This window comes from Panulirus ornatus, chromosome 38 (genome assembly GCF_036320965.1).
Source record: "Panulirus ornatus isolate Po-2019 chromosome 38, ASM3632096v1, whole genome shotgun sequence".
NCBI lineage: Eukaryota > Metazoa > Arthropoda > Malacostraca > Decapoda > Palinuridae > Panulirus > Panulirus ornatus.
In genome coordinates, this window is record NC_092261.1 from 79,663 (window position 1) to 146,573 (window position 66,911).

At 40.7% G+C, this 66,911-nt stretch overlaps 1 protein-coding gene and 1 long non-coding RNA gene across 2 annotated transcripts; one reads left to right on the plus strand and one right to left on the minus strand.

Annotated features, from left to right (window-relative positions):
* The first annotated feature begins 14,904 nt into the window (after window positions 1-14,904).
* Window positions 14,905-16,533, plus strand: LOC139760961 (uncharacterized). The gene is made up of 2 exons (XR_011715441.1): window positions 14,905-15,507; window positions 16,464-16,533. It is a non-coding gene; the product is annotated as an uncharacterized lncRNA (long non-coding RNA).
* Window positions 16,534-34,246: 17,713 nt separating this feature from the next.
* On the minus strand, window positions 34,247-60,730 carry LOC139760755 (uncharacterized). The gene is made up of 5 exons (XM_071684298.1): window positions 60,553-60,730; window positions 56,894-57,136; window positions 52,523-52,684; window positions 41,953-42,126; window positions 34,247-36,009 (listed from the first exon to the last, which is right to left on the minus strand). The coding sequence occupies exons 1-5, from the start codon at window positions 60,664-60,666 to the stop codon at window positions 34,738-34,740; spliced, it is 1,965 nt and encodes a 654-aa protein (XP_071540399.1). The 5' UTR covers window positions 60,667-60,730; the 3' UTR covers window positions 34,247-34,737.
* Between the last annotated feature and the right edge of the window lie 6,181 nt (window positions 60,731-66,911).

Sequence of the window (66,911 nt, forward strand, 5' to 3'; positions counted from 1 at the left end):
ACGTAAATAAATGTAAGTCAATATATATATATATATATAGAGAGAGAGAGAGAGAGAGAGAGAGAGAGAGAGAGAGAGAGAGAGAGAGAGAGAGAGAGAGAGAGAGAGAGAGAGAGAGAGAAACGTATCCCAACTTTTTAAACCCTAAAAAATTCATAACATGTATCTGTTACCCCTAAAATGTTTACCATTTTCTACAAGGACTAATTTTCACCATTTTCTATGATTATCATTTCAAGCCTTACGTAACCTAACCTGTCGATGGCATATAAGTAGAACGTAAGTAGATGTACAAGTCGATGACGTATATAAAACATATGTACTTGTAAAAGTCGATGGCATATAAGTAGAACTTAAGTAAATGTACAAGTCGAAATATATAGGGTAACGTATCCCAAACATAGCACATGACATCAAAACCCTCGAGTTATTGTCAAGTTCTATCAGAGACACTTGGCGTGTATTTTGCAACCGTATCGCCAAATCCCTTACCTTATAAGAACACTCAAATCGTTGCACGGTAATTACAAAGTAGACCCAGTCACTTTTACCCAGATCAAATCATACACTTACTGGTAACTATTACGTTCAACGGTGTCTAATTTCTCCTAAAATCCCTTTAAGTTGCCCCAGGTACCTCGGACATTAGTTTTCAATTTCTGACATTCCTGATAACACCATTAAATGTATTACCGCGCTCTTCACACCACAAGACAACTAAAGGCAAGCTAAAGAAGTTTGTCGCACCCAGACTTAAGGTAAAAAAGTTCTTCGCAGCCAGACATTTTAATTAAAGAGTTGAAACATATGACGTTGGACATCACAGGAGCTTTTCACCAGGAGTCGTTCAAAGTGGTGGAACCATCTTATGAGTTGTCAATGCTTATTACCAAAGAAAAGAAGGCACACTTTATTGAAGACTTGAAATCATTCTTGTAGAGTCATGCAAATATTGTGCTTAGCGGCGCAGAGCCACAAAAAGTTACCCAAGATTTCACTTTTTGGTAGCACATTGAAGCGTTGCGTTGATGAACTTTTAGACATTACAAAACGAATCATGATAAAGATAATCCCACTGTTTTGGAACAAAGTACGATGAAACCACTGATGCTGATCAAAGCTTTCAACTGCTTGTTTATCATCGATTAGAGAATGGAGTTGCGAAATACGAAATGATTTTCTCGAAAGCACTGGAGACCACATGAAAAGCTTCCGGTATCAATGAAAGTCTTTTTTTCAGGAGAATTACATTTCATGGGAAACGATTGTCGGAGTCTGCAATGACTGTGCACTAACGATGCTTATGTCTCGCTCGGATTCATAGAATTGTTCAAAGAAATTAATGGATCCGTAACTGGGACTCTTGCATCATCCACAGAGGAGCACTTGCTGCCAAGACTCTACAGATAACATAAGTAATTCAACTTCCTATGACCTACACAATTTGTTGAATTTGGCAATAAAAGTTATTTTGTAAAGAGCTCTTTATATTCTTTGCATCTCTGCACAGATGTTGGACCTCATCACAAAGCTCTCCCGTTTCCACATGGATGTCATCTGACCTTCAAAATGATAATGCAGGGTCGGCTCTATGAACGCAAGAGAGAGAGCAATTCTTTTCAATAAAGCCATAAACAAGTAGAACTGTAAGACGCATTTACAGGAGAAAAGTTTTAGTTTTCACGAGCGTACCTTGTGCACATTTCTGGGTATCAACAACCTCAATCTACAAGTTAGAAACGCAATTACCATAGCATATTATGCAATCAAAAGTTTCAAGGAGAAAACTGCTTCGGAAACATCTGGACCTTTTCATAGTCTCAAGAAACTCCAAACAAATTTCAATGACTTCCTCACGCTTCAAACAAAAATGCATGCAGGTTTTTTTTAAATCCATTTTCCTGAGCAGTTACGATTTTAGTTTTTTTTTTTTTTTTTACTTACAACACACAACCTACCAACGTTAAAGACTCCTGAACTTGTTGCTTCCCTTCCCAACAACCACTCACTCCCCACTAAAAATCTTACCAATCATCCTGACATCCCCGCTTCCCTAAGCTCTATCACAAATCCAACGTCCCTGGCCACCACCAGCACTACTGCAAAGCTTTCCTCAATTTCCCTAAAATTCTACATTTTTTACCACGACTCCCATCACCTCCCAGACCATCACTTACTCCAGGTCCCCACTTATCAATTCCTCTCCTCCTTCCTCCCCCACACTGAACCTGGTCTTCCTGGAGGACCTCCAGAATCAGACCGTTAACTCATACGATAACTTCTCTATCAATACACTTTCCAACATTGAAATTCAATACCTCGACGAAGACACTTCCCCGTCAAACCCCAGACCGTCATCGACCCATGACCAGACAACTTGTCAAAAATAATCACAATCGAATGAAATTGGGTTATCTAGGTAAACTTAAATCATTTGATTTTTTCCAAAAATAGAATACCTAAAATATTGCAATCCAACGTGTTCGGCTACTACAATAACCACCGCCTGACCGCTACTCTCCTTGAACACGTAAAAGCAGACCAGACATTGTCTTCAGCAGTGGGGCAGCAATTACCTTCAATTTCTATCTCCCAGGTCTCTATGGGGTTCCGATTACATTCCCTTCTACCTTCAACTCTCATCTAATAACCTCATTATCATTACAAGAAGTCCCATTGGGACACTTTCAGAAACTCACTAATCACACATACGCGAAAAATTGCCATTATCAATCCGTCACATTCACAGACACAGAGATAGGGCACATACATCAGCAAATCATATGCAGCTGTCAACAGTCTCCAAATCACACTCTCCCCAAGATACTACTCCTTCCCTGCTACCAAAACCAAGTCTTCTCTGGTGCTACCGTCGATGATTTGACCAAAACTGACACCGAGTAGGCCTAACACACTGGGATCTCACTACCCTAAGCAGCCACATAATGAACAACCTCAGAGCAACCACATAATGAACAGCCTTAGACAGAGCCTAAGAATTCAGTAATCACCACAGCAGAGAAAAAAACACAATCTCAAGACTTGTAGAAGCAAATCCATTAATTCAAAAGTACACCCAAAACAGACGTCAACAGGCTAAAAAATAGCACTTAACATCAAAACCTTCAAGACACTCAACATCTTTTAGAAACACTGGAAGGGTATTTATCAACCACATCCCCAACACTCAGATAGTTGCACAGCACATACAAAGTAGACCCAGCCACTTTGACCCAGTCAAGTCATACACTTATCCTTCCTCACAAAAGACCACTTATTCCCAACTATTACGTTTAACGATGTCAAATTTCTTCTACTTAAAAATCCCTTTAACTAGCCCAGGTTGTCTCGAGCATTGGTTATCAATTCCTCACACATATTCCTGACAACAATATTAAAGTCATTACCGCGAAATTCAAACCACAAAGCAACCAAAGGCCAGCTAAAGAAGTTCTTTGGAGCCAGACAGAATTGAAACATGACTGTGGACACCACGGAGGCTTTTCACCAGGAATCGTTCAAAGTGGTGGAAGCATCTTACGAGTTGTCACTGCTTATTGCCAAAGCAAAGGCGGCTCACTATTGAAGAGATTAATGAAATCATGCTCGAGACCTACAAATATTGTGCTTGGCGCAGATCCACAAAAAGTTATCCAAGATGTCACTTTCTGGCAACACTGAAGCGTCGCGTTGATGAACTTCTAGATGACAAAGTACAAATTATACAAATGAGAATCCCAGCCCTTTGGAACAGTACAACAAAACCACTGATGCTGACCAAAGCTTTCAACTGCTTGTTTATCCTACATTAGAGGATGAAGGAGTTATGAAAGAATCTTTCTCTGGAAAGCACTGGAGACCACGTGAAAAGCTTCTAGTATCTTTGAAAGTTCCCCAAGAAAATTATCTTCCATGGGAAACGTATGTCGGAGTGTCCAATGACTGTGCCCTAACAATGCTTGTCTCTCGTTGGGGATTCATAGAATTGGTCAAAGAAAAGAATGGAGCCATAACTGGGACTCTTGCCTCATCCACAGATGAGCACTTGCTGCTAAAACCCTTTAAGAAAACATGTAATTCATCTTTCAAGATGACCTACGCAATTCATTGAATTGGTTAATGGAAGTTGATTATTTTGTGAAGATCTTTATATTCTGGCCTCTTTGCAGCTCTCTGCACAGATTTAGTTGATCATAAAATTCTCCTGCTTCCACATGGAAGCCCGCTGGCCTTGAAAAGGAATCGTGTCGAGTCGGCTCTATGAACGTGGCAAATATGAAGAGCAACTCTTCCCAATAAAGTCAGAAACAAGATCTGTATGACGCATTTACAAGCGAAAAGATTTAGTTTTCACTAGCGTACCTTGTACATATTTCCGAGACCATCAACAAACTCGATTTACAATTACAAGAAAGGCAATCATTGTGCATTATGATGTCATCAGAGGTCTCAAGGAGGAGAAAACTCGGTTTTGGAAACGGTAGAACATTTTCATAGTCTCATCTCAAGGAACTCCATACTGACAGGAAAGATCATGATCAGTATGGTCTGGACACAAAGAAAAATCTATCCCATCTGGATTCCGTTGCCGAGGAATCTATGCGCCATTTTCCATATCTTTGTGTTGGAAATTGGCGTGGTATCCATTTAACATTGATGTGGGGTAGTTAACGAATCCCGTGCAAGAAGCAGCCATCGAATTTATGCGCGACGCGAGTGCAAATGATAAGTTTGAAACCATGAGTATGGAAGAGCTCTGGGTCAAATAACTCCCAGTCTACCCAAAACTTGGCGAGGAAGCACTTCGTTTCAGGATTTTCTCTTCTATTTATCTCTGCCAAGTTGGCTTTTCAACTCTCATTGTACTGGACACAAAACAGCGTAATCTAACGAATCCTAGAAAACTACTTGCGTAGTGCTCTTTCATCCCGGAAACCTATAATTTCTGAAAGAATGGCAGCAGCATCCACCTCGCTGAATGCACAAGATTCAAATCATCCTTTAATTCCAGTATGGTAATAGTTGAATATTAGATTCGACAGTTTTAATTCGTTTGCACATGATTTGTTTGTTCTAATGGGTTTACAAGATTTAACGTGTTTTTGGTTTCTATGATATTGGGTGTAATTTGGCTTTGGCTCACCTAAGTGTTGGCCAAAATGAATACTTATACACTTGATACATGTTATGTTTTGACATTATTTCTATCTAATTTGTCTTCATCCATGCTCACGAGATACAAGGCTACATAAATGACGAACTAGCTGATCCTCAATACTAAAACACAACACAAAATGTCAAATTCTTCAAAAGAATTAGGGGGGGGGGGGGGTTGAGCGAGTATTTCGTGAAAGCCAACAGGCGAGAGTCATGAAAGCTTGAGAAACACTGATCCAAGTGTATCAGACGATAAGACTAAACTTATCCAAGAAAAAAAAATCGCCAAGGAAACCTGCAACGAAAATTTCGTTCATTTACTGTAACAACTGCCCGGCAGCGATGACCGAACTCGGAAAAATCTTCATTATTTGTTAATGGACCGAATACATAAACGCCTATCGGTAGAGCATTAGGAGAAAATAATATTTATCAGAGTCAGTCATGCAAACCAACAATACAGAACTTACTAACACTTATGCCTATTACGTCCTGCTTTGTAAATCTAACTTCTGAAATGCAGATATGTTAAGGATGAGCAGAGATAATACACTAATTCAATTTACGATGAACAAGGAACATTATGATCCGAGTTACCCAACGTGAACTTGCCGTAGCCCGGGAGGATGGTACCATCTGCTACATTACTACGCAATCCTCCACTATATATAAGAGTCAAGTGGCAGATTACCTCTAGGACGACTACTAGTATCATCCTAATACCCAAACAACCAACTACCCTTCATATCTACGAGATGTTATGCTAAACCTTTTGAGAGTATGGTCCTCTGTCGTCATTTAGAGAACGAGAGATCCATTCTACAATGAACCTTTAACCATCCAAGACACCATAAAAATTAATGTAAACACTAGATAATAGTAAAAACTGTTACATCTAGCTGGATATCATGGCGGATATATAAACAATATACCATCACAAGAACTTTTCCGAGGTTAGTTAAAAGAAAAAAGATATGGCAGAAAGGAAAATAACAGTACTATAATGTAAACCATCGGGTGGATGTCCTGTCTATGGTAAACCCGCAGTCGGATATCTGGCAGTCTTTGTATCACAGTCACGACGAGTTACAGATTCAATCAATTCCTCCTCCATGTTGCATCATTCACAATAAGTTTGTTTGTGGTTCCTTCGTTATGGGTAGGAAATTGTTACAATAGGTTTGGTTAGGTTTGATAATAGTTAATATTCTTACTAACGGTAATCTTTAGGTAACGCTTGGCTAACGTTAGACTTCGTAACGTTGACTAAATTGTGTTTGGTCTTATGTTATGGGTCGTTAGACTTCGTAATGTTAAGTTAGGCTGGGATTGATTACGTTTCGAGTTACGTTAGGTTAAGGTAGGACGGTGGTGTGTCAGTTTATATATTTGTAATCCAGTATTCCCCTCTTTCTAAAGCCCAACCACCCCACCCACTGTGTGGAACTCAAAGGTCTTGTACACTTTTTATTTTACGTCATTTCCGTATTTAAACAAGACGAACTGCTCCGGATTATAATACTGCGATGTTTCTCCCAGAAATAACGATGACAATAATAATTAAAAAAAAAAAGCAAACGAAGTTCCTACATACAATTTTAACAAGACATCAAAAATGAAAAATAAAGAAACAACGCGACTCAAATACTTAATACGTCCTGCGCTTTATGACAACTGAAGCAGCCCTGTGGCGCTTCCCTCGTGCAGTGTTGTGGCATCGAGGAGGTAATGGAACAGCAAAGCAGGATTTTGTTACTGTACATGAAAGCCGATGTGTTGTGTTCAATGGTTTGCTATATCTTATCGCGCTTACTGTTACTTTCACTTTCAGAACGAAAAAGGCTTCCAAGCTCTTACATCAATGGACAGGACAATTTCTGCCGTGTAAATGGAGTTTTTACGCCTAAATCACAAACAAGACAAATATCACACCAAGTGAAAATCTTCTACTAATTGTATTTTGGTGTGAAGATGGGAGACCTAGATGGGCACCGCACGTTGTTAGGTTACATTATCTGTGAATAACCATGAATATAATGCGTTCATGGATAACTGCATTATTTTTCTTTGGTCGTTACATAAATCTATATATTAGAAAATGGTAACGTTTCCAGTCAACTTATGCACTGCGTAAAATAATGACGTCCTACATGACTTTGAAAGCCAGATCTGAATGCAGCAAGTCTGGATCGATCAGAAATTTTTTAGAAAAACATTAGCGTAAATACCCAAATGACCAGACAACCAGCTACAGAAAGACTAGTGGAGGAAATCAACACCGAAACACTAAAATCAAGTAAAAATATAATCAACTCCTTCATGGATAAGCGGAAAAAAATAAACGTTTCCCAGAATACATGAAGGATCTCACCTGGACGTGGGCGAAATTCTAGCATGATGAATCAACAGAAATGTTCGAGTATTACGGACGACCCTCACACGAAAATATTATACAAAAAACACACCTGAAAAATGAGAGAAAAATATATCAGAATTAAGAAAAATATACATTTTCTTGTTTAGTTGTATTGTAAAGGTTCAAGAAAAACCTGTGAAACTTTATAAGGAAACTAAGTTATAATAATGGCGTTAATGTTAACCTACTTGCTGAAATAGGCATCTTCAAAATTATGAAACTAGATAATCCCATACACATATAACCCTTAAATACCTTTTGGATGTGGTGGTACAAGGCAAAGACACGGGTAACATTCCATTATACGACCGAACGTAAACAATTCTTACATAGAAATCGTAACATATTCGTCAAACTCCGTGTGGCACGTATGAACGATAATTATAGTAATATTCCTCACACCATATAAACTCAGATCTAAATATTTACCACAGTGTACATCAAATTTACGTAGATAGTTCGAGCCCAACGTGTCCACACATCACTGACCTGCTACATCCTGCAACGAACACGAGTCCTGGTACTGGCAGATGTAATACCAGCACAAACATTACTCTCACTTAGGCTGTTGTCAGTACATATTCTCTGCACACTTCCACACGATCAGGTGTTTCCCACAGCAGCCCAGTTTGAATATACTTCTCGACAAACATAGATATCAACACACACCGCGACCCGCTCGTCCAGCTGACGTTCACGGTAAAAGAGGTTCCACAAACTTCTATCTGGAGTACCGGCAGCGGTGGTGGCATTATGGGAGAGAGACTTCAGCTGCACCAATCATCGGCCACAATGCTTTGTTTACATTTGCTGGGCGACAACGACTGCTCTAACCACCTCTTATCGTCAAGGTACAATTACACGGTAGTAGGTAAAACTTTTTATTCATAAATGAGATAAACTAAAGAGCACAATTAACAAACGAGTTCTCCAGGACTCAGGTAAATAAGACAATCTTCCATCAGTACAATATTAATGACGCCTGAACTAGCCCGCCCACCGCGTGTTGACTGGTGCTTCGATACGGAGGATGAACCAATACCAAGACCTTACAATAACGTATCTCTTATTTGTACAGTTCATTATTGGCGAATCCATATGTATGATTACAGCATCACATGCAGTTGTAAAATTAAGAGAAACTGAACTTTGTTGTTTTTACGAGGTTATATATTCCTTGTAGTAGTAAATTCTGACGTTAGCCATTTTTTTTTTTTTTTTTTTGCCAATGTCCAGCTGTGAAACCCGGCCTGACAGTGTCGGGTTCGCACCGTCAACATTCCAACAACGACGAGTCATTAACCCAGATGCAATCCGTGCTTCGGGTTCACTGCTGGACCCAGCTAATAATTTTGCTTAAGGTTTATCCAAGATCCCATTATGAACCTTACTTCAGGTTCACTAATGAACCTTGCTGCGAACTTTACTTCAGGTTCACCCAAGATCCCACCATGAACCTTCAGATTCACTAGAGAACCTTGCTTCGAAATTTGTTTTAGGTTCACCCTAGATCGTGCCATGAACCTCGTTTCAGATGCACTGAATAATAACAAAGAATTTCTAAGTAAAGTCAAGCCCTGTATCTGATCCTCATAGTTCCTCATATTCCTCTCGATGCAAAGATAACCATATATCAGGTTACACCGTCCCTGTCCTTAAGAAAGGACCAGACACCTGGACTATGACAGATCACAAGCAGCAGAGACGATACCCCTCAAGGTGATGCTCAGACAACAAGGAGCGACATAAAACACAGTAATGACACAAGTAATCACGTTACCAAGGTTACTGGGAGGAATGGAAAGTGATAAAGCTGAAGGTGTGGTGTGGGCACTATGAACAGACATACCGCACTCTACTACCACACTCAGCACTGACATGGAGAGTGTCCAGGGGAATATCTATCAGAAGTAACCGAAAAAGATAAGAGAGCGAGACACATTCGCATGGGAAACCGCAGAAGTTGGCGTCAGAGTTTGGGAGAGTGTATGAAAGGAGAAACGTGAGAGCAAATGTGGATAAAAGCATGGTTATTCAGGTTTAGCAGTACAAAGAGACAGGTTACCTGAAGTGCGAGTTTCAATTGGAAAAAAAGGAGAAAGTGGGGTGTTTTAGATACCTGGGACAGCGAATGGAACCTTGGAAGTGGAGATGAGTCACAAGGTGGGTGAGCGGGTGAATGTTCTGGGAACACCGAGCAAAGTGTGGAAAGCGAAACGACCTTTGGGAAGGTGAAAATGGGTATCCTTGAAGGTATAGTAGCTCCCAATGCCAATCCCAATGACCGACGTCGAGGTGGACTAGCAACGGAAACATTTATCCTTATTAAATACTTACATCTGTCAACAGATATTGTTCTTTCCTTCTCTAAATAAAGCCTATATCCCTATCTTTGAATATGACAATTAATCAAGGGCTGATGACAACAAGAAGGGCAAATACAACCTGATTCTGCAGAGAAGCCAGCGCGAATGTTTACTTAACTAACAAGCAACGAGCAGAGAGAGCGAATGTGCGTTTGAACACCATAGCTCCAGCTCCCAAAATTACTGTTTTAGCAAAACAAGCACTTTTTTTGTACAGAAAAGTAACAATTATAATTTAAGCAAAACTTTGGTAGTAATTTATATGATTAAATAAAGTCAGTGACATAATAAAAGAATAGAAAATTTATAACATTCTTTAAGTCTGTAAGAGAAAAGTTAACGGTATATTATGGGACATTATACAAAACAAAAACATTCTTTTTCAAGGTACAAAAAATTAAATACATAGCATCTGCCGCCTCAAAAAACCATGTCATCTTTCAGGTTGACTCATAACCAGCGAGCATGCTGGACGATACATAAGCCAGAATACTATCTATTTTTATTCATTTATTTATTTTGCTTTGTCGCTGTCTCCCGCGTTAACGAGGTAGCGCAAGGAAACAGAAGAAAAAATGGCCCAACCCACCCACATGCACGTCCACACAAGCAAATATACAGACCTATACATCTCAACGTATACATATATATACACACACAGACATATACATATATACACATGTACATAATTCATAATGTCTGCCTTTATTCATTCCCATCCCCACCCCGACGCACATGAAATAACAACCCCCTCCCCCCTTATGTGCGCGAGGTAGCGCAAGGAAAAGACAACAAAGGCCACATTCGCTCACATTCAGTCTTTAGCTGTCATGCAATAATGCACCGAAACCACAGATCCCTTTCCACATCCAGGCTCCACAGAACTTTCCATGGTTTACCGAGACGCTTCACATGCCCTGGTTCAATCCATTGACAGCACGTCGACCCCGGTATACCACATCGTTCCAATTCACTCTATTCCTTGCACGCCTTTCACCCTCCTGCATGTTCAGACCCCGATCCCTAAAAATCATTTTCACTCCATCTTTCCACCTCTAATTTGGTCTCCCACTTCTCTTCATTCCCTCCACCTCTGACACATATATCCTCTTTGTCAATCTTTCCTCACTCATTCTCTCCATGTGACCAAACCATTTCAAAACACCCTCTTCTGCTCTCTCAACTACACTCTTTTTATTACCATACATCTCTCTTGCCCTATTATTACTTACTCGATTAAACCACCTCACACCACATATTGTCCTCAAACAACTCATTTCTAGCACATCCAACCTCCTCCGCACAACTCTATCTATAGCCCAAGCCTCACAACCATATAACATTGTTGGAGCCACTATTCCTTCAAACATACCCATTTTTGCTTTCCAAGATAATGTTCTTGCCTTCCACACATTCTTCAACGCTCCCACAACTTTCGTCCCCTCCCGCACCCTATGATTCACGTCCGCTTCCATGGTTCCATCCGCTGCCAAATCCACTCCCAAATATCTAAAACACTTCACTTCCTCCAGTTTTTCTGCATTCAAACTTACCTCCCATTTGACTAGTCCCTCAACCCTACTGTACCTAATAACCTTGCTCTTATTCATATTTACTCTCAGCTTTCTTCTTTCACACACTTTACCAAACTCAGTCACCAGCTTCTGCAGTTTCTCACATGAATCAGCCACCAGCGCTGTATCGTCAGCGAACAACAACTGACTCACTTCCCAAGCTCTCTCATCCACAACAGACTGCATACTTGCCCCTCTTTCCAAAACTCTTGCATTCACCTCCCTAACAACCCCATCCATAAACAAATTAAACAACCATGGAGACATCACACACCCCTGCCGCAAACCTACATTCACTGAGAACCAATCACTTTCCTCTCTTCCTACACCTACACATGCCTTACATCCTCGATAAAAACTTTTCACTGCTTCTGACAACTTGCCTCCCACACCTTATGTTCTTAATACCTTCCACAGAGCATCTCTGTCAACTCTGTCATATACCTTCTCCAGATCCATAAATGCTACATAAAAATCCATTTGCTTTTCCAAGTATTTCTCACATACATTCTTCAAAGCAAACACTTGATCCACACATCCTCTACCACTTCTGAAACCACACTGCTCTTCCCCAATCTGATGCTCTGTACATGCCTTCACCCTCTCAATTAATATGCTCCCATATAATTTCCCAGGAATATTCAGCAAACTTATACCTCTGTAATTTTAGCACTCAATTTTATCCCCTTTGCCCTTGTACAATGGCACTATGCAAGCATTCCACCAATCCTCAGGCACCTCACCATGAATCATACATACATTAAATAGCCTTACCAACCAGTCAACAATACAGTCACCCCTTTTTTAATAAATTCCACTGCAATACCATCCAAAATCCGCCGCCTTGCCGGCTTTCATCTTCCGCAAAGCTTTTACTACCACTTCTATGTTTACCAAATCATTCTCCCTAACCCTCTCACTTGGCACACCACCTCAATCTAAACTAACCTAACCTAGCCTAGCCGAGCCTATCCTAACCTAACCTAACCTAACCTAACCTAAGAACAAGCGAGAGCGGTGGCACGGCGGCAGCCAACACTCCTCCCTCACCGCGCGCATACCACACACACCGAGCCAGCCAGACAGACAGTCACCTTCTCACTCTCGCTTTCGATGACGCGCGGTCGACCCACCTCCCTCCCTTCCTCACACACGGTGATGGTGGTGAACATCAGTGGCCTATCATCGATCTACTCACATTGCGTCCGCGGAGTTTGACATCACTCACTAGATTGCCGGTTGTTGTTTTAGTAAGTAGTGCGCGAGCGAGGGAACGGGCGGGTGGCAGCGGAGGAGGAAAAGGCCGGACGACCCCCGCCCCCCCTCCCGCGCGCTCTCGCATTCCATACTACACACAAACACACACCCAGCCAGCCTCCTCCTCCTCCTCCTCACTCTCACTTTCGATGCCGGCGTAGAAGGTCCAGTTACAGTGGCGAAATACACAACTATTAATCTATATGTCGACTATGTTGGGGCTTTTGCCATCAATAGGCGTGACAAATCCCCTAACCTTTCTCCGAGTTAAGCCTAACCTAAGCGAGAGAGCGGCGGCGGCGGCGGCCGACCCTTCTCCCTCCCCGCGCGCATACCACACACCGAGCCAGCCAGCCAGCCAGCCACCTCCTCCTCACTCTCGCTTTCGATGACGCGAAGCCGTCCCACCTCCCTCCCTTCCTTACACACGGTGGTGGTGGTGAACATCAGTGGACCATTACCATTCGACCCACATTGCGTTCGAGGAGTTTGACATCACTCACTAGATTGCCGGTTGTTTTAGTAACGTCGTACGCGAGCGAGGAAGCGGGAGGGTGACGGCGGAGGAGGAGGAGGAAGGCTTACCCCCTACCTCCCGCGCGCTCTCGCATTCCATACCACACACAAACACACACACCCAGCCAGCCTTCTCCTCCTCACTCTCACTTTCGATGCCGGCGTAGGAGGTCCAGTTACGGTGGCGAAATACACAACTCCTCTTAATCTACCTCCCGCGCGCTCTCGCATTCCATACCACACACAAACACACATCCAGCCAGCCGCTTCCTCCTTCTCCTCCTCACTCTCACTTTCGATGCCGGCGTAGGAGGTCCAGTTACGGTGGCGAAATACACAACTCTTAATCTATAGGTCTACTATGTAGGGGCTTTTGCCATCGATTGGCGTGACAAATCCCCTAACCTTTCTCCGGGTTAAACCTTAGTGGATCGCAGTAAGGAATCTGCTCTGCCACTCACGGCACCCAGGCTGGTACGTAAGTTGTATGCAAACGGGTCGATACAGCACATCAGGGTTTGGTTGATCCGTATTTGGGATGGGTTAGAGCAGAAACTGTAGCTCTCAACTCTACCCGATTTCCCCCCTTTGCTGCTGCTGCGGCATTGGGGTAGAACACTAAGACCTACGAATCGCACGCGCAAAGTCAAGCGACATGATGCATGTACTTGCCGAGGCAGAAGCTTAGGTCCCCCCTTACCGTCTCATCATCATCATCATAACAATTGGCTGGGGCGGGTGCCACCACAACATCCCGCCCCTTTTTAAAACAAGGAGAAAATCCCATCTTGTGGAATGCTCAGGAAATCTGCTGCATTGAAGCGTCGGGGGAAGGCAGGCAACACACAATAGGAAAAAGCCATAAAGGGTGAGGCGTCGTCTCCCCCGTGCCGCAGCGGGTGCCATGACGGTTCCATATGGAGAAGAATGTCTTCGAAAAGACAGACCAAGGATATCTATTAGACTGGGTGTAATGGCATTGAAGAAGGATACTACTGATGCTGCTGCTGCTGGTGTTGTTGTTGCGGCGGCGGCATTGGGGTCGAACACTAATACTACGATTCGCACGCGCACGGCCAACCGACATGATGCATGTACTTGCCGAGGTAGAAACTTAGGTCTCCCCGTACCGTCGTCTAACAAACCACCAACAAAAAGGAGAAACAAGGCGCCTACGACCAAGGAACTCCATAGGCATTCGTACAAGTATGACAAGACTCTTATGGTTTTCATGCCTAACCTAACCTAACCTTACCTTACCTAATTTATAGGTCGATGGCATATAGATAAAACGTAAGTAAATGTACAAGTCGATACATATAAAGTAATGTATCCCAACTTCTTAAACCCTATAGAATACATAACATTTGTTTGGTACCCCTAAAAAAGTTTACCATTTTCTACAATGACTAATCTTTACCATTTTCTATGATTTTCATTTCAAGCCAAACGTCCATAGTAGATCTTTGTTGTATTTTGTACATACGTGAGTTTAAGCTTATTTTGGCAAGATCTATGTACACTGTAGATTTACATATATTTTACTGAAAATACGACGTAAATATATACCCGTGTTAGCTTTGTAATGCAGAATCAAACAAAAGAAATTCTAATACCAGTGATGCCTTTGATATTTGCATTCACTGTTATTGAGTATAATGATTAGTCCAGATATATGACTGCAAATCTAAAAATGATATTTTCCCACTGCCAAATGAAGGACACATGCACATGTGATACAATGCACTATATGATACTTGCGCTGGAAATCACATGAATTCTCTTATAGCCTACTCATCTATGGAATTTTGCAAATTGTAAGTGAGTATTTAAGCAATCTCTCTTGTCTATAGAAAAAGATGAGTCAAACCTACGAGTTCCGCTATGAGCCATGATTTGAACGTCGCTCGTTTTGTTAAAAGGTGTAGACGACGCCTAAAGCAATACCTTTGCTAGTCCTGCCATCTATGAATATACTACTTAACTAAAGTGATTCCAACGACTATTCTCCTATTGCTGCTATATGTCGCCATTGTCGTCACGCCAAGAGTTTGATGAGTTACCCTTCTTTCTCAGCCTTAATCTCATTTATAAACAGTGAGTGAGTGTGATGGACTGACTGGCTTGATAAACACTCTTGTGTCAGCTTCCAAATTCTGTTTTCAGCCCCATCGGAAGTCTAAGAGGCTTACCTACTTGTGTATAAGGATTTAAGGATAAGGTAAGTACCACTAAACATCTTTCACGCTGGGAATTTAATTATTTGGTCTCGCGAGAGCGACAACTCAGGGACCAGCCATACCCAGCTGGGTGTGATTGGTATACTCTACTACAAGGAGAAAGATAACGCTGATTGGTTTAGTCTGTTTTGAGGCTGTTTATCAAATATATGGGCGTGAATGACATTGATAATGTCAAAATTGCTCCGTGGAAAGTGAAATATCTCTTGGTGAATTACCAGGGAGGATGAGGGTAAAGGAAATTGTGGACGAAGTTCTAAAGATTTTGAGCATTGACGATTGTATTGAAGAGGACTGATGTGGGTGTAACCTAACCTAACCAAACGTAACCAACCTAACCTAACCTAAGCTAACCTAACCTAACTTAACCCAACCTAACCCAACCTAACCCAACCCAACCTAACATAACCTAACCTAACCTAACCTAACCTAACCTAACTCAACCTAACCTAACCTAACCTAACCATGTCGATGGCATATAAATAAAACGTAAGTAAATGTACAAGTCGATGGCATATAGATAAAACATAAGCAAATGTACAAGTCGATGGCATATGAATAAAACATAAGTAAATATGCAATTCGGTATATATAGAGTAACGTATCCCAACTTCTTACACCCTAAAAAATACATAAAGTGTTTGTTAGAGGGAGGGTAATAACCCCCCATGCTCTACCCCCACTGCTGCAGCAACAAGAGCAGCAGCAGCAGCAGGGTTAGGTCATGGGGGGTGAAGGAGGTGGTGGTTTGGATTTAGCAGGTAAAGGGTAATACTAACCTTTGCTTTCAGTATGAACTGTCACCACCCTACAGCAGCAGCAGCCGCTGGAAGAGAGACAGAGTACTAATCATCTTTGCTTTCAGCTTGACCAGCAGCAGCAGCAAAAAATTTGCTGGGAACTTCCATATCTAATGGTCTTACTTTATATTTTTCAGATTGTGAAGTGGCTGAGAGAGAGAGAGAGAGAGAGAGAGAGAGAGAGAGAGAGAGAGAGAGAGAGAGAGAGAGAGAGAGAGAGAAGTCCAGGAAACGGAGGCTGCAGTGATGACAAGAACGAAGAATACATTTGATGTAAAAACGAAAAGATCAATAAAAGAAATGAAAGAGATACATATTTCATTGATCCACATACATCTCATTGATTGATGGTACAATGGACTTAGAAAAATACTTATGAAAGCACTCTGATCCAGAAAAATATGAGTGTCTTAGATACAGATACTTATGAACGACAACCACAGTATTGTAATTTAATACAATATTCTAATATGAATTCTTAGTTATAAATACTGATATGACAAATCCAATTTACCATTTATGAAGCATTAATTCAACATGCTTATATTGTGTAATCATTAGCCTCCTAAAGTCCAAAGTATATAAATAATGGACTAATTTTTGTATACGAGCTATGCTAATGTCCACGATCTCAAGTCCCCAGTGTATCATCATTCACACATTTAGTACCTTATTTAAAGTTTTATAACAGGTTTTATCTTGCAAATTTCCTTAATTACATGCCATTATCTCTGGCTGTTATCAAAGTTACTCTATTTCAAGAGTAAACTTGAAATAGTGTGTGCTCCTGTCCCCACTTATTCTCAGTGATGGGCAAGCTCATAAGGCTAATTTATAATTACCCCCTGTATTTAAGGTGCCATTTATCTTATGGGATAATCTAATTAATGCCCATGTAATTAGCTTCCTTCTTTATGTACTTCTAATGCTTCCCTAACAGAATCCATTAGGTAACTTCAACATTCTGCTGTGGGACCTCATAAGTTGGTTACTCCCTCAGTCTTACTGCAACTTCCCTTTAAAAATAGCCAGCCCCTTCTGTTTTAAGCTACTAAGCATGTACTTCATTTGGTGCTAGGGAGTTAATGGTAGATAGCCAAATTTTTAGAATTTCTTTATTTGTAACTATTTAGGATAGAAGTGCTCTATAGCCAATTTCCCTAATCTTTATTACTTTGGAATTCATACAGAAAGTACTCTTATACATCGAAGAGACGAAGCTATGACGCCATTTGGTAAACGTGATTGTCCAAAACATACAACGAGCGTTCATAAACTAATCTTTTTACAAATCTTATCAACAATAAAGTTATCTAATTTGTACAGACCATCACTAATATTAAGATTTGGTTTAGGTATGTAGATGTTCTTTGTATTTGGCCAACAAATGAAAATTTACAAATAATTCTCTCCTTACTTAATTTAGTACCTTCCATCAAATTTACTGTAGAAAATGAAAATAATAGTATGTTACCATATTTAGATTGGATGATCCATAGACAAGGAAACAAGCTTAAGTTTAGCATATACAGAAAACCCACCAATGTATGCTCATATATCCATTATTACTCATCTCAGCATGACAGTTAAATTATCATCATTTCAGTCTATGTTCCTAAGGGCATTACGTATTTGCAGTCCAGAGTTTATTGATGATGAGTTTGAGAAGATATATTCTATTGGATCTAAGTTAAAGTACCCTAGATCTTTCATTGATAAATCCCTTAAGTTAGCAAAGAAATCATTTTATAGAGTTGAGCCCAAACCTCCCTTTGACACCAAGATTCTTTTAGTTCTCCCTTTTAATAATAATTTCACTTTGCTTCCCATGTTGCTTAAATCCTTTGATGTAAATGTTGCCTTTAGCAATAATAATACTATAAAGAATATCTTATTCAGGAATTCACCAGAAAATTCTCTTGGTTGCATCTATCAAGTTCCTTGTGGAAACTGTGATAAATTTTATGTTGGTCAGACTGGTAAGAATCTTTCTGTTAGACTTAAGCAACATAAATATAGTATAAGAACGGCACAAGAATCAAATGCCTTGTTTAATCATGTTAAAAACTATGATCATTGTATTGACTGGAGTAACGCCATCTCAGTTGTGAACTAACTCTATTACCAAGAAAAATATCATTGAATCTTCTGTTATTGAATACACAAAGAATTATGATCTTAATATTAGTGATGGTCTGTAGAAATTAGATAACTTTATTGTTGATAAGATTTGTAAAATGATAAGTTTATGAATGCTCGTTGTTTGTTTTGGACAATCACATATTTACCAAATGGCGTCCTAGCTCGTCTCTTCGATGTATATCAAATGACTGTTATATTTCTCTCTTGTGTCTCCCCTGATGATGTGATTATTACACGAAAGTGCACTTGGGAACTTTTCGTGTTTCATTTTCCCCGTGGACTCATAAGAATATATATATATATATATATATATATATATATATATATATATATATATATATATATATATATATATATATATATATATATTTTTTTTTTTTTTTTTTTTTTGCTTTGTCGCTGTCTCCCGCATTTGCGAGGTAGCGCAAGGAAACAGACGAAAGAAATGGCCCAACCCACCCCCATACACATGTATATACATACGTCCACACACGCAAATATACATACCTACACAGCTTTCCATGGTTTACCCCAGACGCTTCACATGCCTTGATTCAATCCACTGACAGCACGTCAACCCCGGTATACCACATCGCTCCAATTCACTCTATTCCTTGCCCTCCTTTCACCCTCCTGCATGTTCAGGCCCCGATCACACAAAATCTTTTTCACTCCATCTTTCCACCTCCAATTTGGTCTCCCTCTTCTCCTCGTTCCCTCCACCTCCGACACATATATCCTCTTGGTCAATCTTTCCTCACTCATTCTCTCCATGTGACCAAACCATTTCAAAACACCCTCTTCTGCTCTCTCAACCACGCTCTTTTTATTTCCACACATCTCTCTTACCCTTACGTTACTTACTCGATCAAACCACCTCACACCACACATTGTCCTCAAACATCTCATTGCTAGCACATCCATCCTCCTGCGCACAACTCTATCCATAGTCCACGCCTCGCAACCATACAACATTGTTGGAACCACTATTCCTTCAAACATACCCATTTTTGCTTTCCGAGATAATGTTCTCGACTTCCACACATTCTTCAAGGCTCCCAGAATTTTCGCCCCCTCCCTCACCCTGTGATCCACTTCCGCTTCCATGGTTCCATCCGCTGCCAGATCCACTCCCAGATATCTAAAACACTTCACTTCCTCCAGTTTTTCTCCATTCAAACTCACCTCCCAATTGACTTGACCCTCAACCCTACTGTACCTAATAACCTTGCTCTTATTCACATTTACTCTTAACTTTCTTCTTTCACACACTTTACCAAACTCAGTCACCAGCTTCTGCAGTTTCTCACATGAATCAGCCACCAGCGCTGTATCATCAGCGAACAACAAATGACTCACTTCCCAAGCTCTCTCATCCCCAATAGATTTCATACTTGCCCCTCTTTCCAAAACTCTTGCATTCACCTCCCTAACAACCCCATCCATAAACAAATTAAACAACCATGGAGACATCACACACCCCTGCCGCAAACCTACATTCACTGAGAACCAATCACTTTCCTCTCTTCCTACACGTACATATGCCTTACATCCTCGATAAAAACTTTTCACTGCTTCTAACAACTTGCCTCCCACACCATATATTCTTAATACCTTCCAGAGAGCATCTCTATCAACTCTATCATATGCTCATATGCCTTCTCCAGATCCATAAATGCTACATATATATATATATATATATATATATATATATATATATATATATATATATATATATATATATATTTATTTATTTATTTATTATTTATTTTGCTTTGTCGCTGTCTCCCGCGTTTGCGAGGTAGCGCAAGGAAACAGACGAAAGAAATGGCCCAACCCACCCCCATACACAATATACACACACACACGTCATACACACACACGTCCACACACGCAAATATACATACCTATACATCTCAATGTACACATATATTTACATACACAGACACATACATATATACCCATGCACACAATTCACACTGTCTGCCCCCATTCACTCCCATCGCCACCTCGCCACACATGGAATACCTTCCCCCTCCCCCCTCATGTGTGCGAAGTAGCACTAGGAAAAGACAACAAAGGCCCCATTCGTTCATATATATATATATATATATATATATATATATATATATATATATATATATATATATTTTTTTTTTTTTTTTTATACTTTGTCGCTGTCTCCCGCGTTTGCGAGGTAGCGCAAGGAAACAGACGAAAGAAATGGCCCAACCCCCCCCCCCCATACACATGTACATACACACGTCCACAAACGCAAATATACATACCTACACAGCTTTCCATGGTTTACCCCAGACGCTTCACATGCCTTGATTCAATCCACTGACAGCACGTCAACCCCTGTATACCACATCGCTCCAATTCACTCTATTCCTTGCCCTCCTTTCACCCTCCTACATGTTCAGGCCCCGATCACACAAAATCTTTTTCACTCCATCTTTCCACCTCCAATTTGGTCTCCCTCTTCTCCTCGTTCCCTCCACCTCCGACACATATATCCTCTTGGTCAATCTTTCCTCACTCATTCTCTCCATGTGACCAAACCATTTCAAAACACCCTCTTCTGCTCTCTCAACCACGCTCTTTTTATTTCCACACATCTCTCTTACCCTTACGTTACTTACTCGATCAAACCACCTCACACCACACATTGTCCTCAAACATCTCATTTCCAGCACATCCATCCTCCTGCGCACAACTCTATCCATAGCCCACGCCTCGCAACCATACAACATTGTTGGAACCACTATTCCTTCAAACATACCCATTTTTGCTTTCCGAGATAATGTTCTCGACTTCCACACATTTTTCAAGGCTCACAAAATTTTCGCCCCCTCCCCCACCCTATGATCCACTTCCGCTTCCATGGTTCCATCCGCTGACAGATCCACTCCCAGATATCTAAAACACTTCACTTCCTCCAGTTTTTCTCCATTCAAACTCACCTCCCAATTGACTTGACCCTCAACCCTACTGTACCTAATAACCTTGCTCTTATTCACATTTACTCTTAACTTTCTTCTTCCACACACTTTACCAAACTCAGTCACCAGCTTCTGCAGTTTCTCACATGAATCAGCCACCAGCGCTGTATCATCAGCGAACAACAACTGACTCACTTCCCAAGCTCTCTCATCCCCAACAGACTTCATACTTGCCCCTCTTTCCAGGACTCTTGCATTTACCTCCCTAACAACCCCACCCATAAACAAATTAAACAACCATGGAGACATCACACACCCCTGCCGCAAACCTACATTCACTGAGAACCAATCACTTTCCTCTCTTCCTACACGTACACATGCCTTACATCCTCGATAAAAACTTTTCACTGCTTCTAACAACTTGCCTCCCACACCATATATTCTTAATACCATCCACAGAGCATCTCTATCAACTCTATCATATGCCTTCTCCAGATCCATAAATGCTACATACAAATCCATTTGCTTTTCTAAGTATTTCTCACATACATTCTTCAAAGCAAACACCTGATCCACACATCCTCTACCACTTCTGAAACCGCACTGCTCTTCCCCAATCTGATGCTCTGTACATGCCTTCACCCTCTCAATCAATACCCTCCCATATAATTTACCAGGAATACTCAACAAACTTATACCTCTGTAATTTGAGCACTCACTCTTATCCCCTTTGCCTTTGTACAATGGCACTATGCACGCATTCCGCCAATCCTCAGGCACCTCACCATGAGTCATACATACATTAAATAACCTTACCAACCAGTCAACAATACAGTCACCCCCTTTTTTAATAAATTCCACTGCAATACCATCCAAACCTGCTGCCTTGCCGGCTTTCATCTTCCGCAAAGCTTTTACTACCTCTTCTCTGTTTACCAAATCATTTTCCCTAACCCTCTCACTTTGCACACCACCTCGACCAAAACACCCTATATCTGCCACTCTGTCATCAGACACATTCAACAAACCTTCAAAATACTCATTCCATCTCCTTCTCACATCACCACTACTTGTTATCACCTCCCCATTTACGCCCTTCACTGAAGTTCCCATTTGCTCCCTTGTCTTACGCACCCTATTTACCTCCTTCCAGAACATATTTTTATTCTCCCTAAAATTTACTGATAGTCTCTCACCCCAACTCTCATTTGCCCTTTTTTTCACCTCTTGCACCTTTCTCTTGACCTCCTGTCTCTTTCTTTTATACTTCTCCCACTCAATTGCATTTTTTCCCTGCAAAAATCGTCCAAATGCCTCTCTCTTCTCTTTCACTAATACTCTTACTTCTTCATCCCACCACTCACTACCCTTTCTAAACAGCCCACCTCCCACTCTTCTCATGCCACAAGCATTTTTTGCGCAATCCATCACTGATTCCCTAAATACATCCCATTCCTCCCCCACTCCCCTTACTTCCATTGTTCTCACCTTTTTCCATTCTGTACACAGTCTCTCCTGGTACTTCCCCACACAGGTCTCCTTCCCAAGCTCACTTACTCTCACCACCTTCTTCAACCCAACATTCACTCCTCTTTTCTGAAAACCCATACTAATCTTCACCTTAGCCTCCACAAGATAATGATCAGACATCCCTCCAGTTGCACCTCTCAGCACATTAACATCCAAAAGTCTCTCTTTCGCACGCCTGTCAATTAACACGTAATCCAATAACGCTCTCTGGCCATCTCTCCTACTTACATAAGTATACTTATGTATATCTCGCTTTTTAAACCAGGTATTCCCAATCATCAGTCCTTTTTCAGCACATAAATCTACAAGCTCTTCACCATTTCCATTTACAACACTGAACACCCCATGCATACCAATTATTCCCTCAACTGCCACATTACTCACCTTTGCATTCAAATCACCCATCACTATAACCCGGTCTCGTGCATCAAAACCGCTAACACACTCATTCAGCTGCTCCCAAAACACTTGCCTCTCATGATCTTTCTTCTCATGCCCAGGTGCATATGCACCAATAATCACCCACCTCTCTCCATCAACTTTCAATTTTACCCATATTAATCGAGAATTTACTTTCTTACATTCTATCACATACTCCCACAACTCCTGTTTCAGGAGTATTGCTACTCCTTCCCTTGCTCTTGTCCTCTCACTAACCCCTGACTTCACTCCCCAGACATTTCCAAACCACTCTTCCCCTTTACCCTTGAGCTTCGTTTCACTCAGAGCCAAAACATCCAGGTTCCTTTCCTCAAACATACTACCTATCTCTCCTTTTTTCACATCTTGGTTACATCCACACACATTTAGGCACCCCACTCTGAGCCTTCGAGGAGGATGATCACTCCCCGCGTGACTCCTTCTTCTGTTTCCCATTTTAGAAAGTTAATACAAGGAGGGGAGGATTTCCGGCCCCCCGCTCCCGTCCCCTCTAGTCGCTTTCTACGACACGCGAGGAATACGTGGGAAGTATTCTTTCACCCCTATCCCCAGGGATAATATACATATATATATACATATACACACACACACACATACACACATACGCACATACACACACACACACACACACATACATATATATACATATGAAAAATGTAAGAAACAATTTAGAAAACAAACTTTTAGCTTGAAATGAATGAAAAAAATGAATGTCACATAATGGTTCAACCTCTGGCTATGGAAAAGGAAATGTACAATTTATTCACACAAACGTCAATAGCAGTTCTCATCAATTTCACCACTGTATCAATAAGCTTCAATGTCTAAGCTACATTTTTCTCCAACTTCACTATTTTCTTGTCAAAAACACCATGCATGAAAACTATCACTCCAGTAACACAACTATAAACATTTACTTCCCCTTTAAAAGTTGAAGTTGACTCCCTACACCAACTATTCAAAATGAAGGCCAAGAGAAGGGAAGAACTTACCCTGCCCGGAGCTGATGGTCAAAAAGGTTGCAATTGGTAAGGGCTTGTTCTTGAAGCCTCGAATGCTGTAGATTCGAAGCTGCGTCGAACACAAACCTTCAATTGAATATTGATTTTTTTCATGCCTTTCTCATCATTTCGCGCACAAACTCAATAAAATCTCTTCGAATATTAAGAGAAAAAGAATATATATAAATGAATAAGCTCTTTCATCAGATAATTATAAAATAAATCGATAATTCATGAGTTCATTCACGGTTCAAAGATGGGTTCAGTGGGGTGAAACAATTTGGGTCGTTTCAACAGGCCATACAGGGCGGTTCGGTTGTTTCAACTTTAACCGCATATTGTTGCACATATAGATAAAGATACTTAAATTTTGGTTTGAAAAACTAAAACCATAATTTTTACTTTAAAATATCATGACAGTAATTATCAAAATATGCACGTTAAAAGTAATGATTCACGAAATAAGTGTCCATTTGGTATTTTTACATGATTTAAAATATGATGTTAAGGACCACGACAGCAGCGTTATCTTGCTATGATAAGTAACAGTAAAATGTGTCCAAGAAAAATGGTAAATGAATAACAAGGGTTGTGGTTGTGGTAATTATCAAAATATGCACGTTAAAAGTAATGATTCACGAAATAAGTGTCCATTTGGTATTTTTACATGATTTAAAATATGATGTTAAGGACCACGACAGCAGCGTTATCTTGCTATGATAAGTAACAGTAAAATGTGTCCAAGAAAAAAGGTAAATGAATAACAAGGGTTGTGGTTGTGGTAATTATCAAAATATGCACGTTAAAAGTAATGATTCACGAAATAAGTGTCCATTTGGTATTTTTACATGATTTAAAATATGATGTTAAGGACCACGACAGCAGCGTTATCTTGCTATGATAAGTAACAGTAAAATGTGTCCAAGAAAAAAGGTAAATGAATAACAAGGGTTGTGGTTGTCCGGGCCTCCCCCCCCCCCCCCCGGCAGAGTTGCATTCATTCCCAGATAAAAAAAATCATTTTACCCGAATATACATATTATAGGCAATCTTTATATTTCTTGACACAAAACAACTATCTAAACAATTGGAATATGACACTGACCAATCTAAAGTAACAGGCGCAACATTTCTTTGGTCTAGAGGCATTTGCGAAAGTTCCTCAACAGGAAATTTCGAACGTTATTATAATACTGAGGAACATACTTTCTAACTGGGAAGTCTTGTTAGTTTCAGGTTATCTTGACATGATAAAGAATTTACATTGTTTATGAAGCCATGTGAGCGAACTACAGAAACAAACTATACTGTTAATGGAGAAGTGCTGCAAGTTTATATTAATCCAATAACACTCTCTGGCCATATCTCCTACTTACATACTTATACTTATGTATATGTCTCTTTTTAAACCAGGTATTTCAATCACTAGTCCTTTTTCAGCACACAAATCTACAAGCTCTTCACCATTTCCAATTACAACACTAAACACCCCATGCACACCAATTATACCCTCAACTGCCACATTACTCACCTTTGCATTCAAATCACCCATCATTATAACCCGGTCTCGTGCATCAAAGCTGCTAACACACCCACTCAGCTGCTCCCAAAACACTTGCCTCAAGATCTTTCTTATGACCAGGTGCATACGCACCAATAATCACCCATCTCTCTCCATTCACTTTCAGTTTTACCCATATCAATCTAGAGTTTACTTTCTTGCACTCTCACATACTCCCACAACTCCTGCCTCAGGAGTAGTGCTACACCTTCCTTTGCTCTTCTTGAGCTTCATTACACCCAGAGCCAAAACATCCAGGTTCCTTTCCTCAAACATACTACCTTTCTCTCTTTTTTCTCATCTTGGTTACATTCACACACATTTAGACATCCCAATTTGAGCCTTCGAGGAGGATGAGCACTCCCCGCATGACTCCTTCTGTTTCCCCTTTTAGAAAGTTATAATACAAGGAGGGGAGGGTTTCTAGCACCCCACTCCCATCCCCTTTATGTGCCTTCTAGGACACGTGGGAAATCGATGGGAAGTATTCTTTCTCCCCTATCCCCAGGGATATATATTTATATATATATATATATATATATATATATATATATATATATATATATATATATATATATATATATATATATATATATATATATTCATTTATTTTGCTTTGACCCTGTCTCCTACGTTGGCGAGGTAGCACAAGGAAACAGACGAAAGAATGGCCCAACCCACCCACATACACATGTATATACATACACGTCCACACACGCAAATATACATACCTATACATCTCAATGTATACATATATATACACACAGACATATACATATATACACATGTACATAATTCATAGTCTGCCTTTATTCATTCCCATCGCCACCCTGCTACACGAAAAAACAACCCCCTCCCCCAGCATGTGCGCGAGGTAGCGCTAGGAAAGACAACAAAGGCCACATTTGTTCACACTCAGTCTCTAGCTGTCATGTAATAATGCACCGAAACCACAGCTTCCTTTCCACATCCGGGCCCTACAGAACTTTCCATGGTTTACCCCAGACGCTTCACATGCCCTGGTTCAATCCATTGACAGCAATATCTTTTTTTTTTTCATACTATTCGCCATTTCCCACGTCAGCAAGGTAGCGTTAAGAACAGAGGACTGGGCCTTTGAGGGAATATCCTTACCTGGCCCCCTTCTCTGTTCCTTCTTTTGGAAAATTAAAAAAAAGATGAGAGGGGAGGATTTCCAGCCCCCCCGCTCCCTTCCCTTTTAGTCGCCTTCTACGACACGCAGGGAATACGTGAAAGTATTCTTTCTCTCCTATCCCCAGGGATAATATATATTACTTGATCAAGCCGCCTCACACCGCATGGTGTCCTCAAGCATTTCATTTCCAACATATCCACTCTCCTCCACGCAACCCTACCTGTGGCCCGAGCCTCGCAGCCGTGTAGCATTGTTGGAACCACTTCGCCTTCCACACACTGTTCAACGCTCCCAGAACCTTCGCCCCCTCCCCCATCATGTGACTCACTTCCACCCACTTCCATGGTTCCATCTACTGCTAAGTCCACTCCCAGATATCAAGAACACTTCCTTCCAGTTTTTTCCAATTATATACATAATCCCTGGGGATAGGGGAGAAAGAATACTTCCCATGTATTCCCTGCGTGTCGTGGAAGGCGACTGAAAGGGGAGGGAGCGGGTGGCTGGAAATCCTCCCCTCCCGTTTTTTTCAATTTTCCAAAAGAAGGAACAGAGAAGGGGGCCAGGTGAAGATATTCCCTCAAAGGCCCAGTCCTCTGTTCTTAACGGTACCTCGCTATCGCGGGAAATGGCGAATATTACGAAAAAAGAAATACACACATATATATATATATATATATATATATATATATATATATATATATATATATATATATATATATATATATATATATATATATATATGCATTATCCCTGGGGATAGGGGAGAAGAAATACTTCCCACGTATTCCCTGCGTGTCATAGAAGGCGACTAAAGGGGGAGGGAGAGGGGGGCTGGAAATCCTCCCCTCTCGGTTTTTTTTTATAATTTTCCAAAAGAAAGAACAGAGAACGAGGCCAGGTGAGGATATTCCCTCAGAGGCCCAGTCCTCTGTTCTTAATGCTACCTTGCTAATGTGGGAAATGGCGAATAGTTTGAAAGATATATATATATATATATATATATATATATATATATATATATATATATATATATATATATATATATATATATATTTGCAGGGAAAAAATGAAATTGAGTGGGAGACGTATAAAAGAGACAGGAGGTCAAGAGAAAGGTGCAAGAGGTGAAAAAAAGGGAAAATGAGAGTTGGGGTGAGAGAGTAGCATTAAATTTTAGGGAGAATAAAAAGATGTTCTGGAAGGAGGTAAATAAAGTGCGTAAGACAAGGGAGCAAATGGGAACTTCAGTGAAGGGCGCAAATGGGCAGGTGATAACAAGTAGTGGTGATCTGAGGAGGAGATGGAGTGAGTATTTTGAAGGTTTGTTGAATGTGTTTGATGATAGAGTGGCAGATATAGGGTGTTCTGGTCGAGGTGGTGTGCAAAGTGAGAGGGTTAGGGAAAATGAGTTGGTAAACAGAGAAGAGGTAGTAAAAGCTTTGCGGAAGATGAAAGCCGGCAAGGCAGCAGGTTTGGATGGTATTGCAGTGGAATTTATTAAAAAAGGGGGTGACTGTATTGTTGACTGGTTGGTAAGGTTATTTAATGTATGTATGACTCATGGTGAGGTGCCAGAGGATTGGCGGAATGCGTGCATAGTGCCATTGTACAAAGGCAAAGGGGATAAGAGTGAGTGCTCAAATTACAGAGGTATAAGTTTGTTGAGTATTCCTGGCAAATTATATGGGAGGGTATTGATTGAGAGGGTGAAGGCATGTACAGAGCAGCAGATTGGGGAAGAGCAGTGTGGTTTCAGAAGTGGTAGAGGATGTGTGGATCAGGTGTTTGCTTTGAAGAATGTATATGAGAAATACTTAGAAAAGCAAATGGATTTGTATGTAGCATTTATGGATCTGGAGAAGGCATATGATAGAGTTGATAGAGATGCTCTGTGGAAGGTATTAAGAATATGTGGTGTGGGAGGAAAGTTGTTAGAAGCAGTGAAAAGTTTTTATCGAGGATGTAAGGCATGTGTACGTGTAGGAAGAGAGGAAAGTGATTGGTTCTCAGTGAATGTAGGTTTGCGGCAGGGGTGTGTGATGTCTCCATGGTTGTTTAATTTGTTTATGGATGGGGTTGTTAGGGAGGTGAATGCAAGAGTTTTGGAAAGAGGGGCAAGTATGAAGTCTGTTGGGGATGAGAGAGCTTGGGAAGTGAGTCAGTTGGTTCGCTGATGATACAGCGCTGGTGGCTGATTCATGTGAGAAACTGCAGAAGTTGGTGACTGAGTTTGGTAAAGTGTGTGAAAGAAGAAAGTTAAGAGTAAATGTGAATAAGAGCAAGGTTATTAGGTACAGTAGGGTTGAGGGTCAATTCAATTGGGAGGTGAGTTTGAATGGAGAAAAACTGGAGGTAGTGAAGTGTTTTAGATATCTGGGAGTGGATCTGGCAGCGGATGGAACCATGGAAGCGGAAGTGGATCATAGGGTGGGGGAGGGGGCGAAAATTTTGGGAGCCTTGAAGAATGTGTGGAAGTCGAGAACATTATCTCAGAAAGCAAAAATGGGTATGTTTGAAGGAATAGTGGTTCCAACAATGTTGTATGGTTGCGAGGCGTGGACTATGGATAGAGTTGTGAGCAGGAGGATGGATGTGCTGGAAATGAGATGTTTGAGGACAATGTGTGGTGTGAGGTGGTTTGATCGAGTAAGTAACGTAAGGGTAAGAGAGATGGGTGGAAATAAAAAGAGCATGGTTGAGAGAGCAGAAAAGGGTGTTTTGAAATGGTTTGGGCACATGGAGAGAATGAGTGAGGAAAGATTGACCAAGAGGATATATGTGTTGGAGGTGGAGGGAACGAGGAGAAGTGGGAGACCAAATTGGAGGTGGAAAGATGGAGTGAAAAAGATTTTGTGTGATCGGGGCCTGAACATGCAGGAGGGTGAAAGTAGGGCAAGGAATAGAGTGAATTGGATCGATGTGGTATACCGGGGTTGACGTGCTGTCAGTGGATTGAATCAGGGCATGTGAAGTGTCTGGGGTAAACCATGGAAAGCTGTGTAGGTATGTATATTTGCGTGTGTGGACGTATGTATATACATATGTATGGGGGTGGGTTGGGCCATTTCTTTCGTCTGTTTCCTTGCACTACCTCGCAAATGCGGGAGACAGCAAAAAAAAAAAAAAAAAAAAAAAAAAAAAAAAAAAAAAAAAGTCATGGACAAAAGTCAATATCAAGGCTGAGCCTTAATTGAAATACCGAGTGGATTATTAACAGGAAAAAGGAGAGACAAGGGAAGGTATTTACAAATTGCAAAGGAAATGAAAACCCAGTCTTTTAAAATGTGCCAGGTACAGTTACCAAGAAAGACACAAGCAGGTAGAGATCTAATATACACAAAATTACATATTCTTGCTTTTAGAAAAATATCTAACACTTAAAACTATCTATGTAGATCTACATACTTATTTATTATGCTTCATCGCCATTTCCCTTGTCAGCAAGGTAGCACCAGGAAAGACAAAGAAAGATCCATTAACTCGTCCATACGTACACACATACATTTACATATATACACATGTACATATTCAAACTTGATTGCCTTCATCCATTCCCAGCACCAACCCACCCCACAGGAAACAGCATTGCCACATCCTGCATCAGCAAGACAGGGACAGGGAAAAGAAAAAAAAAAAATTAGTTCACTCAGTCTCCAGCTGTCATGTGCAATGCACAGAAACCACAGCTCCCTAACCACATCCAAGCCAAAGAGACCTTTCCATGGTTTCCCCACATGTTTCACATGACTTGGTTCAGGCCATTGACAATAAGTCAATATAAAGGGTGTCTCAAAAAATCTACTCACTTTTTAACACCCTATAACTAATTTTTTTTCTTTTTTCAGATCCAATTGACCCTAAAAAAAATTCAGTTATAGGGTGTCGAAAAGTGAGTACATTAAATGTTCTCTTTTCGACACCCTATAACTCACGGAATTTTTTTTCAGATCCAAAAAAAAAAAAATTCAGTTACAGGGTGTCAAAAAGCAATACATTTTTTTGGGACACTGTATATCGACCTTTAAAATATTCATGCCTATAAACAGAAATATCGGTAAAATTTTTCCAGTGTTTTAATCCTTCCATGTTATACTTTAGATTCACACAGACCATATTTTTAGCATTTCATTTGTAAACGTTCCAGTGTAATATGGTAACTACAGGTTCACAAACTGGGGCACCTCTTTTATCCAATAAGTACCATCGGGTCAAAAAAGCATGATTTGACAAAAGGGACTTAGTATTGATCAGTCATGAGTTTAAAGTTTTCTCTCAAATTTGTGATTTCAGTTGGATTATAGCTCAACACCTTTCTTTAACCTTGGTATTTCAATTATCTTGGGCTTTTAAAGCCCCATTTAGCTTCCCATTTATGTCCAACATAATCATCTATTCTGCTCATATAATCATTGTGAGGTATAACTCGGGCCTACAGATAACTATATATATATACATATATAGTGTGGTTTCAGAAGTGGTAGAGGATGTGTGGATCAGGTGTTAGCTTTGAAGAATGTATGTGAGAAATACTTAGAAAAGCAAATGGATTTGTATGTAGCATTTATGGATCTGGAGAAGGCATATGATAGAGTTGATAGAGATGCTCTGTGGAAGGTATTAAGAATATATGGTGTGGGAGGAAAGTTGTTAGAAGCAGTGAAAAGTTTTTATCGAGGATGTAAGGCATGTGTACGTGTAGGAAGAGAGGAAAGTGATTGGTTCTCAGTGAATGTAGGTTTGCGGCAGGGGTGTGTGATGTCTCCATGGTTGTTTAATTTGTTTATGGATGGGGTTGTTAGGGAGGTAAATGCAAGAGTTTTGGAAAGAGGGGCAAGTATGAAGTCTGTTGAGGATGAGAGAGCTTGGGAAGTGAGTCAGTTGTTGTTCGCTGATGATACAGCGCTGGTGGCTGATTCATGTGAGAAACTGCAGAAGCTGGTGACTGAGTTTGGTAAAGTGTGAGGAAGAAGAAAGTTAAGAGTAAATGTGAATAAGAGCAAGGTTATTAGGTACAGTAGGGTTGAGGGTCAAGTCAATTGGGAGGTGAGTTTGAATGGAGAAAAACTGGAGGAAGTGAAGTGTTTTAGATATCTGGGAGTGGATCTGGCAGCGGATGGAACCATGGAAGCGGAAGTGGATCATAGGGTGGGGGAGGGGGCGAAAATTCTGGGGGCCTTGAAGAATGTGTGGAAGTCGAGAACATTATCTCGGAAAGCATAAATGGGTATGTTTGAAGGAATAGTGGTTCCAACAATGTTGTATGGTTGCGAGGCGTGGGCTATTAATAGAGTTGTGCGCAGGAGGATGGATGTGCTGGAAATGAGATGTTTGAGGACAATGTGTGGTGTGAGGTGGTTTGATCGAGTGAGTAACGTAAGGGTAAGAGAGATGTGTGGAAATAAAAAGAGCGTGGTTGAGAGAGCAGAAGAGGGTGTTTTGAAATGGTTTGGTCACATGGAGAGAATGAGTGAGGAAAGATTGACCAAGAGGATATATGTGTCGGAGGTGGAGGGAACGAGGAGAAGAGGGAGACCAAATTGGAGGTGGAAAGATGGAGTGAAAAAGATTTTGTGTGATCAGGGCCTGAACATGCAGGAGGGTGAAAGGAGGGCAAGGAATAGAGTGAATTGGAGCGATGTGGTATACCGGGGTTGACGTGCTGTCAGTGGATTGAATCAAGGCATGTGAAGCGTCTGGGGTAAACCATGGAAAGCTGTGTAGGTATGTATATTTGCGTGTGTGGACGTATGTATATACATGTGTAGGGGGGGGGGGGGCCATTTCTTTCGTCTGTTTCCTTGCGCTACCTCGCAAACGCGGGAGACAGCGACAAAGTATAATAAAAAAAATATATATATATATATATATATATATATATATATATATATATATATATATATATATATGTCTGTCCCTTCTTTTGGAAAATTAAAAAAAATGAGAGGGGAGGATTTCCAGCCCCCCGCTCCCTTCCCTTTTAGTCGCCTTCTACGACACGCAGGGAATACATGGGAAGTATTCTTTCTCCCCTATCCCCAGGGATAATATATATATATATATATATATTATGATTTATCTCAGCATCTGAATTTCCATTACTAATGATACCGACATATCAAACAATGGGAATTCTGCACTCATACTTGTCAAGTGGATTCTTACAATACAATCTTGGACTTTTTGAACAATGGGATGCACTAGAGCATAATGCAATATGGCTTGGAGTGCATTCTGGGAATCAGAGTAGATAATAATTTCTACTTTGTAAACTACTCAATTAAAATTAAGCCTAATACATAGTTTTGCAGTAAATGTGTGATTCCTCAGTACTTTTGCTATACAAGATTCTTCAGTAACCATGGCAAAACCTACTTCATTAAGATCTTTCAGACACAAGAAAGAACTAATACAATCATTTAACGCAATTTACTTAAAGAATGTTCACTATGTAAAATACATATATTGTCTTACACTAGCCACTGATGGCAAACTGGTACGTAAATACTTATCCTTCTTGTCACCAACTGAATCCAGTGAAGAATCTTACTTCAATGTATGTTTTGCAAAACAATCTAAACTAGTTATTAGATACAAAAAAAAAATGAAACAAAAATGAAGCAATTTTAAATACTAAATAATGCAGGAAAAGAAAATAACAAACTAAAAATCACACTGTTATTTTGGATAGTGTCTTGAGCTCCTTGATGGACTATAACTTGGAAAATAAATCTGAAATTTGCACTGTACAAATATATACTAATTGACCTTAAAAAATAAGACAAAGTGAAGGTAAACATACAAACCATGCTCCATGCAGGTTACCAATAGTATAATGTCATACATACATCCAAAATAACTTCAAGCCCCCCTGTTTGATAGACTGGAGACCCCTAGCAATATCCCTTACAACTAACTGCTTACTATTTAAAAGAACATCTCTATTCGTGTATTACTCCATTACCTCATTTCAAGTGTTACTGGTAACCATTAAAATGCTACTCAGCATTCATTGCGGAGTCTGAGCAATTGCATTACATGACCCCTCTTTGAGGAACCGCAGAAATGTCTACTGCCTTTTTTTCTTTGCTCCATTCATCCCTCAACAATCAAGGATTTAAAAGGATAATAGAAACTCTGAGGGTGCAGTAAATGATAATATATTGGAAGCATTGACAGTCTGATAGTTTAAGAGTGATGAAGTGGTCCAAGTCCACCTGGAAGAGAGGGGAGCATATGTGCACCCTCCACCCCTCCCCCACACTCCAGGAATAGTGCTTCCATAAAAATAATATAGAAAAAAAATCTTTTGTATAACTTTACAAGTCATGGAATTGTTGAAAGTGAAATTAAGAGGCTTTTTTTTTCCGAGTTCAAAGGAACTCATTTTTCTATTTTCCTTCTCTTTTTTGGCAAATTTTTTCACTTTTATAATGTATCACACTTACATTGTCCCGTAAAGAATGCCCTATATTGTCTCTCCGTTCACTGTTTGCATTCCAAAGTTCAGGCACTACCCTACATCACAAGTAGTGCCACGTCAGTACATTGTGCAACATGGTGAAACACTTCTGGTGTCACAATACACAGGTAACGATATTTGTCATCACACTTTCTCCTAATAGCATCTTGTTCTTACTGCTGCTGATGCTGTTGCTGATATGGGGGTCGCTGGCCCTGGTATCCACCTCCTCGACCTCGGAACGTTCCACGAAGACCTTGCCCTCTAAATCCACGTCCACCTCGTGGTCCCCCCATTCCACCACGTCCACCTCGGTAGCCACCATACCCTCCATAACCTCCACGACCATTCTGGTATCCTCCACGAACACCACGGAATCCCCCTCTGCCTCCAAATCCTCTACCTCTACTTCTGAAATTGCCTCTTCTCTCATACTCTCCTCCATGACCATTTGTAGGAGCTGCAGCAGTAACCCCCTGGTTATCTTCATATTCATCCCAGTTACCATTATCAGCACTGCCCCATTTGTCATCACCCCCGTTTACTGGAACTTCCTGAACTACCCAGTCATCTTCTTGAGGAGGAGGTGGTACACTTGTTATTGGTGGTGCAGGCTGCTGTGCAGGCACCTGCTGGCCAGTCCAGGGGCTAGCTTCTGGATTAAACTCAACTTTTTCTTGTGGCCTAGCCTGAGGTGGCATGGGTATTGGAGGAGGGGGGTTTGGTGTGCTATCTGCAACTGTACTGTTTGAATATACAGGCACTCCTTGGGAATAGGAAACAACATTATATGTCTGATTTGTAAATGTTTGAGTAGGAATGTTGGATGCATGTGGTGCCTCCTGATTAGGTGTAACCATTGGAGCAACTTGCTGTGTTTGCTGAGGAACTGGTGAAACTGATCTTTGTGGTACAGATTCAGTTTTGATACTCCCAATAGATACTACAGCTGGATCCATGTAAACAGTAGGTGGGTCTTGAGCAACCTGACTTTCCTGCAGAAAGTCAAAACTTCCAGGTGCCACCAAGTCATTCAGTGAAATTGGTTGCAATTGTGGTGGTGGTGGAGGAGGTTGCAAAGGTGTTTGTTGTGGTGGTGGTGGTTGCTGTGGTGCCTGTTGTGGAGGTGCTGGCTGTGGTGATGGTTGTGGGGGAGCCTGGGTAAAGTAAGAAGGTGCAGGAGGCATTCCTGCTGCTTGTGGAGGTGCTCCAGGTACAGGTGCTGTAGTCATCTGTGCCATAGCGGCTACTAAAGCCTCTTGTGCGGGAGAAACAGCTGCAGACTCTTGGGGTAAAGTGGGAGACAGCATTGGGACTACTGAAGGAGCAGCTAGACCTGGAGGTGGAGCTTCTGAGACTGGACTGTTTATGACTACATCAGAAACTGGAGTAATTTCTTCTATTTCTTCAGTCATAAGACCATTTGTGTATTCAGACACCTCCTCCTGTTGAAACAAAACATAAGTTCAGTCTTTAGCTATCAACCATGTATATACTAAGACAATCTAAAATGACATACTCTAAAAATTTATACTCTCATCTTTTCTACTAAAAAAAAAGGAATGAAGCAAACAGGCTGTTTATATCTATGATATTCTAAACTGTAAAAGAACCAGAAACACTAACTATTTTTTCTCCACTATTCTTTCACTCTAAATCAAGAGTTTCATAATCTTACAATGTACAGCCTAAATACTGTAAAAGTTTACAATGTGGCTGGAGCAGATGGCTATAAACCCTCCCCTCTTTGTGTCACCAATTTCTACTAAAAAATGAAAAATGGAGAGGAAAATTTCTCCAAGGTTGAGGCTGAGGTTTCTGGATGTAATGTTTGCAACAGAGATGAAAAGAAGGGACAGACAGATGCTATGTCTAATGAGAGAAATCTTACTGTTCAAGCAAGGTAAAACTATGGCAGCCATGGGGTGTCATGGCCTAAACATTCAATGGACAGATGAACTGCATAATGTCAATGGGCAGAACAAGGGCATATGAATCAGTAAAGGTAATCTACATAGATAGTCAATCTGCAGGGCTCTGGTTTCTGGGCATTATACACAATAGCTAAAGAACACACATAGGAAATAAGGCCATCATTCATCCATCCTAATATAATTTTGCAATGACATGAAGACCATACATATGAAAGATAAAATTAGACAGAAGTCTAATCTACCTACCCATATCTCTGATACTCGTTCCCTTTGGGGAACTCCCTCAAAGGGGTGGCCATGGCAAAGTGTCTCCATAACTAGTGAACTCCAGTATCATTTCTTAGCCTTTGGTGCCTCACCATTAAGAGACCACAAGCAGATTTTGGAAATAGTTGAAGTCAAAGAGACAGGATGATAGTCACAGGGGTTGGAATGGTAATTCATCTTAAGAGATGGAATGTACCACACTTGCTTCCAAGGAGATGGAAAAATTTTGGTTTCCAAACAGAAATGAAACAAATGAGCAAGCACTGGTGCAAGTTAAGGCTAACACTCTTTCAGTACATGGGGGTGAATGCCTTCAGGACCATAAGCCTTGCTTGTGTCCAGAAAGAGAAGCACCTTTTGGATGGCTAAAAAAAAAAAAAATCATGGGAAGGGGCACTGGATTAATAAAAAGAGCATCAGGGGGTGAAGGGATGTTATAGTGACTCATCCAAGGAAGAGTTGATAGAAAACTGGGAACCAAGGACAGCTACTTTACCTAAAGGAAAGAAGCCTATAGTACTGTCAAAATAAAAGAAAAAGGGTAAGGTGGAGTGACAAAAATATTACCAATGCCCTTAGCTGATGACCAGAAAGACCTATCAGTGGATGAAGAGGAGAGATAATCACACTTCCTTTGAATAAAAGAAAACTTTGCAATGATTATGAGCAGTGATAATTGTTGAATTGGAGGTATTTTTTTTCCCCAAGCCCAATATGCCTGATCCCTTGCCTGAATGGCCTTAGAACAGGAATGTTTTTGAACTATGAACTGGAAGGAGAGAGTATTGGAGGAAGAAGGTATAGGTGCTTCCATTCCCACAACAACAACTATGCATTTGGCAGAGATGCAAGCATCACCATATAAGAGTAATTTACCCAACGAAAGTCAAAAAAGAATTTTGTAAGTTATTCCAGTTAGCTTTGCTGATGTGCCAATATTTACATTTACAAGGGGCTGCTGGTGGAGCAGGTTGTGAAAAAAAAAATACATTTAGGAGTTTTGTAACTTCCAAAAATATACAAACCAACCAAAGATTGTTTGAAATGTCTTTACTGTTCCTTCTTCCCCTGCTATGTCATCGTATATACTCCAAACCTTTGCTTGTATCACAAGTATGCTAGTAGGAAAATGTTCATGAGTTTGGTGTTTGAGCCATAGGCTCAACATTTGTTACATTCTCTCCATAATCAAACTTCAGGAATATGAGGTCTTTGATGCACTGATTAATGTTCCACTCTTGACACTCTCCCTGATCTTCTCTGCACTAAATGAAGTCTATGAAGTAAACTCACATGCCAAATATCAACTGTTCATTCACATCTCTCATATTTGAGCACATTGATCTCAACCTCAATGGTAATGGCCCTATGCTTCTTACCACCACTGGTACCAGGAGGACTTTACAGATACTTTCATGGCATGATGCAAGGAAAAAAACATGTGCAATATACAGCTAACTACATAAAATACTGTAGCACTCCATGACTAAGAGACTGTACCCACAACACACATACATATACTTTTCATAGTGTTGGCAACACTACATTACCGTGCTGCTAACCAAATGATCACCACATTATACCAAATTTGAGTCAATTAAAAAAAATTGTAAATGGACAGTGTATGTTAAGAATAAAGTGTAAATCAAACACACATAAATCAAGAGATCCCTGTGCCGGAGAATGTTATCTTGTGCATTGGTTGTATAAACAATTTCAAAGTTTCAGTATGATAGTTTACAAAAAGAAAATCCAGCAACCAGAGAATGTTATCTTGTGCACTGGTTGTATAAACAATTTCAGAGTTTCAGTATGATAGTTTACAAAAATAAATCTAGCAACAATGTGCATAGAGCATTTAAAGTATTATGTATCAAAACACTCTTTGTGAAATTAACTACTAGTACAATTTTAGTGAAGTTGGAAACATCTGCCCATGCCAAAGAGGAAGGCTGACACAACATTGCCTCTTACTTATCCCACCACCTACCCTTCTCACGTTGGAACTGACATCATCTTTACCCTCTCTGCTGGCAATATTATACTCTTCTTCCTCTTGCCTTTGTTCTTCACCCATCTTCATGAATAACTCCATCCACTTAAGTCAACATCACTCTCCCCTAAACTCTCCACTTCAAGCAAATGTAATAATTTGAGCTTCTTGAGCAGCTCACACAAGGAAAAACTGGTACAGCATATGCTTCAGCTCGGTTACGATTACAGGCCACTCATGTGGAGGAAATATGGACAAAGTTCAGAAATATCCTCTTGGATGAAAGGCTCACACTCAACCCAAGGAGGAGCATTCCTGACACAGGACATCAGCAGTCAACAGATTAATTCTGGCACTATCTTTGTTGCTTTCCTTTCCTTTTTCTATTTGCCCCATTGTGCTTCTTTAAGTGTGGCAGCCAAACTTGAGAAGCATGTACTAGTTTTGGCCTTATGTAGGACATAAACATCTTGCCGAATTTTTCCATATCCATGAACTGCATATTCATTTATCGAATGGAACTAAATCACTGAGATCCGTTGAAATTGTTGAGGCTAAACTCCCAGGAGCAAAGACATTAAAGACATCATTTATACCAAGAAAATTCTAGAAAGTATGGTTCCCAACTTGCATTCAGAAATACATCCGACTGGCATGACTATATCTTGAAAATCCAGAAAGTATGGTTTCCAACTTACTATCAGAAATAATATCCTACTGACATGAAAGGCATGGCTGAGTTTGTAGAATACTACCTCTCAAAATCCAATATGCACAAAAAGAGAATACCTTAAACATCTGGGTCCCAAGACTCTTCAACACCTTGCTACCTATCATCAGAAACCACATGGCATACATTGTAAAGAGGTTTCAGAGAGGACTTGACAAGTACCTACAAAGTGTACCAGACCAGCCAGGATGCAGGGGCCTAAGAGGGCCCGCAGGTTTGTGGCTTTCAAAAGCTTGGTCAACCAATGGCTTAATCCAACACCTGGGCTGTGATGGGTGAAGACCCTTAGACTTCACCAGGTATAACTTGAATGCACTTCTAATATTTGCAGGCAGACAACTGGTCTCCTAAACTATTCTCATAAGGCAGGACTCTGGTGACAGGCTAGGGAGGATGTCAACTCCCATGTCTCTCTAACACAGATTCCTACAGCTTATCTCCTGCTAACAGATAATCATATAGAGGCCTTCTTTCATTGTGACCCATCCTCATTACTTTACATTTACTGGGGTTGAATTTAATCAACCATGCATCACACCAACTTTAAAGTCTGTCAAGGTTCCCTTGTAAGTTGCTTCAATCCTCCAAACTTCTCATCTCTCATGACCTTTGCATCATCTGCATGCATTTTAAGAAACAGTCCATACCATCTAGCAAGTCACTCACATGGACCAAAAAGAGTAATGGTCTCACAACAGAACCCTGCAGCACTCATCCCATGTTGAGAAGGATCCTTGAACCTATGTACTCTGCTCCTTTTTATCTTGTATACATTAAGGAAGTTCCCCCTTATTCCTGCCTGGTGATCCGGCCTTTTAATCAACCTTCCATCTTCCATGTGGTACACTGCCAAAAGCTTTCTGGCAGTCCTGATGCAAACAATCCACCCACCCTTACCCTTACTGTGACAGAGTTCACTCACTCAAAGAATTCTAAAAAGTTCATTACACTAGATCTATCCCTAAATCGTGCGGTCTATCGCTCTGGTAATTCTTCCTCTGTAAAAACTCAATGTACTGAACCAAAACACATAAAGCAGCCAGAGGAAAACATGGAAAGGTCTGTGACACTTGGTTGTGGTAGGGATATGGTTTTGGTTCATTACATAACAGCTATAAAATGGGTGTGAGCTAATGAGGCCTTTTCTTTGTCTGCTCCTCACACTACCTCACTAACATGGAAAACCAGGTCAGTGTGAAAGGAAGAAAAGAGTCATCCATTTGCCTTCCAGTTAACTTTTCTGGAGCTTTACTGACCGCATATGTTACAGAGGCTGATCTGTATTTCAAGACCTCTTCCTGCTGTCCTTTCTTAGAGATGACACTTGCCCTTATCCATTCCCTTGGCATTGTAAAGTTCTCCAGTGACATCTGGAACAGCATTTCCAGAGGTTTGTTAAGTTTATCTGGAAAATCTTCAGCATATATAGTGATAATTCATCAGGACCATGAGCCTTGCATGAGTCATGACCTTTTAGTATTCTCTTAATGCCTTTTCTATATATCTCAAGACTAGAAAAATTTTTATCCCTGGGGATAGGGGAGCAAGAATACTTCCCACGTATTCCCTGCGTGTCGTAGAAGGCGACTAAAAGGGGAGGGAGCGGGGGGCTGGAAATCCTCCCCTCTCATTTTTTTTTTTTTTTTTTTTTTTCCAAAAGGAACAGAGAATTGGGCCAGGTGAGGGTAGTCCCTCAAAGGCCCAGTCATCTGTTCTTAACGCTACCTCGCTAATGCGGGAAATGGCAAATAGTTTGAAAGAAAGAAAGAAAGAAGAAAAATTTGGAATGGAAATACTTTAGAACAATATACAAAGTGAGGAGAGCTGATCATGAAAGGAACTGCAATGTAAGAAAGAAGTATAGCTGTAAGATGAGTATGACACAGATAGACATGGTATACTGAAATGGTTTAGACATGTGAAGAGGATGAGTGACGAGAGACTGTCTAAAGGATTTACATGTCATAAGAGGGGGCATCAAGCATAGGGGAAGACCAAGAAGGACACTGAAAGATGAAAAGTACAATGCTTTGAGTTCTACTATCTATCTATTTCTCTGATACCTGCTTCCTTCACTAACTCCCTCATGGGGGTGGCCATGGTAAAAGAGTCGCCATAAATGGTGAGCTCCACTGCTGCTTTTTAGCCTTGTGCCTCACCCTTACCAGGCTACTGGCAGAAGTTCTTGGGGCCTTAAAATGCAGGAAAGTGAGAGGCATGCATGGGACAGAACATATTGAAATTATGTGATTTACGGGGGGCTACATGCTGTCAGCAGGATGAACCAGGGAATAATAAGTGGATAAGAGGATCTGGTTTTGGTGCATTATAAATGGCAGCTAGAAAGTGGGTGTGAGCAAAGGAGACCATTCTTAATTTGCTCCTGGCACTACCTCATTACACAGAAAATAGTGTACAAGTGCGAAAAATAATGTGTGTGTATATATATTCAGAAAATAATTACAGATTCCACAACTGGGGCTTCTTCTTCAATTTCTGCGAGTTTTCTTTCTGGATAGGAACAACTGGCAATCTCATCCACAACATTTAGTAAGGCTTTATATGTAGTCCTGGCAATGTTTTTGTTTCTCCCTTCCAACAGCCACAGAAGATGCTCTGCTGCTCCCTGCAACTCTGCCTGTCAGGAAAAAAGAAAAATCTGAGGAGGAATCACAGTAACCAATTTGCCAGCATATGCAAAAATGAAAACGACATTGGGAAAACTGCATAAAAATCTTAAACAGTTGAACTAAATATTCACAGTGAAGCTACAAAGCTAAATAAATACACACAAATTGTTGATATGACAACAGTATTTCTCAATCAATATTTACTAAAATTACAACAGCAGTGAATAATACCCAAAGTAAAATGGCAAAAACTATCTGAACTGAAGCAAGAAGGTGGATGGGAGAGACATGGCATGAAAAAGTTCTTCAAAAGGCACAGGAATAAAACCCTATAGGGATGGTTTACCCAAACTAAATACTGGTTGGTGATAGGCTGGGTAAGGTCAATTAAGTGAAAAATTATGGAAGAGAGAGAGGGGGGGGGGGCATTTTCTGAGAGAGAACTATTCATAGGAATTCTTAAATAGTATTACTAGATTTATTTGAAGATTTGTGTGGGTTTTCAGAAAAGAAGAGTGAATGTTGGGGTGAAGAGGGTGGTGAGAGTAAGTGAGCTTGGGAAGGAGACTTGTGTGAGGAAGTACCAGGAGAGACTGAGTACAGAATGGAAAAAGGTGAGAACAATGGAAGTAAGGGGAGTGGGGGAGGAATGGGATGTATTTAGGGAATCAGTGATGGATTGCGCAAAAGATGCTTGTGGCATGAGAAGAGTGGGAGATGGGTTGATTAGAAAGGGTAGTGAGTGGTGGGATGAAGAAGTAAGAGTATTAGTGAAAGAGAAGAGAGAGGCATTTGGACGATTTTTGCAGGGAAAAAATGCAATTGAGTGGGAGATGTATAAAAGAAAGAGACAGGAGGTCAAGAGAAAGGTGCAAGAGGTAAAAAAAAAGGGCAAATGAGAGTTGGGGTGAGAGAGTATCATTAAATTTTAGGGAGAATAAAAAAATGTTCCGGAAGGAGGTAAATAAAGTGCGTAAGACAAGGGAGCAAATGGGAACTTCAGTGAAGGGCGCAAATGGGGAGGTGATAACAAGTAGTGGTGATGTGAGAAGGAGATGGAGTGAGTATTTTGAAGGTTTGTTGAATGTGTTTGATGATAGAGTGGCAGATATAGGGTGTTTTGGTCGAGGCGGTGTCAAAGTGAGAGGGTTAGGGAAAATGATTTGGTAAACAGAGAAGAGGTAGTAAAAGCTTTGCGGAAGATGAAAGCCGGCAAGGCAGCAGGTTTGGATGGTATTGCAGTGGAATTTATTAAAAAAGGGGGTGACCGTATTGTTGACTGGTTGGTAAGGTTATTCAATGTATGTATGACTCATGGTGAGGTGCCTGAGGATTGGCAGAATGCGTGCATAGTGCCATTGTACAAAGGCAAAGGGGATAAGAGTGAGTGCTCAAATTACAGAGGTATAAGTTTGTTGAGTATTCCTGGTAAATTATATGGGAGGGTATTGATTGAGAGGGTGAAGGCATGTACAGAGCATCAGATTGGGGAAGAGCAGTGTGGTTTCAGAAGTGGTAGAGGATGTGTGGATCAGGTGTTTGCTTTGAAGAATGTATGTGAGAAATACTTAGAAAAGCAAATGGATTTGTACGTAGCATTTATGGATCTAGAGAAGGCATATGATAGAGTTGATAGAGATGCTCTGTGGAAGGTATTAAGAATATATGGTGTGGGAGGAAAGTTGTTAGAAGCAGTGAAAAGTTTTTATGATCGAGGATGTAAGGCATGTGTACGTGTAGGAAGAGAGGAAAGTGATTGATTCTCAGTGAATGTAGGTTTGCGGCAGGGGTGTGTGATGTCTCCATGGTTGTTTAATTTGTTTATGGATGGGGTTGTTAGGGAGGTGAATGCAAGAGTTTTGGAAAGAGGGGCAAGTATGAAGTCTGTTGGGGATGAGAGAGCTTGGGAAGTGAGTCAGTTGTTGTTCGCTGATGATACAGCGCTGGTGGCTGATTCATGTGAGAAACTGCAGAAGCTGGTGACTGAGTTTGGTAAAGTGTGTGAAAGAAGAAAGTTAAGAGTATATGTGAATAAGAGCAAGGTTATTAGGTATAGTAGGGTTGAGGGTCAAGTCAATTGGGAGGTGAGTTTGAATGGAGAAAAACTGGAGGAAGTAAAGTGTTTTAGATATCTGGGAGTGGATCTGGCAGCGGATGGAACCATGGAAGCGGAAGTGGATCATAGGATGGGGGAGGGGGCGAAAATTCTGGGAGCCTTGAAGAATGTGTGGAAGTCGAGAACATTATCTCGGAAAGCAAAAATGGGTATGTTTGAAGGAATAGTGGTTCCCACAATGTTGTATGGTTGCGAGGCATGGGCTATGGATAGAGTGGTGCGCAGGAGGATGGATGTGCTGGAAATGAGATGTTTGAGGACAATGTGTGGTGTGAGGTGGTTTGATCGAGTAAGTAACGTAAGGGTAAGAGAGATGTGTGGAAATAAAAAGAGCATGGTTGAGAGAGCAGAAGAGGGTGTTTTGAAATGGTTTGGGCACATGGAGAGAATGAGTGAGGAAAAATTGACCAAGAGGATATATGTGTCGGAGGTGGAGGGAACGAGGAGAAGAGGGAGACCAAATTGGAGGTGGAAAGATGGAGTGAAAAAGATTTTGTGTGATCGGGGCCTGAACATGCAGGAGGGTGAAAGGAGGGCAAGGAATAGAGTGAATTGGAGCGATGTGGTATACCGGGGTTGACGTGCTGTCAGTGGATTGAATCAGGGTATGTGAAGCGTCTGGGGTAAACCATGGAAAGCTGTGTAGGTATGTATATTTGCGTGTGTGGACGTATGTATATACATGTGTATGGGGGTGGGTTGGGCCATTTCTTTCGTCTGTTTCCTTGCGCTATCTCGCAAACGCGGGAGACAGCGACAAAAAAAAAAAAAAAAAAAATTTATTTCATCATTTGCAGTATTAACACAATGAATAATGCAGTACTAACTAATTGGTCCATGAGGTGCTACGGAAAGCCTAGTCATGTTAAAGATATATAAAATTTAGTGTTGGATGATTGAACTGATGCTAACTACAGAGTTCAAAATACACTGTATACCACCCACATACTTTCAGAGGCAATACACAGATCAGGCTCATTGTGGGTACAAGCATATGATGCTCTACCTTGGTGAAATCATCATACATCTGGTCAGAGAGATTAGTGTTTCTAAATATGTGAGTGCCAGCAACCAGACTCAGTGTGATTAGGCAATCTTGAGAGACAGATATTCATTTTGCACTTCCTGCCTGCCATATCATTTCAGTGGAATTTTGCTTCTGGGCAATGTTTTTCTTCCACCCATGCTCATGATGGTTGTCTCTTGCCTTTTTAAGAAGAAGGCCCAAATTCCCAACTGGGAGCAAGAAAGTTAGGGCAAAATGAGATTTCTAGGCACATTTAGGGTACAGTGAGATTAGGTGCACCAAGTGCTCAGAATGCATAATCAAGCAGCTGCTTCCTGCAATGCCTCATCATTGCCTCACCTCATTCAGGAAATTAAGACCCTATGGGCCCAAAAACATGGACCTAGATTACTTAAGGAACCATGCCAATTCCGAGTCCAGATGTCTGCAGATGGTAATCAAGGCCAAAGGAGCAATGACAAAGAAATATAATGTAAGACGAAATCACCTTTGAAAATGAATGGGGAAGCAGACAAGGACTTTTGCAGAAGATGTGCAACCCATATGAGCACAGGCTTTCCCTACCCTCTCAGGTCACAAGATGTGATGGGGGGATCTCCTGGACCAATGGCTGGTCAGAGATGGAAAACTTTTGTTGACTCAAGGACCACAAGACTGCATAACAGCCTGACCTGTGGTAGGACTTGGCTAAAATCCTCCTCACCCACAAGTAAATCACTATCATCTATTCCATACATGTCCAGTGCAAGTTAAAAACACTTGTTTGTCATATTCACAGCATATTCATGTATTTCATTATCATGACATCCCATAGCATCAAAAGTTCCAAAAAGAAGTGCTTTCATACACATTTTGGGGAGATCATGCTCATTCAGCAGTGTCTTTACCCAGCTCTTAAATAATATTTGCATGTTTTATGACCTTTCACTCTATTATTGCCAATCTGTTTTCTTCATGTTTTTGTTTTATGTAATCCTGTGCCTTCATTCCAGTTTAAATTTCTCACTTTTATTACTGCTCTGTTTTTCATTCAACTCAACATTTTCTCTATAATTCTTTTGTATGTATTCAGTATCCCTGAGGTAGGGGAGAAAGAATTCTACCTCCATCTTCCCTGCATGTCATAGAAGGCACCTAAAAAGGGTGAAAGAGGAGGGCTGGAAACCTTGTATTTCAATCTTTAAAAGAGGAAACAGGAGCAGCCAGGCAGGGAGTCCTCATCCTCCTTAAGGATCTGCCTGGTGTATCTGAATGTGTGTGGATGTAACCAATATGAGAAGAGAGGATAGACAGGTAGTATGAGGAAAGGAACTTGGATGTTCTTGCTCTGAGTGAAACAAACTTCAAGGATAAGAGGGATAAATGTTTGGAAACGACTTATAAGTAAAGTTTGTGGTTGTAAGAGGAAATGAGCTAAGAAAGGAGCAACACTACTTCTGAAGCAGTAGTTGTGGTAATGTGTGTCAGAATCAAAGGAAGTAAATTCTAAACTGATGTAGGCAAAACTGAAAATGAATGGTCATAGCAGGCTGATCATTGGTGCTTATGCATCTGACAATGAGAAGAAAGACCATGAGAAGCAAGTGTTCTGCAAGCAGCTGAGTGAGTGTGTCTGCAGTTTTGATGCATGAGACTGGGAATTAGTGAGGGGTGATTTAAATGCAAAGGTATCTAGTGTGGCACTCGAGGGTATTCACTATTTTGAATGGAAATGGTGAGAAGCTTGTGGATTTATTTGCTGAAAAAGACAGACAAATGGAAATATCTAGTTTAAAAAGTTATATTCAAGTGTACATATGTAAGACAAATGGTAAATGGGCATTACTAGATTATACATTAATTGACAGAGAGACTTTTGAATGCAAATAAGCAGAGACAAAAAGTGGGAGGTGGGTAGATTAGTAAAGGTAGTGACTGGTGGGATGAAGTAATGTGGCAAGTGAAAGAGAAAAGAGAGGTGTTTGGGGAGAACTGACAGGGAAGGAATGCAAGTGACGGGGTGATGTATAAGAGAAAGTGGGAGGAAGCCAAGAGGAAGGTGCAGGGGTTGAAAAAGAGGGTAAATGAGAGTTGAGGTGAGGGAGTATTAGTAAACTTTAGGGAGGACAAAAAGAAATTTAGGAAGGAGGTATATAATGTGCGAAAGCCAAGAGAAGAAATGGGAACATTGGTGAAGGGGCCAAAGGGGAAGTGATAACAGGTACAGACGCTCCCAACTTACAATGGTGTGACTTATGATTTTTTGACTTTACGATTGTGTGATAAGAGTTACGCATTCAGTAGAAACGGTAATTCCAATTTTGAATTTTGATCTTTTCCCGGGCTAGCTTGCAATATGTGGTACGATACTCTCTCATGATGCTGCACAGTGGCAGCTAGCCTCAGCTTCCCGTTAGTCACGCAATCATGAGTGTAAAGAAGTGCTACTCTACAGTGAACTGTGTTGCCAGCATTTTTTGGATTTTGTGTTTTGTGTATTTCCATCCCTTCATAATTTCAAAATGCCTATGTCTCCTGCCTCGAGTGAGAAGAAGAGATGAAACTGAAGATAACTGCCGAACATGAAGTTATACCCAAGGCACCGAGAAAAATTCACAGCAAAGAAACACTTATAAAATAGGCTTTGTGTTATATGATTTTGTCCAACTGTAGGCTAATATAAGTGTTCTCAGAACGTTTAAGGTAGGCATCGCCAAGCTATGATATTCGGCAGGTTGTCTAACCTGCCAAATATCACAGTAATAAATGCATTAAATGTATTTTTGACACAATATTTTCAACTTGTGATGGGTTTATCAAAACATAACCCCATTGCAAGTCCAGGAGCATCTGTATTGATGAAGTGCTTATTTTGAAAAACTGAAATATGTTTCATGATAATGGGGGAGATGCAGGATGTTTTAGTCAGGGTTGTATGCAAAGTGAGAGAGTCATGGAGAGTAGTGTGGTGAAGAGAGAAGAGGTTGTGAAAGCCTTGCACACAGTGAAATGAGCCAACACAGCAGAAGATGAAACTACAGTTGAATTTATTAAGAAAGGGGAAAACTGTGTTGCTGATTGGTTGGTAAGGATATTCACTGTATATATGGATCATGGAGAGGTGCCTGAGAATTGTTGGAATGCATGTACAGTGCAACTGTATAAAGGCAAGGGGATACTGGTAGTGCAAACTAGAGGTACCAGTCTGCTGAGTACGTCTGGTACATTGTACGGGAGGGTATGGAGTTAGAGGGTGATGGCATGTACAGAGCATCAGATTGGGGAGGAGCAGCATGGTTTCAGATGTGGCAAAGGATGTGTGGATCAGGTATTTGCTTTAAAGAATGTATGAGAAATACTTACAAAAACAGATGGATTTGTATGTGGCACTTATGGATCTGGAGAAGGAATATGATAAAGAGTTGATAAAGGTGCACTGAGGAAGGTCTTGAGAATATGTGGGTGTGGGAGGTAAGAACTGGAAGCAACAAGAAGTTTTTAAGGAGGGTGTAAGGCTTTTGTACAAGTAGGAAGAGAAGAAAGTGAGTGGTTTCCAAGAGGAGACTAGTATGCAGCATGGGTGGGTGATGTCATCATGGTTATTTAATTTGTTTTATGGACTAGGTGTTGAGGGAGTAAATGTGAGTCTTGGAGAGGCAAGTATGCAGTCTGTGGGGGATAAGTGGGCTTGGGAAGAGAGTCTTGTTGTCAGCTGATGATACAGTGCTGATAGCAGATTCAGGTGAGAAACTGCAGAAAGTGGTGACTGAGTTTAAAACTATGTTTAAAGGGAGAAAGTTGAGACTGAATGTGAATAAAAGCAAGGGTATTAGGTTCACTGGGTTGAAGGACAAGTTAGTTGGGAAGTGAAATGTTTTAGTCATCTGGGAGTGGACATGGCAGCAAATGGAACCATGGAAGCAAAGCGAGTCATACAGTAGGGGAGTGGGCAAAGGTTCTGTGAGCGATGAAGAATGTGTGAAAAGAGAGAATGTTATCTGGAAAGGCAAAAGAGGGTATGCTTGAAGGAGTAATAGTCCAAAATATATCATACGGATGCAAGGAATGGGCTATAGATATGACTGTGCAGAAGGTGGATGTGTTGGAAATGAAATATTTGAGAACAATGTGGTGTGAGGCATTTTGATCAAGTAAGTAATGCAAGTATAAGAGGGTGTGTTGAAATGGTTTGTACATATGGAGAGAATAAGTGAGGAATGGTTGACATAGAGGATGTGTGTGCCAGAGGTGGAGGGAACAAGGAGAAGCAGGACACCAAATTGGAAATAGATGGAGTGAAAAAGATTTGAGGTGATCAGGGCCTGAACATGCAGAGGTGAAAGGCATGCATGGAATGGAATGAACTGAAATGATGTGGTATACTGGGGCAACATGCTGTCAATGGACTGAATCAGGGCACGTGGAATGCCTGAGGTAAACCATGGAAAGGTCTATGAGGCCTGGATGTGAACAGGAGCTGTATTTTCAGTGCATTACACATGACAGCTCAAATATGAATGTGTGCGGATGTGGCCTTTCTTTGCCTGTTCCCAGGCACTACCTCATTAATGCTGGAAATGGCAATCAAGTATGTAATAAGAATATTCAGCAACACTTTGAGCTTTAAAAACTTTCCTGTTCTACATTAATTTTGTTGTATCCTTCTCATCTGCCATAAGTGCAAACTTTGCCTTTTTTCTCTGTCTATGTACAACAGTGCCATAAACATCCAGTCATCAACATAAAAATATTCTAAATGGCAATCATAGTTATCTTATCCACAGTCTATATATTTGCCTTTCAATTTCTACAAATGCAAAAGGGAATTTCTTTTTTAAGTGCATAAAATTTGGCTTTAGGTTCTGATAGTTTGACAGGTATGCAATCCCTTTTTCCTACTTGACTTGCTGAAGTACTTTTTTTTAATTCAAATTATTTTTCTTTAAATTCTTTGCATTAACAATTTTGCTCAGTATTTTTTTCAATCTGATAACACATTCATAACAATTTATTTCTTTTACTTTATTATACTTATCACTGCCTCCCGCGTTAGCAAGGTAGCGCAAGGAAACAGACAAAAGAATGGCCCAATCTACCTACATACACCTGCATATATATAAATGCCCACACGCGCACATATACATACCTATACATTTCCACATATAAATACATATACATACTCAGACACATACATATATACACATGTACATATTCATACTAGCTGACTTCATCCATTCCCTTCGCCACCCCACCATGCATGAAACAGCAAACACACACACACACACACCCGGAGGTAGCGCTAGGAAAAGGCAAAAAAGGCCACATTCAATCGCACTCAGTCTTGAACTGTCATGTGTAATGCACCGAAACCATAGCTCCCTTTCTACATCCAGGACCCACAAAACTTTCCATGCTTTACCCCAGACGCTTCACATGCCCTGGTTCAGTCCACCCCGGTATACCATATCATTCCAATTCACTCTATTCCTTGTACGCCTTTCACCCTCCTGTATGTTCAGGCCCCAGTTGCTCAAAATCACTTTCACTCCACCCTTCCACCTCCAATTAGGTCTCCCACTTCTCCTAGTTCCCTCTAGTTCTGACACATATATCCTGTCAATCTTTCCTCACTCATTCTCTCCATGTGACCAAACCATTTCAACACACCCTCTTCTGCTCTCTCAACCATTCTCTTTTTATTATCACACATCTCTCTTACCCTTTCATTACTTACTTGATCAAACCACCTAACACCACATATGTCCTCAAACATTTTATTTCCAACACATCCACCCTCCTCCGCGCAACCCTATTTATAGCCCATGCCTTGCAACAATATAGCACTGTTGGAACAGAACCTTCACCCTCTCCCCCACACTGTGACTCACTTCCACTTCCATTTGCTGCTAAATCCACTCCCAGATATCTAAAACACTTCACTTCCTCCAGTTTTTCTCCATTCAAACTTAACTCCATATTGACTTGTCCCTCAACCCTAAAGAACTTAATAACCTTGCTCTTATTCACATTTACTCTTAACTTTCTTCTTTCACACACTTTAGCAAACTCAGTCACAAACTTCTGCAGTTTCTCACCCGAATCAGCCAACAGCACTGTATCATCAATGAACAATAACTGACTCACTTCCCAAGCCCTCTCATCCACAACAGACTGCATACTTGCCCCCTCTTCAAAATTCTTGCATTCACCTCCCTAACAACCCCATCCGTAAACAAATCAAACAACCACAGAAACATCACGCACCTCTGCCACAAACTGATATTCAGCGGGAACCAATCACTTTCCTCTCTTCCTACTTATACACATGCCTTACATCCTCGATAAAAACTTTTCACTGCTTCTAGCAACTTACCTCCCACACCATATACTCTTAAACCTTCCAAAAAGCATCTCTATCAACCCTATCATATGCCTTCTCCAGATCCATAAATGCTACATACAAATCCATTTGTTTTTCTAAGTATTTCAAACATACATTCTTCAAAGCAAACACCTGATCCACACATCCTTTACCACTTCTGAAACAACACTGCTCTTCCCCAATCTGATGCTCTGTGCATGCCTTTACCCTCTCAATCAATACCCTCCAATATAATTTCCCAGGAATACTCAACAAACTTATACCTCTGTAATTTGAACATTCACCTTTATCCCCTTTGCCTTTGTACAATGGCACTATGTATGCATTCGGCCAATCCTCAGACACTTCACCATGAACCATATATACATTAAATATTCTCACCAACCAATCAACAACACAGTCACCCCATTCTAATGGCTTAATAATTTCATTATCCCTTACTGGAAACTACTAAGGCATCAATAATTGTACCACTTATGCTTGCAAGACCATCTTGAGTCATGCCTTTCCAGGGAGACATAAACCCTTACAATTCATTCACGGGGTTTCACTGGAATCATGCCATTGAAGTCACCTTTGGCAAGGCTGTATGAATAAAAGTTTGATTTTTTCTAAGATGACTGTATATTCATGTAACCTTTAGCACTTTTCTGAGTATTATATCTCCGTAAGTCATGGTTTGTTTTATCTTATTTTCAAGTCAGTTGCAGATATATCTTGGTCTTGTACATGGCAGAGAGGAAGGGAGGGCTATATGCACAGAACATACAAAATATATGACTAAAAATAAAAACATAATTCACCTGAAATTCCTGTGTAGTCTGCCCCTCAGCTTTTGAGGGACTCACAAGCTTGTACAATTCGTCAAAATATATGACTAAAAATAAAAATATAATTCACCTGAAATTCCTGTGTAGTCTGCCCCTCAGCTTTTGAGGGACTCACAAGCTTGTACAATTCGTCAAGACTGTCTAAACATTCGGATGGCATTTGCACTGCTCCATTGGTCCCCGCCAAGAAGTCTGCACGTGCTTCTTCTTGGCCCATCCGCTGCAGAACATCCTGCAATAAAAAGTACATCAAAACCTAAACAATTTCAGATCTCAAAACAACTGGTTTTCTGTGAAAGTCTGAAATATAATTTTTTTCTTATTACCTGAGCGTTGTTTCCAACTTTAAAGAGGAAGCAAGTGGAGTGAACAACTAAAGAAAAATCCGTGCTTACTTCCTTCCTCCATTCTTACTTCTGAAAAGTAATAATAAATGAGGGAAGGATTCCCAGCCCACCATTCATATCCATCTCAGTCGCCCTATACAAAAAACAGAAGAGCAGAATATACATAGAAATTATATGCATCAATTTCTATTAACATGACTGCTTTTTCCTCCTTAGCGAGATATCTTGGAATTACCTTGGAGTAGTCTTCAGGGGTCTTCTTCTTCCACAGCCTAGGCTGGGCCCAGGATGCTGTGTTGGGTCGTTGGTAAACCAAGGTGATGGAGCAGCCAACAAGACCATATAGTAGCCATAGCCTGGTTGGCCTGGCTCACTTTGTAAATACTTCTCCAAGGCCTTCTTAAATTTATCTACTGTATGTCCCATGGTGCTTCAGAAGGATAAAGGCAGTTTGTTGAAGAAATTTTGATCCCAAACATTCATGGTAAGGAGGAGTCAACATAATTCATGGTTAGGTACCAAAAGCCTCAGTGAAAAACCACATCTCATTCTTATTTAACCAACTTAAATGGAAGTAATTAATTAGATTCCACTGGCCAAATAATACAGTATATACGTGAGTAACTTTATCAGGTTTCAGTAGCCAAAAACAACATATACATGTGTACAGTCAAAATGTACGGCAATTAATAAAAAAAAAATAGAGATGTTCAGCAAAAAGAAAACAACAAACTTATTTTTCATTTCTATCGCTATTCATTCACAAAACCACCACCACCAAAGAAGACCTTTCATTACAGTGGTTAAAAACACTAGCTAGTCTACAAAGACATCACTATTTAGCAAAAGCTAAGAAGTTGTATGCAGCTTTTATGGATCTACAAAAAGGTATAACAGAGTTGAGTGGAATGTTTTATGGGATATGTTAAGGATACATGGGATGGTAAGTCAACGGTTGGATGATGTGAAAGCCTTTTAAAGAAGAGTTGAATAAAGATAAAGAGCTGAATGAAACATTTAGTAATCTATGTGGGTGTGAAGGAGGGCAGTGTGACATCACTGTAGTGAGTATGCAGTCTGCTGAGGATGAGAGGGCCTGGGAAGCAAGTCAGGTGTTGTTCGCCAATGATACAACACTAGTGGCTCATTCAAAAGAGAAACTACAGATGATGATGACTGAGTTCGGAAAAGTGTGTGAAAGGCGAAAGCTGAAAGTTAATGTGAATGAGAGCAAAGTTATCAGGTTCAGCAGGTTTGAGGGACAAGTTAGTTGGGATGTAAATATGAATGGAGAGAAAATTGGAGGAAGTGAAGTGTTTTAGATAACTGGGAGTTATGGATGGAACCATGGAAGCGGAAGTGAATCACAGTGTGGAGGAGGGGGTGAAAGGTCTGCGAGCAATGGAGAATGTAAGGAGAGAGAACATTATCTTGGAGAACATAAATGGGCATGTTCGAAGGACAAGCAGTTCCAGCAATATCATATGGTTGTGAGGCATGGGCTATAGATAGGGCTGTAAGGAGGGTGGATGTGTTGGAAATGAAATGTTTGAGGACAATAAGTGGTGTGAGGTGGTTTGATTAAGCAAGTAACGAAAGGGTAAGAGAGATGTGGTAATAAAAAGAGTATGGTTGAGAGAGCAGATAAGGGCGTGTTGAAATGTTTTGGACATAAGGGGAGAATGAGTGAGGAAAGGTGGAGGGAACAAAGAAATGCGGAAGACCAAATTAGAGGTGGAAGGATGGGGTGAAAAAGATTTTGAGTGATAAGGGCCTGAATTCACATACAGGAAGGCAAGAGGCATGCAAGGTATAGAGTGAATTGGAACATTGTGGTATACCGGGAAAGATGTGGTCAGTTGACTGAACCAGGGTATGTGAAACATCTGGGGCAAACCATGGAAAGATCTGTGGGACCAGGATGTGGATAGGGAGCTCTGATTTCAGTGCATTGCACATGACAGCAAGAGACTGAGTGCGAATGAATGTGGCCTTTTTGTCTGTTTTCCTGGCATTACCTCGCTGAAGCAGGGAGAAGCAATGCCATTTCCTTTAGGGCAGGGTAACGCCAGGAATAGATAAAGGCAAGCAAGTATGAATATGTATGTACATGTGTATACATGTGTTCACAAGGAAAATGAAACACGATAAGTTCCCAAGTGCAATTTCATGTAATAATCACATCATCAGGGGAGGCACAAGAGATCAATATAAGTCAGTTGATATACATCAACAAAAAGACGAAGCTAGGATGCCATTTAGTAAACGTGTGTCGACAATCACGTTTACCAAATGGCATCCTAGCTTCATCTCTTTGATGTATATCAACTGACTAATATTTCTCTCCTCTGTCTCCCCTGATGATGTGATTATTATATGAAAGTGCACTTGGGAACTTATCGTGTTTCATTTTCCCCATGGACTCATAGGAATATCTTGATCACGTGCAAAATTGTGATTCTTTCCCACATGTATATATGTATATAACTGAGTATGTGTATGTACAGTATGTATATATGTATATGTTGATATGAATATGTAAACGTATGTATATGTGCGAGTATGGGAATCTATTCATATGTATGCATATACGAGTGGATGAGCCATTCTTCGTCTGTTTCCTAGCAATACTTCACTGACGCGGGAAACAGCAATCAAGCATAATAAATATTATACATATACACACCAATACTCTGACTTATGACCTATGCGACTTATGGCCACTCGTACATATGACCAGAAAAATACAAATAAAAAATATAGGTAAATATAAAAATTACACTTGGTGGTACGTTCACCAGAGCTAATGGCTGAATGCATATTAGAGCGAATATCAGATGATCCCGGCATTGTGTACATCACAGCATCTCTCTCAGTTTTCGCTCTCAGTTGCCATTCAGTAAGCGCACATTATTCAAGAGAATCTAACGAATTTTCACGGATTAAACCACTTTTGTATCAAAACCTAAAGATGATGATGAACAAGAGGATAGACCCATCATGTTGACAGATCTGGCAAGAAACCAAGGAAGAAGCCCCAATTTGAAATTGAAAATGAACGTTACGTTAGGTTAGGCTGTGGAAAAAAAGTTACTGTGATTGCACGTGATCTACAGTTGTCTTATGTGAAGGTCTCCACAATTTCAAAGGACAAAGGATAAATACATGAGTCAGTGCAAGGTTCAAAGCGAACTGGGCCCACCCATAAAATGGGAAAAGTTGTTGATGCAAGGGCTAGAAGTCTTTTTGAGACTTTGAAGGAGTGAGTGGGATAGAATTACATTGAGAACTTTACAGCAAGTCATCATTCAATGGATTTAAAAGAAGACATAGCTTGCACAACGTTCGAGTTACAGGTGAAGCAGCAAGTGCTGACAGAGGGAAAAAACCTAAATAAAAAAAATATACCTAAAAATATCACTTGGTCGTACATCTGCCTATTGGTTATGTGTTGAATGCTCTAAGACAAACACAACTGCTAACAACTGTGAGGTGGTAAAACTTCCGTTCATTTCACCTATATTCCATCTTTCTGAATATGTAGATAATCATCATGTGATACACAAGTACTTACAGAAGAGAAGTGTTAAACAAAAACAAAAATATGAAATATGCAATTCACTGTATCATTCACCAATTATAAGTAGAATATTTCAAACAAGTCAATCCATGGCTTCATGATACAGCAATTCTAGCTCTATCATAAACTTTTTCAGTAATCTTTAAAATACTGTCTATGAATAAGTCCTTTCTGACTGCATGTACATATCATGTGTATATCTAAAAACTCTGTGACATTCTTCAGGGGTTCGGAAGACTTTCGTGGCAATATCTGGTAAGTTACTAGGGGCCTCCAATCCCTCAACTTGTATTTACATCAAAAGCCAATGAACTGAACATCACACTACTATCACATTCAATTTCTCATTCCCCATCACACAAAATATAACAGCAGTAGTGTATCTATATAAAAAAAAGTTCATATCTACACATAGATCCTAAGAAACAATTATGATCACATGTAGCAAGCACTCAGAAAACTAGAATCCCACCGAACTCTTTAAAATCTCATTTATCAGAGGCATCTGACTTACCTGAACTTTGAGTATCTCCTTCACTTTGTTGATTTCTTCTTGCTGTTTCTCTATCTGCTCCCTCTTCAACTGTTTCTTCATGATCTTATTGTGATCTGTAACAATGTTTGAAAACTGCTGACTCAATTCCCGCATCAATTCAAGGTTTGCCAAAACACAGTCATAGTTTCTTACTGCCTGCTGTTGATCCTGATTTAGTTCTTTACCCGCACGAATGTCCAAACGGTACTGCTCCAGCTTGTTCTGAAAGATATAAAAACATAACTATCATACTCACTCTAGTAACATGTACCTACCACAAAAAGGCACTACACCAACAAACTAGGTTCTAACACTGCTTTAATTCATCGAGAAACAATATCTAAATTCTGTCCAATTCCAAAGTCATATTTCACATAACAGTGTGGTGATCATTCCTCAAAATCTTTTTTAAATGACTTTCTCAAAACAAGTTATGACCGCATGACACTCAATGCAAACAATGTAATTCTCAATGCTTAAGGACATACACGTTCGCTTTCTCCTGTGTAGCAAGCAAGCATCAGGAGCAGACGAAGAAAGGCTGCTTTGACTCACTAATTCTATGGATGTCTTGCGTAATGCACCTAAACTATAGCTCCCCATCCACAACCAAATCTCATCACACCTTTCCATGGTTTACCCCAGCCATTTCAAATGCTCTGGTTCAATCCAATGACAGCACATCAACTCATGCATACATCATCATTCCAATTCACTCTATCCCATGCACACCTTTACCCTCGTATGTGTTCAGGCCCCAGTCACTCAAAATCCTTATCACTCCATCCTTCCATTTCCAAATCTGTCTCCTCTTTCTCCTTGTTCCCTCCACTTTGGACACATATATCCTCTTTCTCACCCTTTACTCACTCATTTTCTCCTTATGTCCAAACCATTTCAGTGCATCCTCTTTAGCACTATCATTCACACGCTATTACAATATAATCATGCAATCATATAACTAAATAAATATATTACTATTAGTACTGTAGAAACTTTGGTATATGAGAGAAAATGAAGCCCAATTTTCCCTGTTCCTGGCACTACCTCATTAATGCAGGAAATTATAAACATGTATGAAACAGAATAAAAGAGGCTTGCAAGGGACAAAGTGAACTGGAGCAGTGTGGTTTACAGGAGGGTGATGTACTGAAAAAGAACTGAACCAGGGCTAGTGAAGCTGTCAAGGAAAGGTTTGTTGGGTCCTGCTTTAGATAAAGGCTCTGGTTTCAGGGCATTACACGATAGAGTCAATGTTAGCGAATAAAGCCATTTCTTCATCTAGTCCCAGCACTCTCTCATAAACTTAGGAAATGATGAACATATTTGTATGTGTGTGTGTGTGTGTGTGGACAGTATGTGGTGTGAGGTGGTTTGATCAATTAAGTAATGAAAGGGTAAATAAGATGTGTAGAAATAAATAAGTGTGTGGTTGAGAGAACAGAAGAGGGTGTGTTGAAACAGTTTGGACATATGGAGAGAATGAGCAAGGAAAGGTTGACAATGAGAATATATGTATCTGAGGTGAAGGGAACAAGGAGAAGCAGGAGACCAAACTGGAGGTGGAAGTAAGGAGTGAAAAAGATTTTGAGCAATCAGGGCTTGAACAAACAGGAGGGTGAGAAACGTGCAAGGAACAGGGAGAATAGAAATGATGTGGTATACCAAGGTCAACATGCTGTCAATGGACTGAACCAGGGCATGTGAAATGTCTGGGGTAAACCATGGAAAGGTCTGTGGGACCTGGATGTGGATAGGGAGCTGTGGTTTCGATGCATTACACGTGATATAAAATTCAATGATACGAAGCTGTGGCATGTGTCCGCATCAGTATCAGGTGCAAAGAATGAGGATGAGAACAAGTGCAGTTCCTTGGGGGACCAAGCTTTGTATTAAAAAGGAACTAGAAATAGTCTGATTTACAAATTGTGATGCACACACAATCATTTGTATTAAAAAGGATCTGGAAAGTCTAATTTACATACTTAGATGCAAGCACACAATTATCTAACATCATTCACAAATAAGCTCCAAATCAAGCTTCACAACTGTTTTGAATTCTATGTACACTAGACTAGCAATGTTGAATACACTCAACATCTAATGCTCAAAGCAATGCAGAACTAACTTTGATGGTTCTGTAATTCCACTCTTGATTCAATAAACATACTAGGTATTACAGTAACATCCACTCTTTCTTGAAAACCCTACATTACAGATAGCCAAGTCTGTTTCTAAAAAACTGGAGTCCTGTTCAGGTATTGATATTTCTTCTGAACAGTTGTTCCATCAATACAAAGGAGTGATTCATACCTGCATGGAGTAATGCTCTCACACCTGGGTTTGGTTCTAATTCTGCACCCAACATCTATATAATATCACACAGGCTAACTTCAAAACTTGACCCACTTGCCCTGCACTGCAATGTTGGTTCACTTTCCCTCCTCTAAAGGTATTATTTTAATTTGTGCTCCTAAGAGGTGGCTCCTTGTGTGGCCCCACCTTTAGCTAGACTAAGCCATACTAGCACTAGCTAGACTAAGCCATACTTAGCACTAGCTAGACTAAGCCATACTTAGCACTAGCTAGACTAAGCCATACTTAGCACTAGCTAGACTAAGCCATACTTAGCACTAGCTAGACTAAGCCATACTTAGCACTAGCTAGACTAAGCCATACTTAGCAATCTGCTGCATCACACGATTACTTGGTGTCTGTTAGCATCTCAAAGGTGGGCCATTTTCATAACTCTCTTTCCCTACGCCTAAAAGATTTGGATAATCTACTATCTTCACTTTCCTAATAAGTATGACCTGGCATCTTAAAAGACTTCCTTCAAAATTCGTAAATACTTTCCACTGCCTCTTCTTTTTCTCTTCCATCATCCTCTCTATACTTCAATAAAGGCCAGGCTTTGAAGTGAACTTTTGTCAATGAAAAAGCCTCCAACATAAAAGACAGTAAATTACACTCTGATTTTCACAGCCTTCCCTCCTATTTAATTCATATTAAAGAGAATAAATAATAAAGCCAAATATTGTTTTACCAATCTTATTCTAATCTCCACGTACACTACCACAGCACGTCAAAACCATTCACTCGAATGATATCTCTATGGTGTCTGTAAACTTAGGCTTTACTAATTAACATACAACTGTTTCAATGATGTAACCACTCAAAATGCTGACGCCAAAGACGTCAATTAATCAACATTGCACAATGTTCAATCTCAAGTAGTCTGTTTAATAGAATCACATACAATTACATATAAGATACTTATTACTAGTTCTTAACATAATAACTTTGCGAGGGGTAGTGTGGTGGCAATGGCGGGCTCAGAGTAATAAGTCGTGTACATATCATATTGAACCAGATCCCGTGACCTACCGCACCAACAGACTACCCCACAAGCCGCACTCGCCCAATAATTCATTTCCGGGCCTGGCTACAATTTTGACGGTGAAATGAGGAATTGGGGTCATGATGGGCCTTCTATTGGTCAGCTGAGGCGACTTGACAGGTGTTTGGGGCGGGAAAAACGCACATGGCAGCGATTCAAGTTAACATGGCCGTCGCTTTGTTCACTACACAAGTCCGATCATAACCAACAACTTTCATTAACGGCAACCTATACTCACCTTTCTCTTCTCTAAGTTCCGGATCTTCTTTTCCATGAGGCTCGTGACTTTCTGCAAAGGGTCAAGAGTCTCTTGAGACCCTTGCTTTTCCAGCTTTACGGAGGCAGAAGGCATTCTTCACAGGGCAACTTTTCTGGTGATCTTTCTCTTACGCACTGCACCCCTGAGAGCTTGGCCATTATTGGAACCGTGTAGCCATCCTGCTTTATATCGTATATAGTGCACAATACACCATTGCAACAATTGTATAATTCGTTATTTCATTTTCAAATATTTTTGTCATATAAGACTTATAGTCAATTTCACTTATTACGTTATCTATCATTTTGGTATATTTTAAGATTATTTCGTCATGTGTTTGGTAAACACTACAGGCTGCGGGATATTCAAAAGCCGGCCTGAGGAATGAGTTCATGAACAGCAACACCTATTATCAAACAGAATTTCTATTTACCGTTATAATAATTAAATTCATATACTTTTCGATAATTTTGATGTACTAAAGGCTTCTTGATATTAAACAGTTTATCAATCCAGGAAAAGTTTCATCAATTATTGCAGAACACCTCCCTCAGAAAAAGGGACTGGTTTAACCTTTCCGCCTATCGCCCCATTGCTCTCACTTCAGCATTTAACTCTCGCTTTTGCAAACAATCCTATTCCCTTCTTTCTGATCATTAGTATGGATTTCGCAGTGCTACTGTCTACTAGTGCTGTGTGTGACTCAACGTCTGGTCTTCCTGTCAGCGATAGTGTGTATATATATTTTTTTTTTTTTTGGCTTTGTCGCTGTCTCCCGCGTTTGCGAGGTAGCGCAAGGAAACAGACGAAAGAAATGGCCCAACCCACCCCCATACACATGTATATACATACGTCCACACACGCAAATATACATACCTACACAGCTTTCCATGGTTTACCCCAGACGCTTCACATGCCCTGATTCAATCCACTGACAGCACGTCAACCCCGGTATACCACATCGCTCCAATTCATTCTATTCCTTGCCCTCCTTTCACCCTCCTGCATGTTCAGGCCCCGATCACACAAAATCTTTTTCACTCCATCTTTCCACCTCCAATTTGGTCTCCCTCTTCTCCTCGTTCCCTCCACCTCCGACACATATATCCTCTTGGTCAATCTTTCCTCACTCATTCTCTCCATGTGCCCAAACCATTTCAAAACACCCTCTTCTGCTCTCTCAACCACGCTCTTTTTATTTCCACACATCTCTCTTACCCTTACGTTACTTACTCGATCAAACCACCTCACACCACACATTGTCCTCAAACACCTCATTTCCAGCACATCCATCCTCCTGCGCACAACTCTATCCATAGCCCACGCCTCGCAACCATACAACATTGTTGGAACCACTATTCCTTCAAACATACCCATTTTTGCTTTCCGAGATAATGTTCTCGACTTCCACACATTCTTCAAGGCTCCCAGAATTTTCGCCCCCTCCCCCACCCTATGATCCACTTCCGCTTCCATGGTTCCATCCGCTGCCAGATCCACTCCCAGATATCTAAAACACTTCACTTCCTCCAGTTTTTCTCCATTCAAACTCACCTCCCAATTGACTTGACCCTCAACCCTACTGTACCTAATAACCTTGCTCTTATTTACATTTACTCTTAACTGTCTTCTTTCACACACTTTACCAAACTCAGTCACCAGCTTCTGCAGTTTCTCACATGAATCAGCCACCAGCGCTGTATCATCAGCGAACAACAACTCACTAACTTCCCAAGCTCTCTCATCCCCAACAGACTTCATACTTGCCCCTCTTTCCAAAACTCTTGCATTCACCTCCCTAACAACCCAATCCATAAACAAATTAAACAACCATGGAGACATCACACACCCCTGCCGCAAACCTACATTCACTGAGAACCAATCACTTTCCTCTCTTCCTACACGTACACATGCCTTACATCCTCGATAAAAACTTTTCACTGCTTCTAACAACTTGCCTCCCACACCATATATTCTTAATACCTTCCACAGAGCATCTCTATCAACTCTATCATATGCCTTCTCCAGATCCATAAATGCTACATACAAATCCATTTGCTTTTCTAAGTATTTCTCACATACATTCTTCAAAGCAAACACCTGATCCACACATCCTCTACCACTTCTGAAACCACACTGCTCTTCCCCAATCTGATGCTCTGTACATGCCTTCACCCTCTCAATCAATACCCTCCCATATAATTTACCAGGAATACTCAACAAACTTATACCTCTGTAATTTGAGCACTCTCTCTTATATAAATATATATATATATATATATATATATATATATATATATATATATATATATATATATATATATATATATATATATATATATATATATATATCGAGGATGTAAGGCATGTGTACGTGTAGGAAAAGAGGAAAGTGATTGGTTCTCAGTGAATGTAGGTTTGCGGCAGGGGTGTGTGATGTCTCCATGGTTGTTTAATTTGTTTATAGATGGGGTTGTTAGGGAGGTAAATGCAAGAGTTTTGGAAAGAGGGGCAAGTATGAAGTCTGTTGGGGATGAGAGAGCTTGGGAAGTGAGTCAGTTGTTGTTCGCTGTTGATACAGCGCTGGTGGCTGATTCATGTGAGAAACTACAGAAGCTGGTGACTGAGTTTGGTAAAGTGTGTGAAAGAAGACAGTTAAGAGTAAATGTAAATAAGAGCAAGGTTATTAGGTACAGTAGGGTTGAGGGTCAAGTCAATTGGGAGGTGAGTTTGAATGGAGAAAAACTGGAGGAAGTGAAGTGTTTTAGATATCTGGGAGTGGATCTGGCAGCGGATGGAACCATGGAAGCGGAAGTGGATCATAGGGTGGGGGAGGGGGCGAAAATTCTGGGGGCCTTGAAGAATGTGTGGAAGTCGAGAACATTATCTCGGAAAGCAAAAATGGGTATGTTTGAAGGAATAGTGGTTCCAACAATGTTGTATGGTTGCGAGGCGTGGGCTATGGATAGAGTTGTGCGCAGGAGGATGGATGTGCTGGAAATGAGATGTTTGAGGACAATGTGTGGTGCGAGGTGGTTTGATCGAGTGAGTAACGTAAGGGTAAGAGAGATGTGTGGAAATAAAAAGAGCGTGGTTGAGAGAGCAGAAGAGGGTGTTTTGAAGTGGTTTGGGCACATGGAGAGAATGAGTGAGGAAAGATTGACCAAGAGGATATATGTGTCGGAGGTGGAGGGAACGAGGAGAAGAGGGAGACCAAATTGGAGGTGGAAAGATGGAGTGAAAAAGATTTTGTGTGATCGGGGCCTGAACATGCAGGAGGGTGAAAGGAGGGCAAGGAATAGAGTGAATTGGAGCGATGTGGTATACCGGGGTTGACGTGCTGTCAGTGGATTGAATCAAGGCATGTGAAGCGTCTGGGGTAAACCATGGAAAGCTGTGTAGGTATGTATATTTGCGTGTGTGGACGTATGTATATACATGTGTATGGGGGGGGTTGGGCCATTTCTTTCGTCTGTTTCCTTGCGCTACCTCGCAAACGCGGGAGACAGCGACAAAGTATAATAAATAAATAAATAAATATATAGTGTACATGAACGCGCACTACCGTATGACATACAAACCTCCATCAGCCAAGACAGAACCCGGGATAAGGCTGTCAGGATGAGGATTTTGTCGATTACAAACTGGACAGTATTACTATTGGTAAAACAGAATGCGAAAGAGATTTAGGGGTACTGGTGAGCGAGGATCTTAAGACGCGGCACTATGCATTAAAGTGTGTAATATGCTCATCGGATGTTAGGGTTCATTGATAAGACAGCAGTAAAACTCCAAGAGTATTATTGCAACTTTATATTGCGTTAGAGACCACATTTGGAGTATACGGTACAGTTATGGGCTTCATACAATCCAGCTGAAATAGAATGTTTAGAGAGTACAAAGGCGAATGGCAAAAATGATCCCTGGAATTAGAAACCTCACTTATGAAGAAAGGTTTAAAAGACTGAATTTACACTCACTTAAGGGAAGGGGGGCTAGAGGGGATATGATTGAAGTTTTTGAATGGGTGAGGGGCATTAATAAAGGTAACATGAATAAAGTTCTTAGAATGGCGCCACCGGATAGGACAAGAAATAATGTATATAAATTAGAAAAAAATAGATTAAAGTCGGATGTGGGTAAATATTGGTTCAGGAACAGGGCAGATGATTTATGGAACAAGCTGCTAAATACAGTAGTGGAAGCTAGGTCTTTAGGCTAGCATTAAGCGAAGGTTGTAGTGGACAGACCCAGGACATGACTAGCATGGGACAATAGGCCTCCTGCAGTGTCCTCACTTCTTATGTTCATATGTTCCAATATGTGGTGTGAGGTGGTTTCATCGAGTAAGCACTGGAAGAGCAAGAAAGATGTGTGGTAATAAATAGCGTGGTTGAGAGAGCAAAAGAGGATGAAGGAAGGATGACAAAGAAGATACATGTGTCTGAGGAGAGAGAGAGAGAGAGAGAGAGAGAGAGAGAGAGAGAGAGAGAGAGAGAGAGAGAGAGAGAGAGAAGGGAACACCAAATTGGAGATGAAAGGATGGAGTGAATAAGATTTCGAACAATCGGGATCTAAACATGCAGGAGGATGAAAGGTGTGCACGGAATTGAGTGAATTGGAACAATGTGGTATACTGGGGTCGACATACTGTCGTTGGACAACCAGAGCAGGTGGAGCGTCCAGGGTTACCCATGGAAAGATCTGTGGGGCCTGGTTGTGGATAGGGAGCTGTAGTTTCGGTGCATTACACATGACAGCTAGAAACTAAGTGTGAACGAATGCGGCCTTTTTTTTGTCTGTTTTCTTGGCACTACCTCGCTGAAGCGGATTGTAGCGGCGATATTTCGTTTGGCGTGGAAGCGACAGGAAAGGATGAGGGCAAGCAGATATGAATATGTACATGTGTACATATGTATATGTCTGTGTATGTATGTATGCATGTTTTATATATATGTATGCATATATATATATATATATATATATATATATATATATATATATATATATATATATATATATATATATATATATATATATATATTTTTTATACTTTGTCGCTGTCTCCCGCGTTTGCGAGGTAGCGCAAGGAAACAGACGAAAGAAATGGCCCAACCCCCCCATACACATGTATATACATACGTCCACACACGCAAATATACATACCTACACAGCTTTCCATGGTTTACCCCAGACGCTTCACATGCCTTGATTCAATCCACTGACAGCACGTCAACCCCGGTATACCACATCGCTCCAATTCACTCTATTCCTTGCCCTCCTTTCACCCTCCTGCATGTTCAGGCCCCGATCACACAAAATCTTTTTCACTCTATCTTTCCACCTCCAATTTGGTCTCCCTCTTCTCCTTGCTCCCTCCACCTCCGACACATATATCCTCTTGGTCAATCTTTCCTCACTCATCCTCTCCATGTGCCCAAACCACTTCAAAACACCCTCTTCTGCTCTCTCAACCACGCTCTTTTTATTTCCACACATCTCTCTTACCCTTACGTTACTCACTCGATCAAACCACCTCACACCACACATTGTCCTCAAACACCTCATTTCCAGCACATCCATCCTCCTGCGCACCACTCTATCCATAGCCCACGCCTCGCAACCATACAACATTGTTGGAACCACTATTCCTTCAAACATACCCATTTTTGCTTTCCGAGATAATGTTCTCGACTTCCACACATTCTTCAAGGCCCCCAGAATTTTCGCCCCCTCCCCCACCCTATGATCCACTTCCGCTTCCATGGTTCCATCCGCTGCCAGATCCACTCCCAGATATCTAAAACACTTCACTTCCTCCAGTTTTTCTCCATTCAAACTCACCTCCCAATTGACTTGACCCTCAACCCTACTGTACCTAATAACCTTGCTCTTATTCACATTTACTCTTAACTTTCTTCTTCTACACACTTTACCAAACTCAGTCACCAGCTTCTGCAGTTTCTCACATGAATCAGCCACCAGCGCTGTATCATCAGCGAACAACAACTGACTCACTTCCCAAGCTCTCTCATCCCCAACAGACTTCATACTTGCCCCTCTTTCCAAAACTCTTGCATTTACCTCCCTAACAACCCCATCCATAAACAAATTAAACAACCATGGAGACATCACACACCCCTGCCGCAAACCTACATTCACTGAGAACCAATCACTTTCCTCTCTTCCTACACGTACACATGCCTTACATCCTCGATAAAAACTTTTCACTGCTTCTAACAACTTGCCTCCCACACCATATATTCTTAATACCTTCCACAGAGCATCTCTATCAACTCTATCATATGCCTTCTCCAGATCCATAAATGCTACATACA

Coding starts and splice junctions, on each gene's coding strand:
- LOC139760755 (XM_071684298.1), bottom strand. CDS start 60,666: ATGCCTTCTGCCTCCGTAAAGCTGGAAAAGCAAGGGTCTCAAGAGACT. Junction 42,127..52,522: donor AGACTACACAGGAATTTCAG/GTGAATTATATT, acceptor TTTTCCTGACAG/GCAGAGTTGCAGGGAGCAGC. Junction 36,010..41,952: donor AAGCCCCAGTTGTGGAATCT/GTAATTATTTTC, acceptor TTGTTTCAACAG/GAGGAGGTGTCTGAATACAC.